Source organism: Humulus lupulus, chromosome 5 (assembly GCF_963169125.1).
Source record: "Humulus lupulus chromosome 5, drHumLupu1.1, whole genome shotgun sequence".
In the NCBI taxonomy this organism is placed as follows: Eukaryota; Viridiplantae; Streptophyta; class Magnoliopsida; order Rosales; family Cannabaceae; genus Humulus; species Humulus lupulus.
The window spans coordinates 120351196-120423284 of record NC_084797.1 but is presented as its reverse complement, the minus strand read 5'-3'; the positions used below and the strand labels follow the sequence as shown (position 1 = coordinate 120423284).

The 72089-nt window shown below is 40.9% G+C and overlaps 5 protein-coding genes across 5 annotated transcripts; 3 read left to right on the top strand and 2 right to left on the bottom strand.

The window, feature by feature from the left end:
* The first annotated feature begins 35058 nt into the window (after positions 1 to 35058).
* On the top strand, positions 35059 to 36640 carry LOC133777616 (protein transport protein Sec61 subunit beta-like). The gene is made up of 2 exons (XM_062217306.1): positions 35059 to 35214; positions 36186 to 36640. Exon 2 carries the CDS (start codon positions 36195 to 36197, stop codon positions 36444 to 36446), a length of 252 nt encoding a protein of 83 aa, XP_062073290.1. The 5' UTR covers positions 35059 to 35214; positions 36186 to 36194; the 3' UTR covers positions 36447 to 36640.
* Positions 36641 to 36783: 143 nt separating this feature from the next.
* On the top strand, positions 36784 to 39373 carry LOC133777615 (remorin 4.2-like). Its single transcript, XM_062217305.1, has 4 exons — positions 36784 to 37946; positions 38075 to 38291; positions 38393 to 38474; positions 38892 to 39373. Exons 2-4 carry the CDS (start codon positions 38182 to 38184, stop codon positions 39084 to 39086), a joined length of 387 nt encoding a protein of 128 aa, XP_062073289.1. The 5' UTR covers positions 36784 to 37946; positions 38075 to 38181; the 3' UTR covers positions 39087 to 39373.
* A 3708-nt stretch (positions 39374 to 43081) lies between these two features.
* On the top strand, positions 43082 to 45411 carry LOC133779423 (uncharacterized). Its single transcript, XM_062219386.1, has 4 exons — positions 43082 to 43162; positions 43502 to 44380; positions 44664 to 45178; positions 45276 to 45411. Exons 1-4 carry the CDS (start codon positions 43082 to 43084, stop codon positions 45409 to 45411), a joined length of 1611 nt encoding a protein of 536 aa, XP_062075370.1.
* Positions 45412 to 45921: 510 nt separating this feature from the next.
* Positions 45922 to 47715, bottom strand: LOC133779422 (uncharacterized). The gene has a single exon (XM_062219385.1). It carries the CDS (start codon positions 47713 to 47715, stop codon positions 45922 to 45924), a length of 1794 nt encoding a protein of 597 aa, XP_062075369.1.
* Positions 47716 to 47745: 30 nt separating this feature from the next.
* On the bottom strand, positions 47746 to 48887 carry LOC133780580 (uncharacterized). The gene is made up of 2 exons (XM_062220235.1): positions 48796 to 48887; positions 47746 to 48452 (listed from the first exon to the last, which is right to left on the bottom strand). The coding sequence occupies exons 1-2, from the start codon at positions 48797 to 48799 to the stop codon at positions 48049 to 48051; spliced, it is 408 nt and encodes a 135-aa protein (XP_062076219.1). The 5' UTR covers positions 48800 to 48887; the 3' UTR covers positions 47746 to 48048.
* Positions 48888 to 72089: the final 23202 nt, after the last annotated feature.

Sequence of the window (72089 nt, the reverse complement as noted above, 5' to 3'; positions counted from 1 at the left end):
CTCGAGGTAACCTAAGGGTTCGCCAAGATTGCTTAAGGACTGGGTCTGGACTCTGAAGGCTGCAGGTCAAGGGAAGCATCCAGCTCGTGATGCGAGCTAGAGTTGGAGGCTGTGACCTATTATAAAGTCAGCCACGCAAGGTAAACGTGCATATATCAGACATCACGTGTCTGATATACCCCTGACTTCTCGGACACGCAGCAGGAACGTGCGTATTCAGACACCCACGATTGGGTTGGGCCGTGCGGCCCATTATCCCCTTACCTATTGATTTGACCACACTTATGTGTCAGGTTTAGGAATTAATCATGAATGTCACAGAGTTGACATGATAGGTAAGAAGGTCACGGGATGACCTTCTTACCAACTCCCAGGTGCCCTCTCCTATAAATATGGAGACCTTGGGAGTTCATAGAGGTTTGATTCTCGATTGTAAGAAATACCCTGTAATCAAATACCGAGTATATAGCAATAATACTGACTAGTGGAGTAGAAGGATTTTAACCTTTGAACCACTTAAAAAACGTATTTTGAGTCACCATTTCATTTCTAAGATCATTTATCTATTTCGGTTCAACCTAAGCACTAATCCATTTCTCTTCTTTTCTTAATTACCTGTTGGCGAAGAACCGCGTCAACAGAAACAGATTAAAAAGCGAAAGTAAAAAGTTTTTTGACTCCAAGAGGGCGGGAAAAACCCAGTTTTTCAACTAGCTTAAAAATCATATTTTTACTTCCATTTTATGCCTTAAAACTACAGTCTCGACTACCAAACTGACTCCTAACTCCTATACAACATTATTTCACTTCCCTATCAAGCATCGATTAATATGCAGATTTACCCCAAAACAATTGCAGCCAAGAACATTCAAAAGTTCAGAGATAAAAATGGGTATAAGACAGTTTTGCATGGCATCTCAAACAACAGAGAGATTCTGGAAACTTACTTGGATGAAAGTTAGAGTATGAGCATGAATGTTTCGAGCGTCTGGGCAAAAATTCCATAAATCAGCAGTGAACACTTCAAGGTTATCTGAGCTCTGAAGGTTGAGGTTCTTTAAGGTTCTTGAAGAAGAGAAGGCGAGTGAAAGTTAAAAGGTAAAAATGTGATCTGGGGGTATTATTTATAGTGATCGAAGTGCCGTAAAAGAGGTAATCATGGAATTACTTTTTTCAAAGCATGGGGAAGTGCAATAGCCATCAGAAAATTTTTTGGGAAACCAAAAAGACTTGATTAGACATGATTGATCACTTTTTTCGAGAAAGCATGGGCGACTCTGACATATTTGGTGGGGTAAGCGAAGAGTCAGTTTCCTTAGTTTACTTTATGCTGGTTGCAGTAAAGTAAACTTGGGGGGCAAATTGTAATGCCTTGGATAGCCAAGACCGCTACACTGTGTACTTATAAAGGTGCAAGACTTGCTAATCAAGTCATTAATTAAAAAATGTGTCACTAAACATGTATGAGCTAGGGTTAAAAAGGTTTTGGTCTCAAAAGTTTCATTTCATATAATTAAGTGGTTATAGACACGGGATCCCAAAAGAAATAGAGTTTAAAAGTAGGATTACAGACTCCCAAAAATACAGACAACTGTCAGCCATACTAAGGCAAAATGAACAATTTCTGAGTCTCGCGTCCCTGCCTAAACCTCAACCGTGGCGGCTGAGCAGCTGGCCATGTACATTCCGCTCGCAGAGCTCTCTAAATCAAGGCTGATCAAGCTTGCCCTTGCCTTTACCTGCACCACGTAGCACCCGTGAGCCAAGGCCCATCAAGAAAACATGATTTGCAACACAAACAATAATAACAAATAGTAAATTCACTAAGCATGAACTTTCACCAAATAATCCACATTAATCATTTAGTATATATTCAGAATCATGGATGCAATCAATCACTTATAACATTCATATCACATAATAATCAGGGCCGACAACTTAGGCCGCACCCTCTGTTTAACCCACTGACTCCGGCCCGCTTAAACCGAGCTCAGTGCATATTAAGCTGTCCTCGACTACCAGTGGCCAAGTCGCGCCCTGTACGCTAGATTAACCCTGGGCACCCTTAGGCCATTGGTTCACTAATTAGCTTGCATGGCATAATACCATCCTTTCAAGCATACACAATAGGGAACCCTCAGACCCATTACAGAAATTCAACCAGGTGCAGTTTTCTTACCTTTAATCTTTGCGGTTACTGATTATGAGCAACGCTCCTCAAGCACGATCCGTTCCTGAGCCTTAGCTTTTATCACCTAGTCACAACCAAGGTGAAGGATACCATCAACAAACTTAAATGAGCTTCTAGACAAAGTTCTAATCTCCGGAGCATTGATCTTCACCAAACATGGTAAAAGATTCAATCCCGAGCACCCTAGGTTAAATTCCCAAGTCTAGAATCTCAAAATCCCAAAATACCTTAAGGGTCGTGGCATTAGCCATCCATGCCATGGCATAGCCCCAACCAGAGGCCTCCCAAAGCACAAAAACAGGTAAGGGCCGCGGCCCTACTTAGACCATGTCGCGGCCCGCCCTCCTTTCTCAGCATCCATCAGCTCCGAAGGGTCGCGGCTCACCAAGAACTGTGCCGCGGCCAGACCCCTTCGAACCCAAAAAAACCTCCATTTTTAACTCTTAAACCTCATGCAAAATCACTCAAAACCACCCCAAATCCACAACTCAATTATCCAAAAACTTCCCATAAGATTCCAACAACACAACCCAGCTGAAACCTAGGCTAGAAACCCATCAAAAGCCCATTTCAATTACTGAAACTTTCTAACTTAAAAACACAAAACCCAGTCATGAAAACACTATAACTCAGCCATTAAACCTTAGATTAGAGCTTACCTCAGCTGCAGAACCACTCCTCCAAGAGTTCTCTGACCTAACCTCCAAGCTTCCAGCCTCAAATTTAACCTTTAATGCCAAAACCCATAAATACTTAGAACTTAGCTATATACACAGAATTTAACCACCAAAAATAAAAATCAGAACTTACCTTAACTCTTGATTAGATCCTTTAGCTAACCCTGAGCTAATCCCCAAAGCCTCAGCTCAATTTCTCTGAATTTCCCAGCCAATTTCCTCTTGCTTCTGTGGTTCCTTTGAGAAAGAAAGAGAGAGAGAAGGAAGAAGGTCGGTTCTAACTTTTGTTCCACCGAGTTCTATATTTTACTTAGTCTATCACTAATTAGTTAAGTCAATCCCAAGGCTCGGGGTACCGAAACGTCCCCGAGGGCAAAATGGTAAAATTCCCCAATATTCCCGCCTAGACTTCCTAACCTCAAATATATCTCCATATATTTATTTTCATAACCCGATAGTCTAAATAACTACCTGATACCTGAAATACCCCTGACTTATCCAGAGTCAACTATTAAGCCCCGATGTGACTTTTTCCCGCTATCTAGCCCTAGGATCGCCTCGAGTCGTGCTCTGCAGATTTACCCACATAATAATGTGGTTCTCACAAGTATAACATTTAATCACATTTATATTCATATAATCATAAAAGCATGCTTATCATGTAATCATGCATTAAATCAATAAATTCACACATAAACCAATTATGCCCTCCTGGCACACTAATCAAGGCCCTTAAGCCATATTAGTGATTTTGGGTCGTTACACAAATCTTTACCCAAAAATGGCTGCTTATGATGTGGCAGGTATTTCTCACATGTGGATGACATGTGGCAGAATTGAAATAAGGCGGTGCTGTTCGGTTATCGACCAGCTACACATTGCTTCATCAAGCCTGACTATTAGGTACGACCAGGCTGGTCGTATGATTCAGTTTATTCCCTTATAAGATTGTGATCTTGTAATAATTACATTGATTATTTCATCTTTATTACCTTGATACACGGATATTAAGGAGAGTCAATGGCCCATGTAACCCCCCTTGAGCTTATAAATATGCATGAAATAGCTCAAGGATGGGACTTTTGATCTTTGAATCTTTTTCCTGAATATTGAGAAAGAGAGCCTATAGTGCGATTATCCATCGTCTTGTTGTAATTCTCCCAAGGTTTGTGAAACTCAAAGAACCCTAGTTCTTTGATCACAACATTGGAACTCAATATTAATAATAGCACTAAGTGGATGTAGGTCATTACCATTCATTGGGGCCGAACCACTATAAATTGTTGGTGTTTCTTCTTTACCATTAGATTAAACTCTTAACTGTCATTTCTTTTCCTATCGTATTTTTGACTCCGTTTCGTTGGCCAAATAGAGGGTCAACACCACTCTTCATGTCCAATCGATGCAAGTCGATTTAAATGAAGAAAGTACCACTATTCTTGAGCAAACAGTCACGGAGCCTCGTCGTAGTGGGAGGGTTTCTAGGAACCCAATTTGCTATGGTTTGGATGGTGAAACCAATATGGTTATTGGTGACACTGGTGACGATGATCCATTGTCTTGCAAACAAGCAATGGCTAGCGCTGAAAAGGAACTATGGCTCGAAGCCATGAAACAGAAAATGGAGTCCATGTACTCAAATTCTGTCTGGGATCTTGTGGAAGCACCTAGTGACTTTAAGGCCATTGGGTGCAAGTGGATCTACAAGAAGAAACGAGGTGTTGATGGAAATATCAAGACTTATAAAGCTCGATTAGTGGCAAAGGGTTATACTCAAAGAGAAGGTGTGGACTATGAGGAAACTTTTAGTTCGATAGCCATGCATAAATCCATTCGCATCCTCCTATCCATAGCAGCCGCTCTCGACTATGAGATCTGGAAAATGGACGTCAAGAAAACTTTTCTTAATGGAAAGCTTGACGAAGTCATTTATATGGATCAACCAGAAGGATTTAAAGTAGCTGGACAAGAAAGAAAAGTTTGCAAGTTGAATAGGTCTATTTATGGACTTAAGCAAGCTTCTCGTTCCTGGAACCTTAGGTTTGATGAAATAATAAAAACCTATGGCTTTGAACAAAATATTGATGAGCCTTATGTTTACCAACTGAAGGCAAATCAAATAGTGGTATTCCTGGTTCTTTACGTAGATGATATCTTACTCATTGGAAAAAATGTTAAGAAATTGTCAAATGTGAAGAATTGGCTAAGCACTCAATTCCAGATGAAATATTTGGGTGAAGCAGGTTTTGTTCTAGGTATCCAATCATTAGGGATAGAAAGAATAGACTCTTAGCTCTATCTCAAGTAGCTTACATAGATAAAGTGCTTGAACAATTCTCAATGACAAATTCCAAGAAAGGACGTTTACCGTCCCGCCATGGAATTCATCTTTCAAAGAAGCAGTTTCCCCAGACTTCTGAAGAGGAAGATGCAATGAGGAAAGTTCCTTACGCATCTGCAGTTGGAAGTCTGATGTATGCTATGTTGTGTACTAGACCAGATATCTGCTATGCAGTGGGAGTAGTGAGCATGTATCAGTCAAACCCAGGACCGAAACATTGGATATCAGTTAAGCATATCCTGAAGTATTTAAGGTGAACTAGGGATTATATGTTACTCTACAATGGTGGTGTTCTGAACCCTGTAGGCTACACCGATTCATATTTTCAGACTGATGTCGATGATAGGAAGTCTACTTCAGGAATGGTGTTTACTCTTGGGGGAGGAGCTGTGATATGGAGAAGCATAAATCAGTTTGCAATCTCAGATTCCACCATGGAGGCTGAGTACATAGCCGCGTCAGAAGCAGCTAAGGAAATAGTCTGGCTAAAGAAATTCTATTCGGATCTTGGTGTTATTCCAGAAATGGATAAACCGCTTTTGTTGTTTTGTGACAATACAGGAGCGATAGCCAACTCGAAAGAACCTTGTAGTCATAAGAGGAGTAAGCATATAGAAAGGAAGTATCACATTATTCGAGAATATGTGGCCAGAGGATATGTGAAGGTTATGAAGATTGCATTTGAAGACAATCTTGCAGATCTGTTTACAAAGACACTACCAGAAGCTACATTTGATAAGCATATCAAGGAAATAGGATTAGTAGAATTAAGGCATTAATTTCAATTAGTGCAAGTCGAAGTTTGTTAGGGTTTTGTGCCCTAATTAAAACCCAATTTATTTGTAATCTCATTTATTATCAATAAAAGAATATAAACCATTTTTTGACTTGGTCAATCACTTTTCTCACATGTTTTATTTTCATGATTATTTGTTTAATATAAACTTCTATTAAATCCTGAGCATATAGCTAATCATATTTATAGTGATGTAATCACAGTGGAATATAAATATGATTATATGTTCAAATATAAGTTAGTCCTAAGATTAGTCAGTGCACATGATTTACACTGACTTGCCAATCTATGATATGTTCTACTTACACATTGTAGTATTATGTTTTTTCCAGAACTTTAGCAAAGTAGATAAGATCAAATGTATTTGTTATATCGAATAGGACTGATATTGACAATTGATAGGATAAGTAAACATACTATTATTATCTATTCTAGTCATATCATATAGTTGACCATAGGTCAATTCAATCTCAATTATGAGTGGTTAGTATTCTAACTGATTGTATTATTTGAGTTCTTTGACTTGTTCGTTACCAGCTTACCCTACGGACTAGCCCATACTTACATCTTGGGAACTCGGTAGTATGATTGAGTGGGAGTGTTAATCATAGATATGAACATCTATAGCTTCTGATTAAGAAGTGAAATGATGGTTTCCTTTTAGTTTGGTTCAAGGTGTTAAATGATTGAGATCTCATTTTAGTAATTAATATTAGTTTACTAAAATATCATTTACAAGGAACTAAGTGTTTTAAGGATAAAATACAATGATGGGTAAAATGATATTTTAGTCTCATCTCATTGTAGACCGTCTATAGAGGATTGAGTGACAATTATGGTTGTAACAATGGATCATTAATAAAATATCTATATTGCTTATAGAGCGCTTGATGAATTCAAGAGTGCAATTCCGAGTCTTTAGTGGAGTCACGAGGAATTAATAAGCTAGTAAATTTATTTGTTAAATTTATGATAACTTATTGGAACTTGATTTCATAGGCCCATGGTCCCCACTGTACCTTGGATAAAATCATCTAGATAGTCTTGTTGACCCTCAAATTAATCAACGACACAGAGTCAGATAAATGATAGAAAATGAGATGAAAACAATAAGAAAAAATCAAATGGAAAGCAAACGACACAAACGATTTATAGTGGTTCGGCCCCAATTGGATGGTAATGACCTACGTCCACTTAGTATTCTTATTGATATTGATTCCCAACACTGTGATCAATGAACTAGGGTTCACGAGTTTCACAAGCCTTGGGAAGATTACAATTTCGGCGAATAATCACACTATATTCTTCTCTCTGAGTACAAAGATCAAAGTTCCAAAATCAAAAGTCCCTTCCTTGAGCCCTTTGATTCTTATTTATAGGCTCAAGAAGGTTACATGGGCTCATGGGCCTTACTTACAATTAAGACTTGCGTATCAAGGTAATAAAGGAAAATACAATTAATGCAAATATTACAAGATTGCTTATCCAAAAGAAAGTAAATGAAAGTATGTGACCAGACTGATCGCACCTAAGCATGAGGCTTGATAAATCAATAACTCTTTGGTCGATGGTCGAACAAGATTCATTCACTTGAAACCGCCATGTGCCAGCCACGTGTAAGTCAATCCTGCCACATCATCAGGAGCTGTTTTTTGGGTAAATATTTGCCCCCCAAGTTTATTTTATTGCGACCAGCATAAAGTAAACTTAGGCGATTGTCCTTTCGTATGCCCTATCAAATCTGTCAGAGCCGCCCATGCCTCCTCAAAAAAGGCAACCAATCATATCTTTACGGTTTCCCAAAAGTGGTCTGACGGCTATTACTCTTACCCATGCCTTGGAAAGTTACCCCTTATGATTACCTTGGTAACTGCTCCTCGATCAATATAAATAACCCCTTGGAATCATCTTTCACTTTTTACTTTTCACTGTCTCCTCAAGAACACTGAAGAACAAGGCGTAGAAAACCTAGAAACTCAGACGATCCTGACGATCCACTAAGTTCCTGCCTAGCCACCTGACTTAGCGTCTCAGAGATTTACTCCAATCTTCATTCAAGTAAGTTTCTCGAATTTTTCAGCCGTTGAGATGCCATGCTATATCGATTATATATCTGTTTTGGACCTTGATTTCTTGAATGTTCTTGAATGAAATTGTTTTGGGGTAAATGGGCACGTAGATCCGAGCCTAATATGATAGGAAGTAATACTTTGCAGGGGTTAGGAATCAGTTTGGTAGTTCGGATCATTAAATTAGGGCGTACAATCGAAGTAAAAATTTGATTTTTAAGCTTGTAGAGTTTTTCCCGCCCTTTCAGAGTCGAAAAGTTTTTCCTGAAAAAATTTTCACTTCTGCTTTTTATTCCATTTTCTAAACTATTCGCATATAATTTAGTGTTTTTGTTAGAATGTTGCTGGTCGTATAAAAGCTTAACTTTTATACACGAGCAACGTCATTCCAACTCTTTACACTTTATTGGTCTTTTGGCTGCAAACTCTCATCTCCCCTTCTCTGTTCGCAGATTTTCATGCACGACTCGTGGGAGGTGAGAGGCCAATTGACGACGATTTGCTCGCCCAGTTGCTCGAAGATCAGGAACAGCCGTCGTTACTAATTCCAGAAATTCCTTTGGCCCATAACCCTTCTAATAGACCTTCAACAAGTCCCACAAAACATGGGTCGAGTAAAATCAACCACCCAGAAAAAGAAACACAGCCAACCCACCTGCAAATCAGCCTGCTCCTCGGGCTGAAATTCCTTCGACCAGTAGACGAACCGAAAAAACTCCTAAACCAGAAATCAAAACAATGGCCCAACCTCGGGATGTCCTTTGACCAGACGTCGAATGGTACGTTGCTCCTCCTAGAAACATTACTGCTAGGATGGTAACCAACTACCTTAAGAAGTATGGACTTCCTGGGGTAACTTTAAACAAACCCACCATCGACCAGCGAGCAAACCTACCTGGCGGCGCCTTCAGCGCCTAGTCGAGATACCACATTGAGGTAGGACAATCTTGCCTCTCCATCCTTTTTTCTGGGAGTGGCCAATTACTTTGGGGTCGCTCCCTTCAAAATAACTCCAAACAGGTATAGAGTGCTTTCTGCTCTCTATATCCTTTATAACCATAAAAGTGGCCCGTTCCCATGCCACACGAGATCAACTACCCGTTCGATCTCAAGTCCAACCCCAACCAAAACAACACGTGGTTTTTTCACTTCTGTCATCAAGAATCTGCTTGCACTTTCCTGAGTGAAATTACCCACAAATCCAATGTGGGAAAGTACTTCCAGGAGTACTTTTTAACCACAGACCTGGTCGCCAACAACTTGGCCTTCACTGAAGGAGGTAAATTCTTTATTCACTGGTCACTTAAATTCCTTTAGCTTTCCCACACGTTTCTTATAACTTTTATGCCATTCAGGTCCATGGCATCGCCCAGCTTCTACTCCAGATATGGAAATACGAGTAGCATCTTTGGGCAGCATGACTAACATAGAAAAAAGCATCAAAGAGCTGGTCATAGAGGCCAATCTAAGGCTGGTCGGCCTTCTGGCACCTCACCAGGATGTGAGGGAATCAACAACGGGGAGTGCCACCGGTGGAGAAGTCCCCAGTCAACACCAAGATGTGTCACAACCCCCGAGGAGGAGGACAACAAGAGTGACCATCAATGAACCTTCTGGCGCCCCACGAACTGTCGCTGCTCCGGTCCCTTCAGGGAAGGGCAAAAAGAAGGTTTCTGAACATCTCGAGCCTATTCTTGAGTCTTCAGATGAGAATGGTACTGACTTCTCACTTTTAGACAAATTGCCCATTCCCTGTCATTTATTTGACGAGGACGAAAACTTTAAATACACGCCTAATTTAAATTTAGACTTCTTCAAGCCAGAGAGTGAGTGTAGTTGTAGTACAGTAAATATTGTAGCGACCAGTAGGTGTAGCTCGGGTATTTTACTTATAATTTCGTTGCTCTTATTTCCTTGATTTAGAAAACATTTATAATTATATTGCCTGATTGTTCGTATGTTTCCTTCCTTGCATACATGCCTGCTGAGAGAGCTTTCGACCTGTACACCAATCCTACCACCGCCACTCCTGCAAGCAGGAAAAAATTGAACAGGCGCCAGGCTGGAGAAGGTTGCAGCGACCCATCTACAAAGAGGGCTTGAACAAAAGGCCCTCCTGCACCTACTCCTATAAAAGAGGCAACTCTCCCTCCAGGGCCTACCGACCAGACTCCTCTTGCAACCACCGACCAGAATCCTCCAGCTGCCACCAACCCAAGTCCTGCTGCCCAACCAGATAAAACTCTGGTCGAAGCGATCCTGAATTTCGCCTGTACTTCGGCCAGTGACAGGCTGAAGAAACTGTCCAGACACCGACGTAGTTTGGAATCGTTCAGAAACGTTCCTACTATGCCGGTCGACCAGCTCCTTAGCCGCGGGCTGAACGAACTACTCACTGTAAGCTGCTGCTTTCATTATGGTTTTATTGTTCACCTCTCCAATAGATACTAACAGCCTTTTTACTTTTCTGCTCTAATCGCAGGGGATTTTGACCATGAGTACCAGTTGGCGCCGCTCAGAGGAGGTGGTCGCCAAGCAGGCTGAAGAGATCGAGGCAGTTGAGGAGAGGCTGGTCGAGCAGCACAAGGTGGTTGAGGCCAAGCATGCTGAAGAGTTGCGAGCAGCTGAGGCTAAGATCGCCAAGCTTGAAGAGGAATTGAAGAAGATGGAGGACTCCATTGCCAAAATTACTGCCTTCAAGGATAAGTATAAGGAAGCCTCACTGATAAACTACCGAGAAGCCCACAAACTTTAATCGGAGTTGGAGACCAGCTGCAAGGAGCTCGCTGACCTTGAGGAGGCCAACGCGCGCAACCTGGAGAAGTACGAAGAAGCAGCGTTCCAGTGCTTCTACATGTTCTGGAAAAGTAATCCCAAGGATGCCTTTACTTATCTACCTGACTCAATAGGGGAGGTAGAGTTGGCGAGGTGTGCTGCTCACCTGGAAGAGAAAGAGAAGGCTCAAGGATCCCCCAAGATATCCCTGGAAACATGTATTGAGTGTGCTAACGAAGATACCGAGGCCACAGTCGACCAACAACCTCAAGAGCCTCAGCAGAATCCTTCGATTGCTTCATAATTTTTTTTTGTTTTTACTTAATTTTAACTTGTAGTTTAAGACACACGAACTACGGTTTGTGATGTCAAAATAATTTATATTTTTTATTGCTGCACATGCAGCTTTCCTTTTAACAAACAATTACACCTGAGCAGTAACTGCTCACGGTGTAAAGGGTTTTTCTTTTGACATTATAATATTCTTATTATAACATCTGTTCGCATGATCGAACTTAGCATAGCACTTTGGTTTGATTTAACAAAATTTAAACAAAATTTTGAAAAATACTCTAAGTACCGTAGCATGCTTTCACTTATTTTTCTCATGTGTTTACATACATGTTGATATGCTTTGCTTACTAGATACCTTATATGCCCCCCAAGTAATTGAGGAGCTTTAGGTCCTCGGTCACTTGCCTTGACCAAGACCTGTTCGAACATTTCTGCTCGTAATAGAGATATATACAAAATAATTATTATAGCAAAACAACACACGTAATGAGCAAATACTTGTAATAAATACAATAGTTGGCAAGATTGAATGGCTGCGCACAGTCCCTTTTATTTCTCATAATAAATGGACAATCGTGTCTGTACGAGTGATCAAAAATATGATCTTACACTTATAAGCGATTAGTCATAAGATTGACTAACCCTTGTTCATAAATTTGTAAAATGTAAAATTAATACAAGCCAATTCTTTAAGAAGAATTGTTTATTGGTAGTACTTGCGCAAGTGTTCTCCATTTCAATAACGAGGAATGAGATCTCCATTTAAGCGAGAAGTTTATAAGTGCCTGGTTGGAGGACTTCTTCGATTTGGTATGGTCCTTCCCAGTTAGGTCCGAGTACTCCAGCAGCTTGATCGTGGGTGTTAAGGAAAACTCTTCTAAGTACCAGATCTCCCACATTAAATTTTCTTTCACGTACTTTAGAGTTGAAATACCGGCCGACTTTTTGCTAGTAGGATGCTACTTGGAGTTGGGCTTGGTCGCGCCTTTCATCGACCAAATCCAAAGATTCCATCAATAATTGGCTATTGGTGTCTTGATCGTATGCCATCTGTCGATGTGATGGCGGATCTAATTCAAAAGGCAACATAGCTTCATATCCATAAGCCAAGGAAAATGGAGTATGACCTGTTGTTGTTCGATGCGACGTAAGATACAACCAGAAGACTTTAGGCAACTGTTCTGGCCATGCCCCTTTTGTTTCTTCAAGCCTTTTCTTCAGAGTATCTTTTAGTATTTTATTAACAGCCTTGACTTGTCTGTTTTCCTGCAGATGAACTACTGAAGAAAAGCTCTTGATAATTCCATGTCGTTCGCAAAAATCCATGAACAGATCACTATCAAACTGCGTGTCATTGTTTGAGACAATTTTTCTTGGCAATCCATAGCGACATACTATGTTCTTGACTAGAAAATCCAGCACTTTTTTGGTGGTTATGGTTGCCAGTGGCTCAGCTTTGGCCCACTTCGTGAAGTAATCAACAACTACCACAACATATTTGACGTCGCCCTTTCCTGTGGGCAAAGACCCGATCAAGTCTATTCCCCATACTGCGAATGGCCACATACTTTGCATCTGTTTTAGTTCGTTGGGGGCTGCTCATGGTATCTTGGAGAATCTCTGACATTTATCGCATTTTTGAAAAAAATCCGCAGAGTCTTCATTCATTGTTGGCTAGAAGTATCCTTGCCTTAGGATCTTTTCGATAAACTCTGCCCCCCAGCGTGATCTCCACGAAAACCTTCATGGACCTCTCGCATTAATTCTTTGGCCTTTTCTTTTGAAATGCATCTTAGGAGTGGCATTGAGTACCCCCTTCGGTATAGAATTCCATTGACCAAGATAAACCAAGCAGCCTGCCTCTGGAAAGTCCTTGCTTTGTTTCTGTCCGTCAGCAACACTCCATGCACCAAGTACTCAGTGAAAGGTGCCATCCATGTATCTCCCGCCTGAATTACCAGAGAAGTTTCTTCTGTGCTAATGCTTGGTGTGGACAGCCGTTCAACAGGCACTATATTCAGCGTGTTTGCATCCTTTGCACTTGATAACTTGGCCAAGGCATCAGCGTTTGAGTTCTAGTCGCGAGGCACTTGCTGTAGAGTATATACTTCAAACTGTGCCAACAAATCCTTTGCTTTGTTCAAGTAAGCAACAATCTTCAGACCCCGGGCTTGATACTCTCTAGTAATCTGATTAAGCACCAACTGGGAGTCACTATAGATTTCAAGTGACTTTATATTCATGTCCCTGGCTAATCGTAAACCTGCGAGCAAGGCTTCATACTTGGCTTCGTTATTAGACGCTGTAAAGTCGAATCTGATTGCGCAATGGAATCGATGTCCTTCAGGTGTTACCAAAATCACTCCGGCTCCAATGTGAAGTTCATTAGAAGAACCGTCTGTAAACAACTTCCAAGAGGGAGCTTGGCTTTGAGGCTCATGCTCTTCTGTCTATTCATTGTCTGGAAGCCCAGTGAGTTCTATGACGAAGTCGGCCAGAGCTTGCCCTTTTACTACTACTCATGGTAAGTAAGATATTTCAAACTGCCCAAGTTCAACTACCCATTTCAATAATCGCCCAGCGGCTTCTGGCTTCTGTAGAACTTGCTGTAGGGGCTGGTTGGTTAATACTGTGATGGGGTGAGCTTGGAGGTACGGTCGCAGCTTTCTGGAGGCTAAAATCAAGCAGTAGGCTAATTTTTCAATGGGCGGGTACCGCAGCTCTGCTCCTATTAGCCTTTTGCTTACATAATATACAACTTTTTGCACATTTTCCTCCTCTCTTACCAAGACAGCACTAGCAACATATTCCATGACCGCCAAATAGATGAACAAAGTTTCTTTTTCAACCGGTTTAGATAAAATCGATGGCTGCGACATATGAGACTTCAGTGTCTGGAAAGCCTACTCGCATTCTTCCGTCCACTCGAATTTCTTATTGCCTATAAGTAGATTAAAAAATGGGACACATTTGTCTGTTGATTTAGAGATAAATCTACTTAGAGCTATGATTCTCTCGGTCAAACTTTGGACATCTTTTATCTTTGTTGGTGATTTCATGTCGACCAGGGCCTTGATTTTTTCGGGATTAGCTTTAATTCCTCGCGAGTTCACTATAAATCCCAAAAATTTCCCTGATCCAACTCCAAAGGAACACTTGAGGGGATTTAGCTTCATCTGATATTTGTTCAAGACATTGAAGCACTCTTGCATGTCCCCTACGTGTTCTTCTGCCTTTTTTTTACTTAACCAGCATGTCATCAACATACACTTCCATGTTTTTTCCGATCAGCTCTTTAAACATGTGATTGACTAGTTGTTGGTAAGTCGCACCAGAGTTTTTCAAACCGAAGGGCATTACTTTGTAACAGTAAAGTCCTGTATCGGTCCAAAAGCTAGTGTGACCCTCGTCAGGTGGGTGCATACTGATCTGATTGTACCCAGAGTATGCATCCATAAATGATAGGATCTCATGCCCCGAAGTGGCATCGATTAGCGGGTCGATCCTTGGGAGAGGGAAACAATCTTTCGGGCAGGCTTTATTAAGATCTGTGAAATCCACGCATGTTCACCACTTGCCATTCAGCTTGGGTACTAGTACGAGATTAGAGACCCACGATGGATAAAACACTACCATGATGAATCCGTTCTCCTTTAGCTTCTCGACTTCTTCCTTCAGAGCCTTCGATCTGTCTTTGTCGAGCAACCTTCTTTTTTGTTGCACCAGTGGAAAGCTTTTATCTACATTCAGGACATGGCTGATAACTGTTGGGTCAATCCCAACCATGTCTTTATGCGACCAAGCAAAGACTTCCTAGTTTTCTTCAAAAATTCCACCAGCTTTTGCTTTATTGTAGTCTCTAAGTTTTTACCGACTTTCACAACCCTGGTCGGATCTGCCTCACCAAGTTGGACCTCTTCGAGGTCCTCGATCGGTCCTACTTCTTCCTCAAAATCCCCAAAGCGAGGATCCAAATCCCTATCCTCCCTTTGGGCAACACCCTATTTGGTGATGTGCTCACCTGATTGGGCTTGTGTTTCATTGGCCAACTACAACTCTTTCCTGGCGTCTTCCCTCGATCCACCTCTCTTTGCCTTAGATATTGAGGAATTATAGCATTCACTCACTTCTCGCCAGTTTCCCAACACGTATCCTACCCCTGCGTCAGTTGGGAATTTCATGGCAAGGTGCCAAACCGAGGTTACAGCTCACAGGTCGACTAGAATAGGCCTTCCAATTACAACATTGTACGCGGAAGGACAATCAACTACTATAAAAGTGGTGAGTAATGTCCTATTCGCGAGCGCAATTCCTGCTATAACCGGAAGCCTAATCGATCCCGTTGGCGCGAGCCCTTCGCCAGAAAAACCATAAATGGTTTGGTTGCACGGCTCCAGGTCCTTCATGGACAACTTCATCCTCTCCAGTGAAGATTTGTACAAGATGTTGACTAAGCTCCTTGTGTCAACTAACACCCTTTTGTACCATCACGTTGGCTATCTGTATGTCCAGGACTAGGGGGTCTGAGTGAGGAAATCGGACATGCTGAGCATCAATCTCGGAGAAAGTTATTAGTTCTTCCTCTGTTCGAGCCTTCTAGGGAGTTCGCTCCTCCACACATAGCATCTCGATGTCCTGGTCGTGGTGTAAGGTCCAAGCGTATCGTTCCCTCGCCTTCCCACTATCTCCTGCAAGGTGTGGGCCGCCACAGATGGTTAGCAACGTACCTGCCACAGGAACTGGCTGTAAAGGCAACGAGCGTTGGCATACAGGGCCTGCTCGTTGCCTCCTTGAGCTTCTCGCTGAGAACCTCCAGTGGCTCGTACATATCTCCTCAGGTGTCCCTGTTTGATAAGGAACTCAATCTCATCTTTCAGCTGGTTACACTCATTAGTGTCATGACCATAGTCGTTGTGGAAATGACAAAACTTTGTTGTATCTCTCTTGGAGATATCTTTCCTTATTGGCACTGTTCGCTTGTAAGGGACATTGGTGCTGGTCACTTGGTAAACCTCTGCTATGCTCTTGACAAGGGCCATGTAGTTGGTAAACCTTGGCTCGTATTTGTTGCCTTTAGGGCGCTTATTTTCGGGCATTGATGGTTTTGTGTTTGCCCTTTTTCCACCGTTTTTACCATTCTCGTTGCCTTTGTAGTTGCCATTGGGTTCATCTGACCCATTGGCAGCTTTAGCGGGATCTTCTTTTGGTCCCTTGTCTTTCGCAGGCAATTTCCCCTCATTGGAAATCACGTCCTCGAGCTTAATGTATCGATCTGCTCGATCAAGAAACTCCTGGGTACTCTTCACCCCATTCTTTCTTAAGCTGTTCCAGAGGGGAGAATGGCGCCTTACTCCAGCAGTAAGGGTCATCATTTTCCCTTCATCACCCACTATTTTAGCCCCCGCTGCTGCTCGCATAAATCGCTGGACGTACTCCTTTAAGAATTCTCCCTCTTTGTGACGTATCTCGACTAGCTGGTTGGCTTCAGTTGGGTGCACACGACCAGTGTAGAATTTCTCGTAGAATTCCCTCACGAACATTTACCATGATATGATGCTAACCAGAGGGAATTTAAAAAACCACTCCTGAGCAGTATCAGATAGGGTGGCCGGAAAGATCTTGCAGCAGACATCATCTAACACCTTCTGGATGTCCATTTGTATCTCGAACTTATTCAAGTGAGAAACTGGGTCCCCGTACCCATTGAAGTTTGGTAATACTGGCATCTTGAATTTGCTGGGGGTTTCAGCCTATTCTTTGTATGAACGGAGTACCTCTTCTCCGATCATACTCGATGTGGGATGTCCGACTCCTTACCAGCTGCTGGACAGCCTAGTTTAATGCATCGATCTGGGCCTGTACGACATTCTGGGATTGCTGGGGCGAGTGGTGCTGGAGGGGCATACTCATCGTGCCTTTCACACCTGTCGTTGAGCACGTCCCTTAAGTCATCATCTCTGTGCCTTTGCTTGCTGGCGCCCAACCAATCAAAGACGTTAGGTTGCCCCTAGCGTTCTGGCTCACAGGCCTATTTTCTCTTGGTGGGGGATTCCTTTCTCACCCTCGACCAGTGTTCCTTCTGTCGGAGTCAGCTTCATTATAGTCATGGTCATCCCTGAACTGCGACCAACTATGGCGCGATCAGCTGGTCACGCTGTTCCCCCCTCGAGCTGGCACCTCTCGAGCGTTAAGGGGAGGCCTACGTTGGTTGGTAGGTCCCCAAGCATTATCATGCCTTGAGGGTCCCCTGACCGCAGTGCCAGATTCGGTGTACCTTCTGTTGGCAGAAGGATGTTGCCCTCTACTTGGTGGATTTGGCTCATCAGCAATTAGGCGTCTAGGGCTTCGGGGAGGTTGCCCGGCCCTATTCTACCTTTGATGCTGGGGATTATCTCGACCGGCGCGAGAAGGCGGCTGCTGCTCAAGATCCTGAATTGGGATATCCTATTGAGCAACAGGTCGTTGCTTCGGCCTCTGAGGGCTCACTGGCTGAAGCGGAGGACTCAGGTTTGGGGCCGTTGTGGTGGTGCGTTTGGTGGCTGATCTGGTTGAGAAGTCGGTGCAGCTTGCCCCCGGGCCAACTGAATGGCTGCTTCTAGGGCGGCAGTGGCATTTCTCTGCTGGCGGTCCATGTCCACCTACTGCTCATTCAGTTCTTGGTGCTGACGTTCGATTTCTCTCTGTTGTAATGCCAATGTCTCAGCCACATTTTTTTTATTGGCCCTCAGATTGGCCAACTCCTCTTGCAACACACTCAGTGTTGTTATGACGCCCCACGTCACTATGGCTACTTTCTGGAATGATGACCAGCACGAGTCTTTTCAGCGTGCTTTATCCTCACTCACATGCTTCCTAGGAAAACTTCCCAGGAGGTCACCCATCCTTAGATTACCCCAGGTCAAGCACGCTTAACTTTGGAGTTCTTAAGTGATGGGCTACCAAAAATAAGATGCATCTTGTTGATATAGGTAGTAACCATCAATCCATTTAAGCCTTCTTCAACTGTGTAGTCCCATACCTACACAGTCTTAGAATCATCACACTTGACCTTCCCCAGGCGGTGTGGGATTGCACAGCTTACCCAGTCTTTCCCCTTATGGATCACGGGATTATGACTGTCACAGTTGTCCTCAGGGTTTCAGAATCCATTTCTTCCTCTTCAAAATCTAATTGTGGCTCATCTTCGGCTACATTTGGTGGAGGAGGCTGGATGGATGCAGCGCCAGCAGTCTGCCCCGTCTTCTTGGACGTCTTTTCCATTTGATCTTCTTGAAGTGATTTATTAATCTCTCAATGAAAGCACCAAAATTTTGACCCTCAAATTGATCAACGACATGGAGTCAGATAAATGATAGAAAATGAGATGAAAACAATAAGAAAAAATCAAATGGAAAGCAAACGACACAAATGATTTATAGTGGTTCGGCCCCAATTGGATGGTAATGACCTACGTCCACTTAGTGTTCTTATTGATATTGAATCTCAACACTGTGATCAATGAACTAGGGTTCACGAGCTTCACAAGCCTTGTGAAGATTACAACTTCGACGAATAATCACACTATATTCTTCTCTCTGAGTACAAAGATCAAAGTTCCAAAATCAAAAGTCCCTTCCTTGAGCCCTTTGATTCTTATTTATAGGCTCAAGAAGGTTACATGGGCTCATGGGCCTTAATTACAATTAAGGCTTGCGTATAAAGGTAATAAAGGAAAATACAATTAATGCAAATATTACAAGATTGCTTATCCAAAAGAAAGTAAATGAAAGTATGCGACCAGACTGATCGCACCTAAGCATGAGGCTTGATAAATCAATAACTCTTTGGTCGATGGTCGAACAGGATTCATTCACTTGAAACCTCCATGTGCCAGCCACGTCATCAGGAGCCGTTTTTTGGGTAAACAAGTCTCAATTAATTAATTTAATTATCAATTAGAATTATCAAATGTGACCATGTTAATTTTGGATAGTTTTACAGAGTTATGTAATTTAGAGAAGAAAAGAGAAATTATGGCATATTTATTAATTAAGATAAATTGATATCTAAATTAATAAATAAATTTAAATTAAGGTTCAAATTATTATTAATTAGTTTGATAAAGGATTTAAATAATTATTTAATTAATTAAATTAATAAAAAATAATACATGCCTTGATTTTAAGTCCAACAAACTTATAATCAAATAGAAAATTTCTCAAGCCTAAAGCCCATGAGAATTTCGACCTAGGACTGATAATTGGCTATTATTTTATTGATTTTTTAATTAAAATAAATGACCTAATTGAGCCTGTAAAAGGAATGCTAAGTGAGAGTTGAAATTAGATTTTTGAGAGACTAGTTTTGAGAAGATCAAAAGATCTAGTATTGATGCTCTAGGTTTTAGATTCTCTCTAGAGCATAAGTCCTTTTCTAAGCCTCAATTTTTCTCTTCTATTCTTCTTCTCTTTTATCTATCTCATGTGTTGAGAATTGCCAACTCTAGTCTAGGTGATCCTAAGGATACTTTGGAAGGTTGTGAAGAAAATTAAAGATCGGTTCATTTTCTTGGTAATACTCTGCAACAGAAAGGATACAAGGGTTATAGAAACTGAATGAAAGACTCATTCATTCCGTTGCGTATAATGTAAGTATTATTATCATTATTTCTCTTTGAATTCAATTTTAGAAACATGTTTTAAGTTATCTCATATTAATTTGTTTAATATTATATCTACATGAAAATAAATAAAGATCATGTATAAATTTTTATAACACTTTGTACAGAGTAAAGAATTTGAAGATTCTTGCAAGCACAAGTGAATGTAGACCACTTTCAAATGACCATAACATTATTTTTTTTACAACTTCGCTTAAGAGGCTAGAAGAAGGAATGGTTAACATCCTGATCAATGGATTCCAATTCATATCTCCAAATTTGATTGATTTACGTGTTAATAAAAACACAATCATCTCATAGATTTCTTCAATTATTAATATTTGTTAATCTTCAAAGTTTTTTATTTTAAATTATTGATCTTCATATTCTAACATCATTATCTTATTTTTCTATCATATTTTAGATGTTGTTGGATGTTTATGTGATGTGGGTGATATTGAGAGTGTTGGAGGTGGTTGGAAAAAAAGAGACATCAAAGTTCTATCAAATTAGTAAGTATAAGTTAATCCATATGTTTACCCAAAAAACGGTTGCTGATGACGTGGCGAGAATTTCTCACACATGGTTGACACGTGGCAAAAGTATTGCTCGACTATCGACCAGAAGTACACCGCATCGTCAGGGTTAATTTTTTATACGACTAGGCTGGTCGTATAACCTAATTTATTTCCTTCTTAAGCTGTAATCTTATAATAACTACATTGAATATTTCTTCATTATTATCTTGATATGCGATTATTAAGGAAATATATAGCACGTTGCCATGTGTAACCCTCCTTGAGCCTATAAATATGCATGAAATAGCTCAAGGAAGGGAATTTTTTATTTTTGATTCCTGAATCTTTTTGCTAAATATTGAGAGAAAAAAGAGCAATAGTGAATTGTACATCGTCTTATTGTAATACATTCAAGGTTTGTGAAACTCAAGAACCCTAGTTCTTTGATCACAACTTTGAGATTCAATAATAACAATATCACTAAGTGGACGTAGGTCATTACCATTCCTTGGGGTCGAACCACTATAATTCCTTGGTGTTTTCCTCCTTTCCGTCAGATCACTTTTCTCATTCTTGCTTTATAATTTGTCGCACATTTGACTCTGTGTCGTTGACCAAATCGAGGGTCAACATTCTGGTGCTTTCATTGAGAGTTTGGGAAAGAACTGTGAAAGAATCTAATGGCAAAAACATCCAAGAAACCTGGACAGGCTGCTGGCGCTGCACCATCCCAACCTCTTCCCCCAAATATGGCCAAGAATGAACCACATTTGGAGTTTGATGAGGAGGAACTAGACTTCGAAACGCTGAGGGAAACGCTAGGAGTGTTGCAAGATGAGTTGGCCAATTTGAGGGCCAATCAAGAGAATGATGCTGAGACGATCGCGCTGCAGCAAAGAGAAATAGAACGCCAGCATCAGGAGTTAAGTGAGCGAAAGGCTGAGATGGATTGTCAGCAGAGGGATGCCATGGTTGCCCTTGAAGCAGCCATCTAGCTGGTAAGGAATCAGGCTGCACTAGCCTCCCAGCCAGATCAGCCACCAAACATGCCACCTCAAAGAGGTCCCAATCCCATCTCTCCGCTCCAGTCGGCAAGCCCTCAAAGGCCGGAGCAGCCGCCTATGGCTCAGGATGATGTCCCACCTAGGGATCCTGAGCAATAGCCTCCATCCTAGGCTGGTCGAGGCAATCCTCAGCGCCCAAGGCAGAATAGGGCTGGGCAACCGCCCCGCAACCCTAGACGCCCAGGGGATGAAGAGCCTAATCTACTGAGTAAGGGGCAGCGTCTTTCTGCCAACAGAAGGAACACAGAGTCAGGCTCTGCAGTCAGGGGCCCCCACGACATAATAATGCACAGGGACCCAACGACCAGCGCAGGCCTCCTCCTAACGCTCGAGAGATGCCACCCCGAGGAGGAAATATCGTGAATAGCCGGTCGCGCCATAGTCAGTCACAATTCAGAGATGGGCATGGCTATAATGAAGCTGATTCCGGCAGAGGGAACGCTGGCCAGAGAAATGAAGAAAGAGGTGGAGGCAGAAGCCCCCCACCTAGAGAAAATAGGCCAACTAGCCACAATGCTGGGGGGCAGCCTAGGCAGCCGAACGTCTTTAGCCAGCTAGGAGCTAGCGAGCAGAGAAGAAGAGACGATGATCTTAGGGATGTACTTAACGACCGCTGTGAGAGGCACGATGAGTACGGCCCCCGCAGTCCCAAAAGTTGTTCAGGCTCAGATTGATGCCCTGAACCAGGCAGTACAACAACTGATCGGGGGATGAACGTCCCATATCGAGTACGATAAGAGGAGGGGCACCCCCTTCGTACATAGGATTGCTGCGGCTGAAACCCCCAGTAAGTTCAAGATGCCTACATTTCCAAACTTCGACGGGTATGGAGACCCGGTATCTCACGTTAATAAGTTTGAGATAAAAATGGACATACAAAAAGTTTCGGAAGATGCCCGCTGCCGGATCTTCCCTGCGACACTATCTAATACCGCTCAGGAGTGGTTCTTCAAGTTCCCTCCTGCTAGTATAGTATCTTAGGAAATGTTCGTGAAGGAATTCTACGGACAGTTCTACGCGGGTCGTGTACACCCCATCGAGGCCAACCAGCTGGTCGAGATACGAAAGAAAGAGGAAGAGTCCTTGAAAGAGTATGTCCAACGCTTCATGCGAGCTGCAGCTGGAGCCAAGACAGTGGGCGATGAAGGTAAGATAATGGCTCTAATTGCTGGAGTTAGGCGCCATTCACCCCTCTGGAGTAGCCTCAGGAAGCATGGGGTTAGAAGTACCCAAGAGTTCTTGGATCGGGCTGATCGATATATCAAGCTCGAAGATGCGATTGCCACCGAAGGGAAATCGCCAAATAAAGACAAGGGGCCCAAAGAACCTGCCAAAGCCGCAAGCGGGTCGGAAAAGCCCAATGGCAATGGCAAAGGCAACGGGAATGTCAATGGTAGAAATGGTGGAAAGTGGGCGAGCAATGAACCCTCGGCTTTCAAGAGTAAGCGCCCCAAAGGCAATCGATATGAGCCGAGATTCACCAACTACACGGCCCTTGTCGAAAGCCGAACTGAAGTCTACCAGGCGACCAGCTAAAGCATGCCTTACAAACGACCTGCACCTATAAGGAAAGATATCTCCAAGAGAGATACAACGAAGTTCTGTCATTTTCACAATGACTACGGGCACGACACCAATGAATGTAACCAGTTGAAGGACGAGATTGAGTTCCTGATAAGGCAGGGACATTTGAGAAGACATGTGCGAGCCGCATGAGGTTCTCAGCGAGAGGCTCAAGGTGGCAACGAGCAGGCGCCTGCATGCCAACGCTCACCACCTCTACAGCCAGCTCCTGTGGTAGTCACTTTACTCACAATCTGCGGAGGCCCACATCTTGCAGGAGATAGTGGGAAGGCAAGGGAACGATATGCTCGAACCCTATGCCACGACCAGGACATCGATATGATGAGTGTGGAAGATCGAGCACCAAAAAAGGCTCGTACAGAGGAGGAATTAATAACCTTCTCTGATGACGATGCCCAGCACGTACGGTTCCCACACTCCGATCCGCTGGTCGTGGATGTACAAATTGCCAATATGATGGTGAAAAGGGCGTTGGTCGACACAAGAAGTTCGGTTAACTTCCTATACAAGTCCTCGCTGGAAAGAAAGAAGTTGTCCGTCAAAGACCTGGAGCCATGCAACCAAACCATTTATGGTTTTTCCGATGAAGGGCTTGCCCCAACAAGGTCGATTAGGCTTCCAGTTATGCCAGGTACTACGCCTACTAATAGGGCATTACTCACTACTTTCATAGTAGCTGATTGTCCTTCAGCATACAATGCTGTAATTGGGAGACCAATTCTGGTCGACCTACGAGCTGTCACCTCGATATGGCACCTCGCCATGAAATTCCCAACAGACGCAGGGACAGGTTGCGCATTGGGAAATCAGCGGGAAGCGAGGGAGTGCTACAACGCCTCAATCACCAAGGCGAAGAAGGGTGTATCGAGAAATGTTCATGGGAAAGAGGTGCAAATGGCGACTGATGCTCAGGTCCACTCGAGTGATAATGTCACCAAATAGGGAGTTGCCCAAAGTGAGGATAGGGATTTAGATCCTCGCTTTGGGGATTTTGAGGAAGAAGTTGGGCCCATCGAGGACCTTGAAGAGGTCCAACTCGATGACTAAAATCCGACCAGGGTTGTGAAAGTCGGTAAAAACTTAGAGACAACAACAAAACAAGCACTGGTGGAGTTTTTAAGGAGGAACCAGGAGGTCTTTGCCTGGTCGCACAAAGACGTGGTCGGGATAGATCCTGCAGTCATCAGCCATGTCCTAAACATCGACAAGAGTTTTCCACCAGTGCAACAAAAGAGAAGGTTGCTTGACAAAGATAGATCAAGAGCCTTAAAAGAAGAAGTTGAGAAGCTGAAGGAGAATGGGTTCATCATGGTGGCGTTTTATCCATCCTGGGTCTCTAATCCCGTGCTAGTTCCCAAGCCGAATGGCAAGTGGCGTACATGCATGGATTTTACATACTTAAATAAAGCCTGCCCCAAAGATTGTTTCCCACTCCCAAGGATCGACCAGCTGGTCGATGCCACTGCAGGACATGAGATCCTCTCTTTCATGGATGCATACTCCGGTTATAATCAGATTAGTATGCATCCCCCTGATGAGGATCACACTAGCTTTTGGACTGATACAAGGCTATACTGTTACAAAGTGATGCCCTTTGGTTTGAAAAACACTGGTGCGACTTACCAGCAACTCGTCAATCACATGTTTAAGGACCTGATCGGCACAAACATGGAGGTCTACGTCGACGACATGCTGGTCAAGTCGAAGAAAGCAGAAGGGTATGTAAGGGATTTGCAGGAGTGCTTCAACGCCTTGAACAAATATCAAATGAAGCTAAATCCCCTTAAATGCTCTTTCAGAGTAGGATCAGGGAAGTTCTTGGGATTTATAGTTAACTCGAGAGGAATTGAAGCCAATCCCAAGAAAATTAAAGCCCTAATCGACATGAAATCGCCAACAAAGATTAAGGATGTCCAAAGCTTAACCGGAAGAATTGCTGCTCTTAGTAGATTCATTTCAAAGTCAACAGATAAGTGCGTCCCATTCTTTAATTTACTTAGAGGCAATAAAAAGTTTGAATGGACGGAGGAGTGCGAACAGGCCTTTCAAGCACTAAAAACACATATGGCACAACCACCCATCCTGTCAAAGCTGGTCGATAAAGAAACTTTGTTCATCTACTTGGCGATCACGGAATACGCTGCTAGTGCTGTTTTAGTAAGGGAGGAAAAAGGCGTGCAGAAGGCTGTTTACTATGTAAGCAAAAGGCTAATTGGAGCAGAACAGCGATACCCGCCCATCGAGAAGCTAGCCTATTGCCTAGTTTTCGCCTCCAGGAAGCTGCGGCCTTACTTTCAAGCTCATCCAATTACGGTTTTGACCGACCAGCCTCTACGACAAGTCCTGCAAAAACCAGAGGCTGCAGGTAGATTGTTAAAATGGGCAGTCGAATTTGGGCAGTTCGATATATCTTACTTGCCGCGAGCAGCAATAAAAAGACAAGCCATGGCTAACTTCATTGTAGAATTCACTGAACTTACGGATGGCGAGTAGATTGAAGAGCCTAATGAGCCTGAATGTCAAAACCAAGCTCCCATGTGGAAATTATTTATAGATGGTTCTTCTAACGAGTGCCACGCTGGGGCAGGAGTGATATTGATAACGCCGGAGGGGCATCGATTTCACTGCGCAATCAGGTTTGACTTCACTGCTTCTAACAATGAGGCCGAGTATGAAGCACTACTCGCTGGATTGCGGTTAGCCAGGGACATGAATATAAAAGTGTTGGACATCTATAGTGATTCTCAGCTGGTGGTGAATCAAGTCATGGGAGAATACCAGGCGCGAGGTTTAAAGATGGTTGCCTATCTGAACAAAACAAAAGATCTATTGGCTCAGTTCGAAAAATACAGTCTCCAGCAAGTACCTCGCGACCAGAATTCCAATGCTGATGCTTTGGCCAAATTAGCAAGTGCGAAGGATGCTGATACTCTAAATATAGTGTCGATTGAGCGGCTAACAATGCCAAGCATCCAAGCAGAGGAGACCGCTATGGTGATCCAGATGACGGATGCATGGATGACACCATATATAGAGTATCTAACGCAAGGCATATTACCAACGGACAGAAACAAATCGAGGACCCTTCAGTGACAGGATGCTAGGTATATCCTGGTCGATGAAATCTTGTACCGAAAGGGATATTCAATGCCACTCCTTAGGTGTATTTCGAAAGAAAAGGCCAAAGAGTTGATGAAAGAGGTACACGAAGGCTTTTGTGGAGACCACGCTGGGGGCAAAGCTTGTCAAAAAAGATACTGAGGCAAGGATACTTTTGGCCTACGATGAATGAAGATTCGATGGAGTTTGTACGAAGGTACAAAAAATGCCAGAGGTTCTCCAAGATCCTGCGGGCAGCCCCTAATGAACTTAAATAGATGCAGAGTCCGTGGCCGTTTGCAGTTTGGGGCATAGAGTTGATCAGATCTTTGCCCACAGGGAAGGGCGGCGTCAAGTATGCCGTGGTTGTCGTCGACTATTTCCCTAAATGGGCCAAAGTCGAGCCACTGGCAACCATAACGACCAAGAAGGTCGTGGATTTTGTGATCAAAAACATCATTTGTCACTATGGATTGCTAAGGAAGATCGCCTCGGATAACGGTACCTAGTTCAATAGTGATTTATTCACGAATTTTTGCGAACAGCATGTCATTATCAAGAGATTTTCTTCAATCGCTCATCCCCAAGCAAATGGACAAGTTGAAGCAGTCAACAAAACGCTGAAGGATACACTGAAGAAAAGACTAGAAGAAGCTAAGGGGGCATGGCCAGAACAATTGCCTGAAGTACTTTGGTCGTACAAAACTTCCCACCGAACAACAACAAGTCATACTCCATTCTCTTTGGCTTATGGATATGAGGCTATGTTTCCTGTTGAGTTAGATCCGCCTTCGCATCGCAGAATAATGTACAACCAGGGCTCAAACAGCCAACTATTGATGGAATCCCTCGACTTAATCGATGAGAAACGTGAGCAAGCCCAACTCCGAGTAGCTGCGTACCAGCAAAAAGTCGCCCGGTATTTGAACTCTAAAGTGCGAGAAAGAAAGTTCAGCATTGAAGATCTTGTACTCCGAAGAGATTTTCTAAACACTCGTGACCAAGCTGTTGGAGTACTCGGACCTAATTGGGAAGGGCCATACCAAATTGAAGAAGTCCTTCACCCAGGCACCTATAAACTTGCTCGCTTAAACGGAGATCTTGTTCCTCACTATTGGAATGGAGAACACCTGCGCAAGTACTATCAATAAACAATTCTTCTTAAAGAATTGACTTGTATTAATTTTACTTTTTACAAGTTTTGAAAAAGGGTTGGTCATTTTATGTGACTGATCGCTTATAAGTGTAAGATCTTATTGATCACTCGTACATACATGTTTCGTCCATCTATTACGAGAAATATAAGGGACTGTGCGCAGCCAATCATTTCTTGCCAATTATTGTATTTATTACAAGTATTTGCTCATTATGTGTGTTGTGTTTGCTGTATTTCAATTTCAATTATTTTGCTCCAAGCAGTATTGTTCAAACAGGTTTTGGTCAAGGCAAGTGACCAAGGACCTAAAGCTCCTCGATTACTTGGGGGGCATATAAGGTACAAGTAAGCAAAGCATATCATCAAAAGGTATGTAAACACATGAGCAAAATAAGTGAAAGCATGCTAGGGTACTTAGAGTATTTTTCAAAATTTTCGTATTTTGTTAAATCAAACCAAAGTGTTATGCTAAGTTCGGTCATGCGAACATATGTTATAATAAAATGGAAATGTATTATAATATCAAAAACGAATTACTTTACACCGCGAGCAGTATTTCTCGGATGTAATTGTTTGATTAAAAGGAAAAATAGCTGCCCACGCAGCAATAAAAAATTAATGTCTTTACATCACGACCCGTAGGTCGTGTAATCAAAAGATTAAAAGATAAAAAAAAAATAAGGGAAAAAACTAAGAGGCTAGAGGGTCCTGAGGAGCGTCCTGGTCGACAGCTGCGCTAGCTTCATTATCTACACCATCTATCCCTGTTGCCAGAGAGATCTCTGGGGAAGAAGGATCATTAGCCCTCTCTTCTTCCTCCAGGCGAATGGCACACTGAGACATTAGAGTCCGCCTCAGGCGTTCTGACAAGTAGCTGAAGTTAGCTTTCTCGTTGTGCTTCCAGAACTCATAGAAGCAAAGATGAGTGGCTTCCTTGTACTTCTCAAAGTTCTTGGCTTCAAGTTCCTCAAGCTCCTTCATGCGCTTTTCCAGCTCCTCCGTCTTCTACTTGCTCGCAATCAAATCAAGCTCGAGCTGTACGGATTGTTTGTAGTTGAGTTTGGCGCTTTCCCTGAAATTTTCTTTGTCTTCATTGGATTTCTTCAGGGCATCCCGAACCTCCAGCAGCTCCTCGGTCAGAGTGGCTTTTTTCTCGAGCAGTTCCTCTTTCTGCTTAGACAGCTTCGCACTCTTCTCAAGCAGCTCACCATTCTGCTTAGTTAGCTCATTATTCTTCTCAAGCAGGTCAGCATTTTCCCCTCAAGCGCTTTCTTAGCATCAGCAAGCCTGGTGTAAAAAAAATTAGTCTTGGACACCATTGCACCCGCACGACGCCAGCCAGCAGTCATGGTCAGTAATCCCTGCAGACAAATGAAATGGGTAAGGCGATGGCAGAAAATCAAAAGCAAATTATTTAGCATCAGGAAGTAACTTACGCTAACCATCTCATTCAGCCCTCGGTTGAGTATTTGGTCAGTCTCCATGGAAATGGTTTCGTTAATGGCCTCTTGATTGTGTTTGTGCTTGGAGAGCTTGTATATCCTCTCCCTGGCTGAGCTGACCACGATGCTGGATAGGGAGCCTTCAGGCTGTGTGCGCTGTGTTTGGCTGGTAGGGACCTAAGGAGTAGGGTGCTGGTCAGCGGGTGATGGAAGAGTGGAATGCTGGTCGACCAGAGGAGTTGAGGCTAGCTGCTCGAGTGGCGATGGAGGTGGCGTGTTCTCCTTCGAAGGGACAGTGGCTGGAGGATCCTCAGTTCGAGCCTTCTTTGAGGCGGTTTTACTGCTCTCCCCCCGAGTCCTCTTGCTGTCCTTTTTCTTGCCTGAAGATGCGATGACAGCCTTGTAATGCTCGAACACGTCTTTAGATGACATATCTGCACAAAAAGAAACAACACAAACAGTGAGACAAGATACATAGACGAAGCTAAAAATGAAAGTAAAGAGATTATAAGTAAAGTACCCGCACTACAACTACTGGTCGCTACATTACTTACTGAACTACTTATTGCCTGGAAAAAATATGAACTTAAGATTGGAGTATACTTAAAGTTCCTGTCCCCGCCAAATAAGTGACAGGGAATTGGCAAACTATCTAAGAACAAAATATCAGTACCATTCTCATCTGAAGATTATCGATGGGAGCGGGGGGTTCAGTGGCCTTCTTTTTTCCTTTTCCCTTTCGGGCGGAGGGAGTAGCAGCCCGCGGAGTGCTGGAAGGTTCCCTGATTGTTACTCCAGTGGCCCTCCTCGAAGGGGGTTGTTCCACGTCTGGGTGCTGCTCGGGAACCTCTCCGCCAGTAGCACTCCTCGATGTTGACTCTCTCACATCCTGATGAGGGGCCAAAAGGCCGACCAACCTAAGGTTAGCCTCTGTGACCAGATGCTTGACGCTTTTCTCCAAATTAGACATACTGGCCAAGAGGGCTGATCTTAACTCCATGTCTGGAGTTGGGTCTGGTCGCAACCATGGGCCTGAAAGGCACTAAAAGACTAAGAAAGTGTAGAGAAAAAATTAAAGAAAGATTAACGACCAGTGGTACAAACACGTTACCTCCTTGAGTGAAGGCCAGGTTGTTCGCGACCATGTCAGTCGTAAGGAAATACTCCTGATAGTACTTCCCCACGTTCGATATGTGAGTGGTGTTAGACAAGAAAGTGCGCCCTGTTTCCTGATGACAAAAGTTAAAAAACCCCGTGCTTTCTTGGTTGGGGTTAGACTTGAGGTCGAACAGATAATTAACCTCATGTGGTGATGGCACATGCCATTTTTTGTGGCTATAAAGGATATAGAGTGCTGCAAGCATTCTATATCCATTGGGAGTTATTTGGAAAGGGGCGACCTCGAAGTAGTTGGTCACCCCTTGGAGAAAAGGATGAAGAGGCAGGTAGCCCCTGCCTCAATGTGGTACCTTGACTAGGCGCTGAAAGTGCCTCCAGGCAAGTTCGTCCGTTGGTCTTGAGTGGGTCAGACCAGTGTCACCCCCAGGAGTCCATACTTTCTGATATAGTTGGCGATCATCCTGATCGTTACCCAACTTTTAGGTACAACATACCATTCAACATCTGGTTGAATATCATTTCAGGGTTGAGCATGAGTTTGGATGTTTGGGTCAGGAATATTTTCTTCTCGACCACTGGTCGAGGGAATTTCAGCCTGAGGAGCAGGCTGATTTGAAGGATTGGGAGTTTTCTTTTTCTGGGCTGTAGTTTTTGCTCGACCCATATTTTGGACGAGGGTCGATGGAGTGTTTGAAGTGGCACGAGAAAAGGGAATTTCAGGTATTAGCAACGACGGTTGCTCCTCGTCCTCAAGCAGTTGAGCTAGTAAGTCGTCGTCGATGGGTCTTTCACCTCCCCATGGATCTTGCATGAAAAACTGCGAGCAGAGAAAGGGGGATGTAAGACATAAAGCTTAAAAGCTTGTGTTGAGAGTTGGAATAACGTTGCTCACGTATAAAAATTAAGTTTTTATACGGCCAGCAGCATTCTAATAAAAACACTAAGTTCCATACCGAGCAGTTTGAAAAATAGATGGAAAAGCGGAAGTAAAAAGTTTTTTAGGAAAAAGCTTTTTTGACTCCGAAGGGGCGAGAAAAATCCAGTTTTTAAACTAGCTTAAAAATCGAATTTTTGCTTCGATTTTACGCCCTAAATCTACAATCTCGACTACCAAACTAGCTCCTAACTCCTACGAAATGTAATTTTGTTGTCCTATCAAGCATCGATCAATATGCCTACTACCCCAAAACAGTTTCGGCCCAGAACATTCAGGAACACAGATTTGAATACACAAAAAGCAGTTTTGCATGGCATCTCAAACATCCAAGGGGTTCGTAAAACTTACTTGGATGAAAAGAGGGGTCTGAAACGAAACAACTTTGAGCGTTCGAGCGGAGAATCCTTAGAACAGCGATGGAAGCTCTTCAAGTTTTCTGGGCTCTGAAAGTCGAGGTTCTTAGGAGTTATTGACGAGAAAATGGCGAATGAATAGTAAAAAAATGGATTTGGGGCATTATATATAGTGACTGCGACATGTTAAAAGAGGTAATCATGAGTTACTTTTTCTAAGCATGGGGAAGTGAAATGGCTGTCGGACACATTCTTGGGAAACCGAAAAGACTTGATTAGATATGATTGGTCACATTTTTCGAGAAAGCATGGGCGGTTCTGACTGATTTCGTGGGGTATTCGAAGAGTCGGTTTCCTAAGTTTACTTATTGCTGGTCGCAATAAATAAACTTGGGGGGCAAATGTTTACCCAAAAAACGGTTGCTGATGACGTGACGAGAATTTCTCACACGTGGTGAAAGTACTGCTCGACTATCGACTAGAAGCACACCGCATCGTCAAGGTTAATTTTTGATACGACCAGTCTGGTCGTATAACCTAATTTATTTCCTTCTTAAGCTATAATCTTATAATAACTGCATTGAATATTTCTTCATTATTATCTTGATACGCGATTATTAAGGAAAGATAGGGCACGTTGCCATGTGTAACCCTCTTTAAGCCTATAAATATGCATGAAATAGCTCAAGGAAGGGATTTTTTGATTTTTGATTCCTGAATCTTTTTGCTAAATATTGAGAGAAAAAAGAGCTATAGTGAATTGTACATCGTCTTATTGTAATACATTCAAGGTTTGTGAAACTCAAGAACCCTAGTTCTTTGATCACAACTTTGAGATTCAATAATAACAATATCACTAAGTGGACGTAGGTCATTACCATTCTTTGTGGCCGAACCACTATAATTCCTTGGTGTTTTCCTCCTTTCCGTTAGATCACTTTTCTCATTCTTGCTTTATACTTTGTCGTACATTTGAGTCCGTGTCGTTGGCCAAATCGAGGATCAACACCATAAAAGTAATAGTACAAATATATATATATATATATATATGTGTGTGTGTGTTTGTTATTGTACTATAGTTTGGTCACGTCAAAAATTACTTTGTATGGAAAGTTGAGGGAGATATGTGATCAAAATTTATACAAGAAAAAAATTTGAAGTAATTATTTATTTGGATCCCACCATTTAATATTTAAAAATGTAATATTTATATACATATATTTATATATTTAGAGCATCTCTAATGGAGTGTCAAAAAAGTGGTGCATTGTTATATATTTTAACAAAAATATCACTTCAATGGTGTTCTAAAAAGTGTGCCAAATTTGGCACATGCTAAAAGTTGCGTCGAATTTGGCACCAAATATAACATGAGTTATATTTGGCCCAAAAATAAATGTCACTTTTTTATTTACTATATTGCCACTAATTTATTAGTTAACAATTAATGATTAACCATATTACTTTTTTATTCACTTTTTTTATAATAAAAAATGATTTTTTTTTTGTATATTATCAATAAATATTAAATGAATTATTGATTTTTTTTTTGTTAATTTGCATTTTGTGCATTGGAGCACAATTGCAAATATTAAGCCAAATATAGCATTGACTCATTTTTTGTGCCAAATTTGAGATAAAATTTATATCTTGCATTGAAGATGGTCTTATATATTTATTTGTAGTGAAAGTACCAATTTGGTCCCTGTGTTCTTCCTAAATACATAATCGACCAATGTGTTTTGTTAAATGATAATTTGGACCATCTGTTTTACAAAATTGATCAAAATAGTATTCTAGACCTGATTTTGGTCAAAATATTTTTAAATATAATCTTTCCTCCTTAGTTCTCGACCACCTTCTCTGCTTTTCAGAACTCATCGCATTGTCAATGATCTATGAATTGTTCTTTTAATTGAAAATATTTTAACAAAAATCTAGTCTAGGGTGCTATTTTGTAAAATACAAAGTCTTAATTGTCATTTAACAAAATATATAAGTCGATTGCATATTCTGGAAAAAAACAAGGGTCACAATAACATTTTTCCAACAAATAAAATAGTCTTGAAAATATATTTTTTTTGTTAGTTATTACAAATTTTTTTTACCTATCTATATAAAGAGCTCATAAAAAAAATAAAGAGCTGATCTATCTCTACACGCAAAGAGCACTAAAAAATTTACCCAAAAAAATATAAATTTGAATGAATGAAATAAAAAAGACAATTGTATTATTGAAAAAAAAATACACCATTTCAAAAAGAAAAAAAAACACAAATAAAAATAATAAAATAATAATAAGAATAAATAACATTTTTGTCCCCCGAACTATGACCACTGTATGATCGGGTCCCCTGAATAATTCGCGATGTTAAAAACTCCCCCCGAACTATGCACATTACTGAAATATGAGACTTCTGTTAAATTTTGTCCTAGGTGGCTAACAGATTGATGATGTAGCATTTTATCTCTTGATGTGGTAGTGTCATGTGTAGAATAATTAGAAATTTTGCCTCCCGAACTTTGACCACTATCAAATTGTCATTTTTATTAAGACTAATTTAATTTATTTTTAAAAAAATGATAATTAAATCCTTAAAAATAAAAAAAAATCATTTTAAAAGATTAAGAAAATAAACAATACTAAAAGTTTCAAATTAATTAAATAAAATTCAAATAATCAAAAATTAAAAATCTAATTAATAGCTAATAACTTTTTTTTTTACTTTTTCTTTTCTTTTACAATATAAAATAAATATATTTTAATATAAAAATTAAAAAATAAATCCTAAAACAAAGTTTTTTCCACTTTATTCTCTTCCTCTTAAATTAAAATTTTTATTTATTTATTTAAGTCTTTCCTCCACCTCTTTAATTAAAAGTTTTTTCTTTGTCTTGGTATTTATTTTAAATGTTCATTCTAAAATAGTTTTAATTAATATTGTAAAAGAAAAAGTAAAAAATAGTTATTTGTTGATAATTAAAATTTTTATTTATTGAGGATTTAATTATTATTTTTAAGAAAAAAATATATTATTTTTATAATAGGGGTATAATTTGATAGTGGTCAAAGTTCGAGAGGCAAAATTGATAATTGTTTTACACATGACATGCCACGTCAATAGAAAAAATGTTACGTCATCAATCCGTTAGCCACATAGTATGAAATCTAACATAAATCTCATATTTTAGTAGCCTGCATAATTTAAGGGAATTTTTAACCTCAGGAATCATTAAGAGCCTGATTGGTTTCTTATCTGAATCCCATTTTATAAATTCAAAAACTAAAAAAATAATGGGCCCACAAAAATAAGTGTTTGGTTTGTTCTTTTTTAAAACAAAATCCTAGTCAGGATCCTAATTATTTGCCTAAAATGGGGAAAACGATAATTTCACGTTTTTTTGTCAATCTGAATCCTAATTATTTGTTTATGGTTATTATAGGTTTATGTGCAGTGGATATATATAAGTCTGGATGATGCTTTGTATGTTCTGGTATTATTTTTGTAATTTTCTAATACTTGTCTATTTTGTTTTGGTTATCAATTATGTTTAATAGTATTTTTCATATAATATTATGTCAAAATTTTAAAAAAATTAATATTTTTAAATAAGTTAAAATATTAAACCAAAACAATTTTTAGATTTAATTAAACCAATCACATATTTTTATACTGTTATATTTTTAAATTTTCTATCAATCACATATTCAGTTTTTTAAAAATTTAAAAACAGTTACAGATATGAACCAATCACATTTTTAGAAACATATTTTCAGTCATTAAATTTAGATTTTCATTTCAGAATCATAGTTTTTGAAATTACAATTTTACAATCACGAAACCAATCAGGCCCTAAGACGCACAATCATTCGGTGGTCACTGGTCACTATTTGTTCTAATAATAATAATAATAATAATAATAATGATATAAACAAGTGTCTTTGATGACAAAGCAGTAATTCTGACGTGGTATGAGGTTATTGGTGGAAAAGGCGTGGAATTGTTGGGAGGGAGATCGCACGGGAATAAGAAAGAAAAGAAACTCCCATCTGTAATTCTGTATATATAAGAATACCGTGTTAGAGCGGACACAATTCTCATAATTCACTATTTCACATTCCGATCTCCCATCTTTCTTCTTAATACCGAGTCTACTCAGGTGAGTTCCCTACTCCCATTTTTCTTACTTCAATTTTGATTGTCTATCTGGTTCCTGTAGATCTATGCCATGCAATCTTGAATTTAAGGATTTGTTTTAATAATAATTTTTTATGGATCTGTTTCAATAATAATTTTGGACCTGACTATCGGATCTGCTTTATTCTTGTGCAATTTTTTTTATGTCTTCTGGTTCAATTGATTACTGGGTCCCTTAATTTTTATTTTTAAATTTGAATGTTTTATGATTAACCAATTAACTTTTGAAGGGGCTAATATGGAGTTTGACCTATTTTATTAGATAGGTTTGGGGATTTTTGCTTAGGGACATTGTTTTAAGGTTTTCTCTGCTGCTGTTATAAAATTCCTGATTTTTATGCATTTTTTTTTAATTTGGGAATTTTTTTCATTAAATCGAAAACCTTTCGTCGTCTGAAGGACCTAGATGTTGATGATTGATGCAAGTCAGTATTTGCATATGCTAGATCTATACCTCTGTATTCATCATTATTTGCAGATAATTGTTTTTTTAGTTATGCCCTTTGAATTAGATTTGAATTTATTTGTTTAAAATGAAAACGAATATTTGGCTTTAAATTTCACGTGTATTTGGGAAGTAATGGGATTTGTATTAGAATCATTACTAAGATCTAAATGTTTGTTACCAAAGGGTCTCTTAGCTGGTTTTGCGAATTGTGTATTTAAATGACTTTTAAACGAATAATTGGGATGATTTTGATTATTTGCTGAAGAAGTGACATTGCAGTCGCTTTATATGTATTAACTAGAACCAGGTTGCACTTTCTTATTGAAAAATGTGTGATCATCTTACCAATGAGTGGTCCATGGTTAGGTCTCATGGGGCTTCAGGTTCGATTCTTCATGGGGACTGGAGGCCTACCTATCTATTTGCATGAGTTTGCTAAATAGTGTGATCATTGGAAGTTCTAACTGTTTGTTTGGTTGTTTCAGAAAAACAAAATGGTTTTGGGTGGAGGAGGAGCTCCTCAAAGAGGAAGTGCTGCAGCCACTGCAAGCATGCGGCGAAGGAGGACAACAAGTAGCGGGGCTTCTGGCGGTGCTGCTGGGACCATGCTCCAGTTTTACACAGATGATGCTCCTGGACTCAAGATCTCACCCAATGTCGTTCTCATCATGAGCATTGGTTTCATAGCCTTTGTTGCAATTCTTCATGTTATGGGCAAGCTCTACTTTGTACGCAGAGAAACCTAGAAGAAGAATGTTGTACTAACAACATAGATCTAAGGTTTCATGTTCCGGGTTTCATTTGAGTTAAAGATAGACAAGCAACGAATTACTGCATTTTAATTTTTCTTTTTTGATAATTTGTTTATTTAGAATGTGAAAGGTTGAAACAGTAGTGGGATTTTGTTTTTCAATTAATGAAAGGTAGATTTTGATCTAAATATGGCTTAGTTTTTATGCAAATTTAGTTTGTTCCAACGTCTGAGAAGCACAAAAGATGAGAGTTCGCCTCACCTTTTTTACAAGACAATATAATCACCGACTAATATTGGTTAAATTGCTATGGAAATTAAGGTTGTGTTAAAACATTTGGTGAAGCACAATAGAGCGTGTCAATCTAGTAATTTCATTGAAGTTTTATTAAATTTACTGGTTGCATCACCGCTCATGAGTGTTTTTTTTTCCGTTGACTTCTTTCCCAAGATCCAAATTTAGTTGCATGTTGAATTGGGATAATATTTCATAAATGAAAAGAGATTCCCGATCCTGATGCTAAAACAATTTGAGTGAGATTGACGTGGGAGGAAAGGAAAACAGTTTTATATAAACTTTCCAGTTTCCACGTGCGCTGTTGAACGTTGGCTACGGTTGCAACTTGAGCGTAATAGAACATGACCAAACCATATGGAATCCATCAGTGTCCATATTCTAAAGAATTACTCGATTGTTTCTCTCTGCGGACTCAATCATATATCTGCCAAGAAAGATTTGACGTGAACAGTTTACCAAACACATTCCAGAACACCAAGAAAAATGATAAACAGAAAACTAAGCACTCGAACGAGCTCCCCACCAACGCAAAGGAACGAACTCCGCATTGATTTACCCATTATCTCCAACTTCTGTGACAATGGCACTCCTTCCTTGCCAAGAAAATTCACAAATTCGAGGAGAACTATAAGTAAAAGCACAGATTGGTCGTTGGATTCTCCGAGGGAAGATCAACCAGAATCTCCATCACCCATTTGCAGAAGTAGCACTAGCCCACTAAGCTCTAAAACATCTTCTTCTAGGTTCAATACATTCTTCTCTCAACTCTCCACTGAGTCATCAACACCAAGAAACCAGGTTTTCTTTCAAGAAACTCCTTTGATCTTTTGGAGTTTGATTTTGTGTTACTGGATAAGCTTGTTATTACTCGTCAACCAATATAGGATAACACTTTCTCTGGTTACTAGATCAAGAACATTCAAGATTGAACAACCCTTTTTGCTTAGATACTGTTTTCTTTCTTAAATTTTTCACGTTTGTTACCATGATTGGGAAGTTCATTTATATCCAACTAATTCTTTTTGCTTGAAGGGTCTTGTATATGTTATCAACTTCTTTGTTTTTTGTTTTGTTTTTATGTATATGGCAATGGAAAATGCTGTAAATTTGACAACCCTCAGAGCTATTATGTTACTTCGGATAGTGGGAAGATTGGGCGTTTGTACGACCCAAATCCTCAGAACAAGTATCCACAAGGTCTTTTTCTCTTTTTTCACTTTAAATCATTACTGAAGAAACAAAAATAAATAAAGCTTAAATCGATAGCAACAAAATCGAAGTAATAGCATCTGACTCTTATTCCTCTACAATCCAACGCGTTTCAGTAATAGAAGAGAGTTCAGTTAATGAGGAGATTAGTAGTCAAGCTAGCACTATAAGGAACTTTGGAGTGCCCAGTGGCGAAAGCCCGGATGATTTAGAGCATAACTTGATGACTCGGCCGAAGCCTTACAGTACGTTCTTAGATGAAGTCAAGAAGCAGGAGCTTGAGGCTGAGGTAGAAGCATGGAAAAAAACCAAAGAAACCGAGCTTATTGACAAGTGAGAAAAGCATTGTGCTTCATGTATAGTGCATGCTTCTTTGTTTTCCTCCTCTGTAATGAAAAGGGGTTTCTACTTTCTTATCGAGCAATGCCTGGCAGGTTAACCAGAAAAGAAGCAGCGATAAACGAATGGGAACGCAAGCAGACTAGCAAGATTGTGGAAGAAATGAAGAAATTTGAGGTATGAAGCTGTTTTGGAGGTTCTGATTAAAGATTTATGATGTTAATTTTTTATTCATGTGAAGATATTTTGTTCATGAGATCATTATAGAAAATAAGGAAGAAGAAAAATAATTTGCTTGGCTTATCTGAAAATAAGGAGGAATAGCGACTTCATTTATAAAGCTTAAACACATGTTGGATATCAAGATATAAAACACTTTAACATTACACAAGCCTTCATGGAACATTTAACACTTCAGTTGCTTAAAACTCAATCTGTAGCCTGTGAATGTCTTGTGATCAGTAATTACTATTTTATTTTTCAGCCTTTACTGCTAAGACTAAGATAATGAAATATTTATATAAAGATACAAAAGAGTCTGAGCTATCAATAATTATACTCTTTCCTTATCTTGATTATCTTCTTATTTGGCAGAGCAAACTTGAGAAGAAGCATGCTAAAGCATTACAGAAATTCCAAAAGAAAATGAACATAACCAAGGCAGAGGCAAATAAAATGACAACAAAAGCAAGGAAAGAAACCATTGAGAAAATATCAGACATTTCAAGGATCTCTGACAGAGCATTAGCTACGAAGAATTTAAAATGTGTCAAGCTACGGTTCTCTTAGTCCAAAAAAGTGGCACATAATAGATTATACATTGCACAAAAAGGTTGGGATTGAACTTTTATCTGATTTTGGTGTTAGTTATATTTCAAGGGATCTTCACACTACTATACCTAAGAAAGGTTTTATTTACAAAGATAACCCTACTTTTTTATTTGCAAAAATACTACCAAATTTTAAAATAATTCAAACCCGATTTAAAAATAATTACCTTTGTATACCTTTAATTTTAAAATAATTCATTCCACAAAATGTGGGCTGAAACCTACATAAAGTGAGGATTTTGCGAGCTCAGTGTGGAAAAAGAAGGAGCAAGCTCGCTATTCGAATTTTTTCTTCAATTTTATGGGTTTTCCAAAAACAACTATTTGGTTGCTTAGGATACCAATTAGTTACTTTTTAAAAAATGACTTCATTTTTAAGTTATATTATGATATCTTATTAGTTAGGATATATTTTGCTTACCCTAAGACATCAATTAACTACCTTTCAAAACACTACTTTGTTTTTAGATGGTATTATAGCATCTTATTATTTAAAATACATTGTATTTACCTTCAAATTTATTTTAGAAACTAATGAATTATCGTATAATATAACAACTTACCATATAACTTATTAATAAATATAACTACTTGGTATACTACATAATAACTTTTAAATATAAAATTAAAATACATTTTTTTGTCACTCATGTAATTTATATATGAATTATAGTATTTTTTTAATTAAGCAGAAAAGTTACTTTTGAGTCATAGCAAAAATACACATTTTGGTGACTCGTTTAAATTCATTTTTGTTTAACCAAATTAAAAAGTTATTTTTAGAACACAACACAAAACTGACCAATTCAAGTCATCTTCTCTAGGGACGGCAAGAAATATTTGCTTATTATATACCAAAATGACCCTCTCAAAGAGTAGGCCGCGATAATATCATTCTTGAGCCCAAACAACTGATGATGTCGTCAGAAAAAGCTTCAACGTTAAAAAAAAATAATTAACCAAGCAAAATAGTAACTTAAAAAATACATTTTGGTGACTTATTGAAGTTAATTTTTGGGATTTTTTCTTAACAAAATTAAAATGTAACTAAAATGGCAATTTTCAACCATAGAACATAACCATTCCTCATTTATAGAGGTGGCGTGGTCTCTATAGTACAATACTATTTGTATTTGCTAAAGAGGCGTTCGGAAAATAAGTTGTAAAAAAAAAAAAATTAATAACCAAAACATTATTTAGAGAAGCATTTATATAAATATATATCTATATATGAAAATTCTAATGTAATCTCTTAAAAAGGATGCATAGTGCATCATTTTTTTTATTTTGGCATAGAGAAGTTATAATCACAATTTTTCTTATAAGTGTTTATTGGAGTTATTTAGGACATCCTGCAAGTTTTTAGGAAATTTTGAATTATTTAGGGTACCGAAATTAGAGTTTAAATAATTATTGTACACGCGTATAAATAAAAACAGACACGTGTGCAGCAAACTGTTTGAACTTTGATTTTGCGCTCTAAATAATTAAAAATAAATAAAAATTTACAAAATATCTTAAATAACTACAATAAACATTGTTATATAAATAAAATTATAAATAAAATTAAGATTATAACTCCCAAAATAAAAATGAATTTACCAGTACATCCTTTTTAGGAGTTGCTCCATACCCTATAATTTTAAGTTGATTTTAACTTAACAAATAGGTAGTTCTTACGTTATAGCAAAAAAATAAAATAAATAAGAAGTAATTCTTTTACGACCTAGAGTGGCCAGCTATTTTGTTATATGGTGTTTAATAAAATAAAATTATATATATCTTAAAAAAAAAAAAAAAAGACAAAACAAGACAAGACAAGAAGCAACTATTGCGTTTAATATAATAAAAATTATATAAAGATAAGAAAGATGACCGGAAGCATTGGCTTTTCTCAATTCATAGTGGAAAAGGGTGAAGAAAGAGACAAAGAAAAGGGTGTTACAGAGTGTGGTATGTGTTATTTTTAAAGGGAAATTTGATATAATATGCTAAAAAATTAAACCCAAAAAATAAAGATAGGAAAGATATCCCACTCTTTCAATTTCTTCCCCAAAATACCCCTGACTTTTCAACTTCCCCTCATTTTCACTAACTCCCTTCTCTCTCCTGAATTCTCGGCATCTTTCTACTGACCAGGGAACTCTTCGTGCATGGAACCCAGCCACCCTGCAACGCACACGAACCCACACAAACTAGCGACCCACACCGAACCAGCAACCCACACGAATACACCGAACCCAGCGACGAACCCACACGAGCCCAACCACCCCGCAACGCCACACCGAACCCAGCGACCCACACGAACACACCAAACCCAGCGACAAACCCACACGGACCCAGTGACCCACGCGGACCAAGGAACCCAGTGACCCACACCGAACCCACACGAACCCAGTGACCCACGCGGACCAAGGAACCCAGTGACCCACATCGAACCCACACGAACCCAGTGACCCACGCGGACCAAGGAACGAAAGGCCGGACCTCCGAGAATCGCACCAATCTCCGATCACCGTCACCACCGCCATTTGAACCCACGGGAACCAAGGTTTGTTTTTTATATTTTTCTTTTAATTTCTCTTTTTAATTCGAACCAAATTGGTGTATTTGAGGTTAGTTTGTTATTTTAGAACTGAATTCTGTGATTAATGTTCATATTTATACTATTTTGTGTTTGGGGAAGAATCTGGGTATCGGGACTGCTTTTTCTTTGGTTTCTTATAAATTTGCGATATTAAGCGATGTTTGTGCGACTTATCAAGGCAAGTATGGTTGCTTGGCGTTGTTTGTGTCTGATTTGTGATTTTTGAATGACATTTGGGCGATATTGTCCGATTATGTAGGGAAAATAATGATAGTTTATGGCATTTGTGTTGTTTTGCGATATTGAGCTATTTGAGCGAAAGTCAAGGTACTCATAGTTTTAGCGATGTTTGTGCGATGTTTGTGCGATTATATTGGATAGGTTTGCGATTTTAATTTAAAAACCTTATACATTTTTTATGCGATTCATTGCGATGTTTGTGCGATTCATAATTGTAGTTTTGCGAGGTTTTGCGAGGTTTTGCGAGTTCTTTTGCGACATTTGTGCGATTATAAATCCTGTTTTTAAAAATGCAGATGGCTCCAGAGCTCGTTCTCCCATTGTCCGAGCATTTTCCAGGGCGTATCAGCTACAGAGGGAGCGGGTACTTCACTGCTATAAAGGATAAGTTCGAAGCCTTTAAGTTGACTGATAAGGTGAAGGAAAGTCCCTTCGGATCTTTTTGGAATGCCAGTGTTCTTCAATTCTCCGGGGTGATTGTGCATCAACTGTTATTGAGGAAAAAGAAAAGTCAGTGAAGTTAAAAACGATGAAGTGTGGTTTTACGTGGGTAAAACGGAAACCAGATTTGGGAGGTCTGAGTTCGGTTTGATCACAGGCCTAAAGATGAGCGGTGACCCCTCGACAGCAGAATTGAATACACAATGTGATTTTGATCGGATACTGTGGGACTATTTCAACAATGCGAAAAGGGTGGCCTTCAAAACCCTTTGGCTAGCTTTTGAGGCGTGTGATGTTGAAGATGATGTTTACAAGCTGGGTTTATGTGCTTTTGTTGAAGGCGTTCTGTTGTCACGGTCCGAGGGTGTGTATATTTGGACTGATATGCTGAAGTTAGTTGAAAATGTAGATAACTTCTTTGAGTATCCTTGGGGCTCCTTTCTTATCAGAAGCTGTTGTCTTCCACAGCTAAAAATATGCAGCAGCTACGGCAAAACTACCTGGATAAGTTGTCGAGCAAGAAAGATAAGAAGAAGAAGAAATCCAAGAAGGAGAAAAAAGTTACTCAACTAGAAGCGAAGTACAATATGTACGGATATGCACCGGCCCTGCAATATTGGGCGTTTGAGGTCATGCAAGATGTGGGGAAGAAGTATGGGTAGTGCAAAGGGAGCAGATTCCCTAGAATGTTGAACTGGAGCACCCCCGTTACTGTTACGAAACACGATGTGAAGCAAACTGATGTGGCACTGCTGTTTGAGAAAAGGGTATGTGAATCTTTCTCTATTTCTCATTGTTGTTCTGATATATTTTGCCTTCAGTATTATTTGCGATATATGTTCGAGTTTTACGCGACATTTGTGCGACAACATTTTTCTTTATGCGATTTACATTATCTGTTTTGCGACATATTTGCGACATTATGCGATTTTTTATTTTGTAATTTATATTTGATTTCTTTTAAAAATATTAGCGACATAATTACGACTTCTTGCGACATAAATGCGATTTTTATTACTTTGTTGATATTATAATTTTGCGACATTATGCGATGTTTCTTCGAGTTTCTGCGATATTGATTGTTTTCTAATTTTTTGGTTATGCAGATGGTTGTTCTTCAAATCTTGCACCCTCGGAATTGGGAGGTTGAATACTGGAAGTCCAATTGTGAGGGTGAAGTTCCCACGGTGGATATGGGCTCAGATGAGATGGAAGAAACAGAAGCTGGAACACAAGATTCCACTCAATTCGAGACCCAAGCAAACCCGGTGGCGGAATATGTTCAAACTGCAAAAATCATTCCACCATCACCACCAAAAGAACAAACAGAGCCGTCCACATCAGGCACTGTGCCTCCAACCTCAACTCCTGCAGCCAATGACGCCGACTACCTTGGGTTGGCGAAGAGATTGGAGAAGGTCGAAGCTCAACAAATAGCAATTATGGCTGCACAGAATGAGATGAAGACTACGTTTGAGAGTAGTCAGACTGAGATGAAGAAGCTTATCATGGATCAACTTGCGACCGTGATAAGTTTGTTACAGAAGCAACCATCACAGCCAGCAGAGGATGAACGTCGTCAGTATAATTCTGGTTCTGAAGACGATGTGTACCCTGAAGATTGGGAACCCAACGTAGATGAGGTTCCTTCTACTCCAACGGATGCCATTATTATGGCCATCGGAGATACGCAGTCTCAGGATGTGCAACAGTTGTATGGGCCACCGGCTGGAGTGGAATTTGTGAGGAGGGCAAAATGGAAGCCAGTGTATTTGAAGGACTACACAGCGGGGAAGAAGAAACAACGAACTGGTCCTGTTGAGGTTGATACTTTGAGGCCAACAGACCCACGACTCTACAAATTTTTCAAAAGGTGGATTACTTACTCGAGGGACAACCGCCGTCCTAGAGAAGTGCACATTGGCATTGCCGATCGGAGTTGGTTCGTGAAATTGATGGTGGAGCACGAATGGATCGACGATTCTGTAAGTACTTGTTTCTTAACTGTTTTCTCATTTTGAACAATACATCATTTTATTTGCGATATTTAGCGATGTATAAGTTGATTGTTTGTTTAAATCGTAATTAAATCGCTTTAAGTCGCTCAGAAAATCGCGAAAATGGTACATTGGGATATGTGTGACGTTTGGCGATGTCTGTGCGACATAAAGCGATTTAATTACAGAAATTGTGTTTTATGCGACTTGTTTGCGACATTTGTGCGAATTTTTTGCGATTCGATTCTAACCATTTTTATTTCAAATGCAGCAAATTGATGCCATATTCCACTTGTTGAGAAGAAGGAGGAAGCTCTTCCCTGAGGTGTACACTACGAATTGTGTGGTTCTGGACACATCTGCTCCACAAATATTTTCAATGTACTGGAATTGTCATGATGGCGACAGAAGCACATTTATCTGGGATGAGTCAGTTATTGATTATGTGAGGGGGATGGAGCATCGACACTTGCCTTGTTGGGAGAACCAGGAGTACATCTACTTCACATTGAACCTTCCTGCTGAGAAGCATTGGGTGGCTGTTGAGGTAGATATTGAGAATTGGCAAATTGTTGTATATGACTGTGATATCGGCGCCACGACTGAGGAAAATATAAAGTCATATTTGAAGCCTTATACCGAGATATTTGCATCCTTATTGCGGGCTTCTGGTTATTTTAAGACCAACAGTTATGTATTTCCGGTTGAAACAGGTGATCTCAGCCAGCTCCCACCAATGCATTATAAACGAGCTACTCCGGAAGTTGTACCGCAACCGGAAAGCAGGTAAATGTCTCTTTTCGTATTTATTTTATTTTGTACTCCATTATGAATTACTTTACTAAATTGTTACTAATAATTACCAATATCTTTTTATTTGCAGTGGCGATTGTGGAATATATGCCATTGAATACGTGGAGCACCGAATGTTGGATCGGTCGTTTGAGAAAGTTAACAATGATAACATGCTCACCTTTAGACATAGGTGGTGTGTTGACTTATTTTACCAGAATGTATAATATTTACGACACTATTATATTTACGACACTATTATATTTTGTCAGATTAGTAAAATATGTTAGAAATCGTCTTTAATCGCTAATTTCGCTTTGAAAATGGCACATTGTCGCACATTTACATCGTCTGAAATCGCATTTATCGCACAAAAATTGCATAATTAATCTCAATAGTTTCTGGTGTAAATTTAAAAAAAATCGCAAATATATCGCAAAAGAATCGCATAAAAATCGCATAATTAATCTTCATAGATTCCTGGTGTGCATTAACTGAGCATCGCAAAATATATCGCACAAAATCGCAATACTAATTGCAAAAACATCGCCAGCTATCGCAAAATTGGAAAAAAAATCTACTTTGACCCTGTTAAAAATTCTACATGGTTCACACATTCCTGTATAAAAAAAAAGGTTAAAAAACTGTAACAGCAACCAGGAATACAACACAAAAATCCAGTCCAAAAATAAGTGCATTACAACTAATATAGATAAGTACACTAATAGAGAAAAGCTTCAAATTCGAGCTTTGCATGTATCTCTGTTGTGCCCCGAACCACCGCAGTTAGTACAATGGCGAGGTTCCACAACCACTTGACCATTAGACGGGCGACGCTTCGTCGGTCTTCTACCCGCATTGCTCTTCCTAGGGCGACCCACCGGTTTTTTATCCACTGGTACCCCGACTCTCATGTTCTTGATGTGTTCCGGTAGTACCCAATCATCCTCCTCGCCGACAACATTAATTGTTGCATCGTAGGTCTTCTTCCACGTGTCTTTTGTGTAGTACGGGGAGCTAAATGCGTACAGGCTAGCATTTTGACTAATTACTGCGGCACATGCATGAGGACAAGGGATTTTTAGCAATTGGAACATTCTGCATGTGCATGTTCTCTCGACTAAGTCCACATCACCACCTCTCTGACCTTCAGGACCCGTACCAACGTTAAATAATTGCCCACCATTACGATAGACAGTCCTGAACCTACCATCTTCATGTTGTGCTTTTAAATCCTTCTCAAAAGTAGTTGCCAAAGGGGTAGTGCACTTACTTGCATTTTCGAGACGATCAGCAAACCAATTTTGCAGTGTGAACCTGGTGAATTCAACCAAAGTAGTTATTGGATATTTCCTGAATTCTTCTGTCACGTTGTTGAAGCTTTCAGCGGCGTTGCTTGTCATTATGTTGTATCGATCGCCTGGACAATAAGGACGAGCCCACTTTTCAAGCCCTATTTGCTCGACGTATGTAGCAATGGGAGGATCCATCCGTTTGAGCACCTCAAAATGTCTATCACATTCATTTTTCGACCATGTGTAGGCTGCCAGCCATATTTGCGTGTTACATACATCAGTCTTGAAATTGTGCGTGACATTCATAGTAATATGTTTAAAGCAAAAACAATGGCATGCTTCGGGGAAAACGACCTCGACAGCATGTTCAATGCTCTGATGCCTATCCGATACGAACACAAGGTTTTCAACCTCCCCAATGGCTTCCCTTAACTTCTGCAAGAAATACTTCCAAGAGTCGTGGTTCTCACTGTCGACAATTGCAAAGGCCATCGGAAACAATTGGTTTTTTGCATCGTACGCAACAGCAAGTAACATTGTGCCCCCATACTTTGTCCTCAAGAATGTTCCGTCAATACTAATCACAGGACGACAAAACTTAAATCCCCTCCTACAAGCATCCAGTGACCAAAAATAGTACTTGAACCGGTCGTCCTCTCTCACAATGTCAGTAATAGTACCTGGATTCTTCTGTTCCAGCATGTACAAGTAACCATATAACTTTGCATAAGATTCTGCTGGCATACCCCTCACATACGTAAGTGCCTTCTCTCTACACCTCCAAGCCTTCTCATAACTAATCTTGATGCCATAATCCTTAAACATATCCCTCTGTATGTCTTTTGCCATGTACTTAGTTCCATCTGATGTGTACTTTTCCTTAATAATGTGGCCAATAACCCACGGTGCTGCTTGACGGTGATCAGAATTTCTAGAATCCAAGTTACATGTGTGTTCGTTGTGGAACACAGTAACCTCGAACATGTCATAACGTGCCTTCTTCCTCCCCCTTAATCTCCATTTACAATTTTGATCCTTGCAAGTAACGTACAACACATCAGTGCCAGACTTCTTCACCATCCACTCAAAATTCTTTTTCAGTGCATACCTTCCCACTACATTCTTAAATTCTTCCTTGTTTGTGTACAACTTGCCAAGATGTATCTCCCCTGAAGGCGTACCACTAAGAGATGTCGTATAGACATGATTTTCCTCTATGTCTTCCCTAGTCCACATAAGAGGTTTAAATTTGGTACAAACTTCAAATTCAGAAGCAGGAGTACTAATGGAAGGACCTGGCCGACTGCTACTAGTTCCTGGTGTTTGGTGATTCTCACTACGGGGGGGTCTTCTTTGTCGCTCTGCTTGGTTGCTTGGAGTTAGTTCCAACCTCAAGGGAGGTACCTGTACAGCTCCATCAACTTCCAGCTCCACATCATCATCCTCATCCAAATCTACCACAGGATCATCGTTGTAATAGGGACCATCGAACTCATCTAAATGATCAAATGCGATATCGGCTCTATGGTCATCTATATTATTAGGTAGTTGCTCATTCAAACCAACCCCCTAATCATTTTCTGGGACAAAGGTCCCTACCACACTTCGAGGGGTTACAGATGGGGGAGTAGGCTCCAAATTCACATTCTTCTTCACCTTAGTCACAAATAGTGGCAGCAAGTTGTCCACACTCATCTTTGCCTTCATGCTCAAAAACACTCGTAGTTGACTATCTTTCACTAAAACCTCCGGCGGAAACTTGGTGCCTTTCATGTACATGTAACAGACTTCTAATTTCAGTTCATACACCAAAGGATCCACATCCAACTCTTCATACAAAACTTCACGCAACTTTTCCAAAGTAGTGTCAATGTCAAACATCAACGTCTTACTTGTTAGGGAATTGAATACCAAGTTGAAACCCTCGATAGCCCAAACACCATCATACAATACAGCCACAAATACAGTTGAATCTGTCACAAACACAAAAATTTAAAGTCGCCCACAAATCGCCCAAAAATCGCACTAAAATCGCCCAAAATACTTAGTTTTTGCCACACATATAACATCGCACAAAATCGCAATGGCATCGTTCAAATGTCGCATAGTTTCATCCCTAACCTCTGACTTTGGTATAAATCGCACAAAATCGCAAAAAAAAAACGAAAAACCCAGAAACAAACGCAGAAAACGGAACATAGTCTACTTTCATTTCAGAACACAAAATGGACAAAATACAACCAACAATGTGCAGATCCATACAACTTACACTAAATATAACAAAAGCCAACAATATTTTGCATAAAAAACACTTACCCATTGCTTTTGGGGTGAGAAAAATGAATGTGGAGGTCGGTTGAGTGTGTGGAAGGTCCGGCTGAGGTCTGGCTGAGGTCGTGGTGGGTGGAGGTCCGGCTGACTGCAAGCCGTGGTGGTTTTTTTTGGTCTGAGAGAGAGAGAGTGAGAGAGAGAGAGAGAAATGAAGGTGACTTTTTTTGGTTTAGAAGAAGGGTATTTTTGGGATGAAAAAGAATTAAAAGAATAGTTAAAAAATATATAATTAGATAGTATAATTAAACACCATGGGTTTAATTTTAGCCTAAAATGTAAAATTTCCCTTTTTAAATCCGGTATGACCTTAGGTATTTTTATAAATGAAAAATGTCACGTTATTTATGTAATTCAAATTTAATTTACCATACCATTTGTAAACTTTCCATTTTTCAATCCTTGCATATTAAACTTATTTTATTTGTTTCTTTAGGGTGTATTAAGAAAGTCACTATATAATTGGAATTTTGTGTAATTTAAAGTAATTACTTAAATTGACGTGTTTGTCAAATCATGTAATTACACAGTAATCATATAATTAGAGGTAATTGAGATGTCTCAATTACAATCACTAATTCTCATAGTCCCCCATGGAAATTGAATGTAATTACTAAATACTATCAATTTTAAATAGTATTTATTACATAATATCATTTTTCTGTGTAATTACTAACTGTTTTGTCAAACATGACAATAGAAATTCATAAGTAATTACCGCTTAACATCCAAACACACCTTATATTTTAAAATATAGTGTAATGACTAACCTAATAATTACACAGTTACTTCTAAACATACTCTTAGTAGAGCAACTATCTAGTAGATGTTTAGGGAATGACTTCTAAGACATTCAATTCTAATGTGCATCAACAATTCTATTTAGCGCTTATTAATCATAAGAGGAAATCTCCCTCGAGACTCCTTGGCTCTCTATCTTCCCTTCTAAGAAAACCCTAGCACCTCCTTCCTTCAACTTTGATGGTATAGTAATTTTTCTCCCTGACTCTACTTTACCCTCAAGTTCATAGTTTGTATCTTTTTCTTCCCTCAATGACTAGACGAATTCCAAGAGTAGGACACTTAGCTATGAGTAGGGGTAACAATTCATGTCATATTCATGTTTATGTCATGGTGGGTTAGCGTGTCTAACTGGTCAACCCTAACCCAACCCGTTTATATTTCGTGTTAAAAAATCTCAATCCTAACCTAACCTGTCGTGTTCACGTGTTGGCTAGACTTATCTTACACTACTTGTTGATCAACATGATTAGTATCACATATTTGATTTATTTTACATTTTTTATTGTGTCAATCTATTTGACTCATTTGAATATTACACTATATTAAAATATATAAAGTTTCAAATAAACAAAATTGATGAATTAAATAATTTATCACAAAATATTAAAATAATAAACAACATTATTAATATCAATTAATTATCAAGTTTGAATAAGTTATGTTATATTCCTTTAAGAAATTTTTTATGGAACATATATAATATTTCAACTATAAATTAAAAAATTTATTGATAAACTAAATATGAACGGGTCAATTCGTGTCAATTTCATGTCACATGGGTGTTAGGAATAGTTGTTGTGATTGGTTAAATTGGTTATGCACGAAGAGGTGCAAGAACCATAACAATTTCACAAAAGTCAACATGTGAGAGTTGACTTTCAGTATAGGCATTTATAAATCATCTTTGGGCCCAAATTGTTTCTTTGGAGTATATGAGAGTACCCAAAAAGTTTGAGAGCATTTAGGGATGTTTTGAGACAAATTTTGGAGCGTCAACACAGAGGCGTCGGCGATAAGTTGCCTCTGGGAGGTGACATGTCGCATGGCCAAACAATGGTACTGGTGCTAGGCGACGCATCGCCTGGAAAGTGATGCATAGCCTGGGCCATCCATACGAGTCAGTACAGTGACGTGTTTTTTTCTCCAAAATTCAAATTAAAATCTTTAATCTCATTGGTTGAGTCTAATGAGGTTCCTATACTATTTAAATGGTTCATTTGAGTTAATTGGTGACTTGATTACTCACCTCTCTCTCTCTAAAAGAACTATCTCTCTTTCTCTCTAGCTTTCAAGATTACTAGTGTACGCCCTGAAGATTCAGCACGTACCTTGTTGAGACAGCTCAGGTACAGCGGGCTAATAAAAAGTTGTAATCTATGCACTACGTGTTCACCTCTCATCCGAGAACATTCAGTGTCATCCCCTATACAAATAGCTCGAGCTATTGAGGCATTTAGTAACCTATCACCAGGAACCATTTTGTGTAAAATGGCATCAAAAGGCATGAGCTAACATTACGTTAAGCTCGTGATACGACAAAGGTCTGACGTACCTCAGGGTCTTTATAAAGTTGACCACGCAATATAAACGTGCATAAAATAGACATCACGTGTCTGTTTTATTCCCAAATTCTCGGATACGCAATATAAACGTGCGTGATCAGACACAACACGCTTGATTTACCTTTTTTATCTATTGATTAGACCACACTTCAATGTAAAATTTAGATATTAATCATCAATGTTGCAGAGATGATGTGAAGGATCAAGAGATCACGGGATGACCCCAATACCTACCCAGAGATCATTCTCCTATAAATATCAGGATCCTGGGTAGTGCAAGGGGTTGGATTCTTTCTGTAATGCAAATACTCTGTAAAAATAGAGAGAAGTTTATAGAAATAATATCGACTCGTGGACTAGGGGGATTTTAACCTCCGAACCACGTAAAAAGGAGTGATCATTTTCTTGGCAGCTAATTGCCAACATCCTTGAGCATTATCATTATCATTTTCTTAGTACGGTTTATCATTAAGCACTGATCCATCCTAGTTATTCATATAATTCGCTGTTGGCGAAAAACTGCGTCAACAGTTTGGTGCTTTCATTGAAAGGTTTTAGATTAGTGCTATCACGAAAAGTTCATCATGGTGGTCACTCGCTCAAGGCATGGTAACAAAACGGATCAGCATGGTGGGCAGGAGGCTCACCATACCGCTGTATCCAATGAACAAAACCTGAAGATTCAGCAACGATCTGGGAAGCAGCCGATCGGCCATGATGACACTGGAAGTTCAGCGCCTCTACCGCCAAATCCGAACCCGGGTTACCTGACGGCGGTGCAGATGGAAAACATGCAGTTGAGGAGCCATCTAGCCAAAGCAAATAAGAAAATCGAGGAAGTCTTGGCCCGGCTACCCCCTCTTGCGACTGACATTAACGTCGAAAAGAGGCAAAGCAGGACTCACAAGTCCCGCTGGGATAGTCGGCCCAGGCCCAGTCGATCGGTTAGAACCTCAACCCCGAGTTCTGCGCCCCTGCGCGCCATCACCAGGAAACTATGTTTGATGATTTTCCTAAGGACCATCAACGAGCTAGCCGGTCAGTCAGAACTTCAACCCCAAGTTCGGCTCCACCTTCGAATGCATCCAGGAGAGCTTGCGACGGTTCAAGAAGGAGGTCTGGGGGGAGCTCTCATGGTCAACCTGCTCTGGCTAGCCCCCTCGCGCAGCTATCATATCACCAGACAGAAAGGGCTGGAGGCGTTGGAGCAGAGAGACCGCGGGCTAGATTGGTCCGACCTGACGGAACTAGAATTGCATCACCGATCAAACATCCTCCTTCACCGATAAGATATCCATCTCCTCCTCATCTTGCTCGAGACATTCCTGCATACGGAAACAACAGGAGGAATCTTCTTCTCGCTTTTCCTGCTCATCCCCCACGAGTGCACGGAAATTTCCCAGGTCCTCACCTTCGGCAGCAGGGTCCGAGCTTCTCTAATGGAAGTTATTGGACCAAAATCCACCAAAGTGGCAGATCTGGTGGGGATCTAAGAAATCATCGAAATTCGGCACAAAGCCCTCGAGCCACCCCGTGGATCGACCTTCGAGATCGCCTCAACTCGCAAAGAGGAGATCCGACCAAAAATGAAAGTCATGCTCACCGAGAGGATGGTCCTTCCAAAATACGTGACAACGAGAATGTCCCACCAAACCAAACTCAAGCTTGGAGGGACAATAACTCGCCTAATGCATACAATGGGACGGGAGCTATTGAACATCCCAAAAATAACCAAGGGATCAAAGACCAAACCCTCGAAAGGTTAGCACAGATGGAGGAGCTAATGAAGAGGCTCCTATCAGAAAAGGGAAAAGACGAATACAACTCGGGGGACGAGCTCGAGCTCTTTGCCCCCAACATCGCAGCAACGGCGTACCCACCGGGATTCAGGATGCCCCATCTATCTAAATTCGATGGGGACGGAGATCCGTCGGATCACTTGGGGATGTTCAACACCTTGATGATGGCCCATAATATCGGGCCCGAGCTGAGATGCTTGATATTACCTTCGACTCTGATCGGGCCAGCTAGGCAATGGTTTAAACAATATAAGAAGCATTCTATTAGCTCGGGGAAAAGTTTCTCTGACGATTTCAAGAGGGCATTCTGAGCTTCTCAAGCAGTTCGTGTCAAGGCGGACTCCCTGTCAAACGTAAAGCAACAGCCAGGAGAACCCTTAAAAGCTTATTTGAGCAGGTTTGCCAACGTGGCAGCCCGAGCTAGAGACGCGGACGAAAGTTCCAGACTCATGGCTATGAGAACTGGAATCCTTGTTGGGGGCGATTTGTGGAAAGAAATCCAGAGGAAGGGTGTCAGCACCGTGGATGAATTCATGAACAAGGCCCAGAGATGGATAAACTTGGAAGAAGCACGAGCGTCGGTCGCAGGAACTGGCCAAGTCCCTAACCAGCCCGCTTGAGTAGAAACGGACGTCGTAACTATGACTCAAGCCGTTACCTAGAATAACCAGGGGGGAGGAAGTAAGAGAAAGGGAAATGGAGAGGGCGGCCATAATGGTCCTAAGAAAAACAAGCCCGTGGAGAAGTTCAAACCAGTCTACTCTACTTATGCCGACCTCACGGATACTAGAGAGCATATTTTTCTGGAAAATTCTGCTCGCCTTCCATGGAAAAAGCCGGAGCCCTTGAAAAATCAAAGGGCAAAAAGGGACCCTTCCAAATTTTTTCGATTCCACAATGAAATTGGTCACAACACAGACGATTACAGGCATTTGAAGGATGAGATCGAGACACTCATTAGGGTCGGGCCCTTGGCCCAGTATGCACGGAATCGAGTCCCTTCCAGTCAGCCCGCTGGGCAAAGCTCTCAACAAGCTTCAGAGGCTCCTATGAACCACCCCGGGGCTCGGTTAAATCAAGATACCCCTCCTCCCATAATGGGGGAAGAAATAACCACCATCTCCAGAGGCCCTCATCTGGCAGGCACGAGCAGAGGTGCCCAGAAGAGATACATCAATGAACTAAGGTCTCATAACGGAGTTGAGTTTATCCCGGAGCAACATCTTCCTAAACAACAGCGATTGGAGAGACAACCAATCAGTTTTACCGAAGAAGATGCTAGTCATGTCCAATTCCCGCACAACGATCCTCTAGTCATAACCGCCCAGCTCGCCAATCGGAGAGTTAGAAGGAGACTAGTTGATAATGGAAGTTCGGTGAACCTGTTGTTTCGGTCCACGCTAGAAAAAATGGGGTTGTCTATAACTGAGCTGAAGGCCACCTCCATGATGTTGTACGGGTTTTCTGGCGAAGGGTCGACAGCGATAGGAACAATCGAGTTAGTAATAACCTTGTGTGAGGGAACCCAAACTGTTTCCAAGCTCCTCTATTTTGTGGTCATTGATTGTCCCACCGCGTACAATGTAATTTTGGGTCGGCCTACGTTGATGGCATTCGAAGCCATAACTTATATCCGCCACCTCGTAGTCAAATTCCTGTCTTCTATGGGGATATGTACGATTCGAGGCGATCAGATCGCTGCCAGGGAATGCTATAGCATTTCCATGAAGGGAAAGTCACAACCCGGGCAGCAGATGATGGCCATCCAAGACGGGAATGAGGAATCCCAAGAAGTGAGGGATAGCCTTGCGATAGAAGAACCTCAGCAAGCCAACGGCGCAGGTACGATCCTGAGTGATGATATCGACCCAAGAATAGGCAAAGAAAGATCCGAGCTCCAGGCTATCGAAGAGCTCGAAGAGGTAAACATCGATCCTAAAGACCCTTCGAGGGTGGTTAGGCTTGGGAAAAACCTTGGCGGCGAGAGAAAGGCGGAGCTTCTGAAATTTATGCAAGGAAATCTAGACGTTTTCGCCTGGGCTCATGAAGACATGGTAGGGATCAGCCCGAGCGTCATCATGCATACCCTTAACTTGGACAAAAGCATGCCTGCGAAGTCTCAGAAACAGAGGCGTCTGGGCACGATCCGAGCTGCGGCCCTAGAAGAGGAAGTAGCTCGGCTTTTAAAATACGGCTTTATTCGCGAAGCAAAATACCTGATATGGGTCACCAATCCCGTTCTGGTTCCAAAACCTAACGGAAAGTGGCAGACCTGCATCGACTTCTCTGACCTAAATAAAGCATGTCCCAAGGATTGCTTCCCCTTGCCGAGAATTAACCAATTGGTGGATGCCACAGCGGGACACGAGCTCATGTCCTTCATGGATGCATACTCTGGTTACAACCAGATCGCTATGAATCCCATGGACCAGGATCATACAAGCTTCATGACTCCAACCAACGTCTATTGTTATAAAGTCATGCCCTTCGGGCTAAAGAACGCAGGGGCTACATATAAGAGATTGGTCAACAGAATGTTCGCAAATCAAAGCAGGAAAAACATGGAAGTGTATGTTGATGACATGTTGGTCAAGTCAAAAACTGCTGATAACCATGTTCCCAATATGAATGAGTGTTTTGAGATCCTAAGGAAGTATGGTATGAGGCTGAATCCCCAAAAATGTACCTTCGGGGTGGCATCGGGAAAATTGTTGGGGTTCATGTCAACACTAGAGGGATAGAGGCAAACCCTGACAAAATCAGATCGCTGCTCGAAATGCCATCGCCCAGGTCGCGAAAAGATGTCCAGAGTCTGACAGGAAGAGTGGCAGCCCTTAATCGGTTTATTTCCAAGTCTACTGACAAGTGTTTGCCATTCTATAACTTGCTCCAGGGGAACATAAAGCTTGAATGGACCGAAGAGTGCGAGCAGGCCTTCCTCAATCTAAAAATGCATTTAGCAAAGCCACCGATGTTATCTAAACCAACGGCAAGAGAGCCTTTTTTTTTTCTTTACTTAGCTGTTACGGAAGATGCGGCTAGTGCCGTGCTGGTCCGGGAAGAGGACCGAGTTCAAAAGCCAGTCTATTACATTAGCAAAAGACTTCTCAGAGCTGAATCGCCGTATCCTTTAATGGAAAAGATGGCTTTCTGCTTATCACAGCCTCTAGAAAGCTTAGGCCGTACTTCCAGTCCCATTCAATCCACGTTATGACCGATCAACCTTTAAGGCAGGTACTCTAGAAACCTGAGGCATCGAGATGTCTTTTGAAATGGGCTATCAAGCTCAGCCAGTTCGAAATATTGTACGTGCCATAGACAGCAATCAAAAGCCAAGCTCTGGCTAATTTCATGGTTGAATGCACTGGATTCCAAGAGGAATCTGTGGGAGAACCGGTGCAAGCCTTGTGGAAAGTCTTTGTGGATGGTTCATCAAAAGAAAACGGGTCCGGAGCTGGAATCATTTTGATATCCCTAGAGGGGCATCGTTTCCACTCTGCGTTACGATTCAGATTCGAGGCGTCCAACAACGAGGCTGAATACGAACCTCTATTAGCTGGCCTTAGAGTGGCAAAGGAGTTGAAGGCCAGGGTCGTCCAGTGCTACAATGATTCCCACCTCGTGGTAAACCAAGTATAAGGGGAATACCAAGCTCGGGGAACCAAGATGGTGGCCTATCTGGCCAAGGTGAAGACAGAGCTATCTGAATTTGAATACAGCTTAGTCAAGCAAATCCCTCAAGAGTAGAACACCAATGATGATGCTCTAGCAAGACTCACGACCTCAAAGGAGGCGAAATCCTTGAGCCTGATACCGATGGACTTCTTGGAAAAACCAAGTGTGGTGGAAAGCACAAGGGAGGTCGAGATGATCGATACCAGGCCAACATGGATGACTCCCACAGTCGAATACCTTACAACAGGGAAGTTACCCGACGAGCGAAATGACGCGAGGAAGATACTCTATCAAGCTCCAAGGTATACAATCATAGACGGGCGTGGCCTTTTCTTGCCTCTTCTGCGATGCGTTCTGCCGAAGGAGGCTAAAACCATTTTGCAGGAGGGGTATGAAGGCTTTTGTGGAGATCACGTCGGGGGGGAAAACCTGGCCTTAAAAATATTGAGGCAAGGATATTATTGGCCCACTCTATCAAAGGACTCAATTTCCTACGTCCGAAAGTGTGACAAATGCCAACTATTTGCTGTGATCGCCCGAGCTCCACCAGTCGAGCTGAAGATGATCTCGTCCCCATGGCCATTCGCGATCTGGGGAATTGATTTAATTGGAGCCCTGCCCACAGGAAAAGGAGGAGTTCGTTATGCAATCGTGACCATTGACTATTTCACGAAATGGGCAGAAGCAGAGCCCATGGCAACAATAACGTCAAAGAGAGTCCTCGATTTTGTGGTTAAGAATATTGTCTGCCAGTTCGGACTGCCAAAGAAGATCGTATCAGACAATGGAACCCAGTTCGATAGCGACCTCTTCACCGAATTTTGTGGAAGGCATGACATAATTAAGAGTTTCTCCTTAGTGACCTACCACTAGGCTAATGGGCAAGTCAAAGCTGTGAACAAAACACTCAAGGCGAGCCTTAAAAAGAGGCTAGACGAGGCCAAGGGAGTTTGGCCCGAGCAGCTCCTGCAGGTACTGTGGGCATACCGGACCTCACATCGAACTTTGATGAGGCACACCCCCTTTTCCCTGACTTTTGGAAGTGAGGCCGTCCTTCCAGTCGAAACAAAGATAGCTACGCACAGGATCCAAACCTTCAACCAGGAGTAGAATGATAAATTGCTCAGCGCGTCCCTCGACCTGATTGACGAAAAATGAGAAGATTCATAGCTACGGCTTGCGCATTATCAACAAAAAATCACTCGTTACTTTAATACAAAGGTCAAGAAGTGTGTCTTTGGATTGGGAGACCTGGTACTCCGAAGGGTGTTTTTAGCAGGCAAGGACGCCAAGGATGGTGCCTTAGGCCCAAGCTGGGAAGGACCCTATCAAATAATCGAAATCATACAGGAAGGTACTTTCAAATTGGCCCAACTTGATGGGGAAGTGGTGCCACGGACCTAGAACGCTATACATTTGAAAAAGTACTATCAGTAATCAAACTACCTATCTATGTAAGGCTTGGATATAAAAGCCAGTTAATTTTAAAAGTATATATAAAAAAAAATGCTTATGGGACATTTGTGTCTTTGTACAGTTTCATTTGTATGTTAGTTCAAAGTAACCCAGAAAGTCCACTTCCTGATTACTTAGGGGGGTAGATAACCCGAGGACCAAGTTCTAAAACTTAGAAGTTGGTTAAATTGATTAACAATATTTTTTCTAAGGAAAAAGCGGAGTATTCAATAAAACTAACACGAACTAAGTTTTTAAATTAAAAATCCTGGACACGACCAGGTTCTAAAACTTAGAAGTTGGTTAAATTGATTAACAATGTTTTTCCTAAAGGAAAAAGCGGAGTATTCAATAAAACTAACACGAACTAATTTTTTAAATTAAAAATCCTGGACACGACCAGGTTCTAAAACTTAGAAGTTGGTTAAATTGATTAACAATGTTTTTTCTAAGGAAAAAGCAGAGTATTCAATAAAACTAACACGAACTAAGTTTTTAAATTAAAAATCCTGGACACGACCAGGTTCTAAAACTTAGAAGTTGGTTAAATTGATTAACAATGTTTTTTCTAAGGAAAAAGCGGAGTATTCAATAAAACTAACACAAACTAAGTTTTTAAATTAAAAATCCTGGACACGACCAGGTTCTAAAACTTAGAAGTTGGTTAAATTGATTAACAATGTTTTTTCTAAGGAAAAAGCAGAGTATTCAATAAAACTAACAAGAACTAAGTTTGTAAATTAAAAATCCTGGACACGACCAGGTTTTAAAAACTTAGAAATTGGTTAAATCGATTGACTAGTGTTTTTCTAAAAAATGCGAGGTGTCAATAAAACTAATGCGAACTAAGTCTCTACCAAGCACATCATGAAATATAAGAAAAAGATTGAAGAACAAGTAAAACTTGGATAACTAAAATTAATATATAGAAATTGTCTCGAGGTGAATAACCTCGTGCTTAGCATTTACAAACAAAAAATACAAAATAAACTAGGAATCCCCAGGACGCCCCGAAGAGGTCACCTCCTCGGATTCTTTCTCGCCAGTGGTAGAGGTCTCCCCAGTCTCAGAAGGCGGCTCTTGTTGAAGTCGAGCCTTGAACTTCTCGAGATATGGCTCCCATACCTCGGGGGCCAGGAAAGAGAAGTTTCCATCTTGATTGAAGGCCCAACAATGGTAAAGCATAGCCTCCATGGAGGAGCTTGAGGACACCCTTTTTGCTTTGATGGCAGCCTCGACCTCCAGCTGTTTAACCCAGGCCTCTGCGAGTTAGCCTTCACAGCAGCCAAGGAAGCCTACGCCGCCTGCTCGCCTTCTTGGGCAGCCGTCAAGGAAGCCTTGGCACTTTTCTCTTGTTGTTGGGCGGTTACGAGAGCAGCCTGAGCAGTCTGGAGCTCGGCCCTGAACTCTTCAATCTTGGCCCTAGTCCGAGCTAGGCTGTAATGAAGGGCCAAACCCGCCTGCAAAAATGTAAAGAAAGTTAAGTGCGTGCTGGGAAGAAAATCAAAGAGTAAATTTAACTAAGTGTGCTTACCATAAGGTTCATCCCCAGCGCAGACTCTATGACATTTTCGGGACTCCTCGCCTCGATCTCCCTTAAGTCCTTTGGGTTGGCTTTGTAAAAATGCTCCACAGTATAGTTCGCAGTCTCATAGACCATTCCCCGGAAGGTGTTTGGGATTTTCTCCAGATCTTGGGCGTTGACCGGGATGTGCACGATGGGAGTGGGGACTGGCGGAGCTCCGGCTGGTGCCACCTAGTCCCGAGCAGGGGCTAGGGGTCATGGGGGAGGAGGCAGCATCTTCTCCGTAGTTGCAGGAGTCTGACCTCGCCCCTTGGCAGGGGACTTAGAGGTTGTCCCAGCCGCGGGAGAAGTCTTCTTGGAGAACCGGGGCCTCTTCACAAGTGGCCCAGAGGTGGGATTCCCCTCCTAAAATATGGATCACAGGTCTCTATCACTGGGCTGTGCCATCTCCTCGCCTGAAACAAGAAGAACAGGACGTTATTACACATGTAAAGTTATTATATCATTGGAAATCTAATGGTATATTGAAAAAGTCCCACCCTTCGAGCCAGAGGAGGAGTCTATTGCTACGACCTCCGGCCTCAAAACTTCTATATGGGGTGGGGGGAGTCTAAGTCTACTACTTCGTGAATCAAAGGGGGTTCTGGGTCAGGATCTACCTCAGGACTGGACTCCTCTACGTATTGTCTGAGTCCTGGAGCAACTATACCCTCGAGAAAGGAGGGCCACGACCTAAGGTTGGTCCCATACTCCTCAAAAAAGGCCGACCTAAAATACAAAGTGTTGTCTACTGCTACGGTACCCCTAGGACGACCCATGTCATGACACAATACTAATTGATCTACGCATTGGAGCAAGGTTATGTTACGGTCTGGGTCATTTTGGTGGCGGTGTATGAGCTGACTTGGGTTAAACCTAGCTAGCCTAAGGTCTGCGACAGCCCTGTCTAGGTCCCTAAAAGGGTATGGGTTACCTTGGTTGGAGGGACCGGTTGCTGCCCCTGATTGAGATCGGTCCAAATCAGGGTCCCGAGCAACCTCCGGAGCTCGCCTCTTCTGCACGAGCGGCACCTCGGCCTCCTCCTCCTGCTCATCGCCACTATCGACCGCGACATCGCCCTCGGGAATAGGTGCCAGCACGCGGGCTACTGGATGATAGGCCCGCATCCTCCTTAAGGCCAGAGTTTGGCCTGCGGAGATTAACTTACACGCCAACATCGTGTCATCAGACACAAGCTGGTGGTAGTCTTTCTCACTGGGCGGAAGCCCTACCAGGGTATCATATTGACCCCCAAGGGTCACGAATTTGGTTGTCCTCGCGAAAATGGCTACATGATGATGCTCCAGTCAGTATACACACAAAAATACAGAAAAAGATAAAAGTAATAATAATTACAAGAGCTGAAAATGGAAAGGAAGCTTACGAGGATGGTTGAAGTAATGGTACTCGTAGTTGCGAAACCCATTCGACATAAAGAATTGATCTTTGAAGTCGTTGGGATGGCTGGGAAGTTTGATAACCGCAGATGAGTTTGGGAAGTGGGTCAGGTAGTAGAACCCATCACCTCGTCCCCTTTGATCCGGGCTGGCCTTAAGGCAGAAGAAGTAAAGAATGTCTGCCGGAGTGGGGACCTCCCACTCGTGCTTTAGAAAAAGATACCTCAACCCCGCTAACAGACAATAGGAATTCGGAGGAAGTTGAAATGGTGCCAACTTCACGTAATTTAGAAATTCGGCAAAGTACTGATCAAGGGGGAGGAAGGCCCCAGCCCTGAGATGCTCATCGCTCTAAGCCGCAAAGTCTTCATCGAGGGGTGCGCAGCTCCTCTCACCCTCGAAGGGAGGTCGGGCAATAAGAACGTCGGTCCCAATCTCGATGTTATGGGACAACATTATCTTTTTGATCCTCCCTTGGGTCGTGATCTTTGAGACTATCCTCTCCGCCTCAAAGTAAGCCTCAGGTCCCAACTCGATCTCCGTCTCCACCGTGGGACCAAACTAGGGGATGGGGAACTCCACCGCGACCTCCTTCCCTCTACTGGATTGTTGGGACGATGAGCCGGCCACGCTTTTCTTAGGCACGCTCCTTTTAGGCCCCATCTGATCGCCTAGCGAACAAGAACGATGAAATACTTAGTAGGCGACCTAAAAGCTATGAAAGGAAAAACAACGCGAGAAGAACAAGGATTTTTCATGCACGAGATGAGGTAATCTCAGCCCGCGGTGTGAAGCCACGTGCTGCCATGGACACGCGCCTAAGTTCCAACAGATCCCTGATATTTAGGAATCCTTGTGTAACGACCCAAAATCGCTAATAAGGCTTAAGGGGCCTTGATTAGTGTGCCAGGAGGGCATTAATGGAATAATTGTGATTTAAATGAGTAATTATATGTTTAGTAATGTTTATATGATAATTGATGATATTATGTGGTAATGTGATATGTAGATATATGTGATAAGTGTGAGAACCACATTATTATGTGGTAGGTTTGTAGGGCACGACTCAAGACGATCCTAGGGTCAGATAGCGGGGGAAAAGTCACAGCGGGGCTTAAGATGTGACTTTGGACAAGTCAGGGGTATTTTAGGTATCGGGTAGTGAATTGGACTATCGGGTCACGAAAATAAATATATGGAGATATATTTGAGGTTAGGATGTCTAGGCGGGAATATTGGGGGATTTTACTGTTTTGGCCTCGGGGGCGGTTCCGGCACCCCGAGCTTTGGGATTAGCTTAACAAGTAAGACAAAGGTTAGGAAGCCTTTAGGGGAAAATAAACCGACCTAAATTCTACTAAGCTGGTTACTCTCATTCTCACTCTTAAGAAAAAACAAAGGAAACCAACTAGAAGAACTCAAGGGAATTGGGGATTTGAGCTGAAGAATTTCTGGAAGTTTAGAGGGATTCAAGAGTAATCTTGAGGCTTAGCTCAGTGAATTAACCAAGATTGAATCAAAATCAAGGTAAGGGTTTAATCCATTTGTTTTCCTGAAATTCAACCTTAAGCTTCAGCTGGAGATAATATTACTCAATTGATGATTAGGGTGGAAATTGAGCTGGGGAAATCCTTGAAATCAGCTGGGTTTTGGCTAAGGGAAGAGTTCAATCAAGAAGGTAAGCCTTGCTTTATGAATTGATAATCTGAGTTTGAGTTTTGACTGGTTATAACAGGGTGTTTGTGTTCTTAGAGTCTCAAGGATTGGAGGTGAATCTTCTATGGTCTGAATTTCTGTTAAAATTGTGTAGCATGAGTTGAGGATATATTGGGTGTTGAAGTAGGAAGCTTAGGGGTGGTTTTGGTTGAGGTTTTGGGCTTTAAACTGATGGGTTTTCTGGGCATGAAGGGAAGGGCCGCGGCTCTGTTCTAGAGCGGTGCGGCCCTAGGATGAAAAAGGGCTAAGGAGGCTCGGCCATGGGAGGGCGCCGCGGCGCCCAAGGCAAGGGCCGCGACGCATGTCTTGTTCAGGATGGGCTTGGTTCTATTTTGAGGCTAGGGCCACGGCTAAGCTTCAAGGGCCGCAGCCCTTGGTTACACACATGAGTTTTTGAGGGTTTTAGGCACGGGAAAGTGATCTAGTATGCTCGGGATTGGTTTCACCACCGTGCTTGGTGGAATTCGGATTCCCGGGAGTTAGTTTTGTAACCGAAAACCTATATTTGAGTATTTATGAAACCCTATACTTTGGTTGTGACTAGGTGATAAAGGCTTAGGCTCGGGAACGGATCGTGCTTGAGGGGCGTTGCTCGTAATTCAATAACTGCACAGACTAAAGGTAAGAAAGCTGCACCTGGTTGAATATATGTGACGGGACTAAGGGATCCCTACTGTAAAAGCTTGACACGATGGTATTATGCCATGCAAGCCATTTAGTGAACCAACGGCCTAAGGGTGCGAAGGGATTCACTAGCGCACAGGGCGTGGCTCGGCCACTGGTAGCCGAGAACAGCTTATTATGCACTGAGCTCGGTTTAAGCGGGCCGGAGTCAGTGGGTTAAACAAAGGGTGCGGCCTAAGTCGCCGGCCCTGAATATTATGTGATATGAGTGTTATATGTGATAGATTGTAACTTGAATCTGATTGTATGCGCTGAATATCTGTAGTGGATTATCTGATGGGATTTCGTGCATAATGAGTTAAATATCTGTTATCATTGATTGAATTGTATAAGATGTTTTCTTGCTGGGCCTTGGCTCACGGGTGCTACGTTGTAACGACCCAAATTCGCTAATAAGGCTTAAGGGCCTTGATTAGCGTGCCAGGAGGGCATGATGGGATTTATGTGTGATTTTAATTATTTAAATGCATGGTTATGATTTAAAGCATGTTATATGACTATTTGTTTATCTGAGATGCATGACTATGTGAGTTAGTGTGCATGTAGGCCCGGATCGTGTTAGAAGGGCATAATTGTAATTTTGGCCATGATTGGGCGTAACTGTAATTGATATGTGTTGATTGTTGAGGCCACAGTGGTATGTGGATGTATCTGTGCCTTGTGACTCGAGGCGATCCCAATGAGCGGGCTAGCGGAAAGTGTTGACAGGAATTTATACCCAGCTTGGGGCGAGCCTGGGGGTATGAGCAGGAATTCAGAGAATAGATTGAGATTTATTTTGATGATGGGGAATATTTATTTGGTGGTTAATCGAGTGTTGGAAAGCAACGGGAAAATATTAGGGACACTTGAGGATTAGCGGGAATTTGGTAAAATGACTAAAACGGCCCTATTTGGACAAAAGGACTTAGAGTTAATAGGAAGGGCATTTTGGTCATTTGGCTTTTAAAGATAGGTTTTATGAGGCTTTACACTTAGTGGGATTTATAGAGAGTGTTGGCTGTGGAGAGAAAGAAAGAAAAGAAAGAAAAGAGGGAAAAACAGAGGGGTTTTCACAAGGGTCGGTTTGTGCATTTTTGCACCTTTCCGCTCCATTTTTCTTGGAGCAAAGCTTAGTGGAGAGCAAGGATAGGCTGAGCATCAAGGATCTTGGGTTAGACTTGAAGATTTGGCAAGAACACATCAATGTTTGAGGTAAGTTTTAGAGATTTTCGGTTTTAAGGGTTTTGATGGTTTGAGCTGTGTTTTGAGCTGGATTGATGGGAATCTCAGGGGATTTCTGGGCAAGCTTTGAGGGAGAGCAAGCTAAGGAGGCCTAGGGTTGATTCAAGGTCGAAATTTTCAGCAATGGTATGATTTCTAAGACTTTATCTTTGTGGTTTGCATGAATTTCTGGTTTAGGGTTGTTCATGGTAGATTTTGAGATTTGGGATAAATGATCTTGGGATTTGAGGATTTGGGATGCTTGGGATGAATGGAGAGTGTTCATAAGCTTGATTTTGAGTTTGATAAAGATTTGGGGAAGTTTGGTTTGAGATTGGGTGAAAGAAATCGCAGAAATGCGATTTTGGGATTTCTGGGCTGCAACTAGCGCTACAGCGCTAGTCAGTGGGCGCTGTAGCGCTAGTCCCTGTTTCTGGAGGGGTGCTCTGCTTGTAGCGCTACAGCGCCCTCTTTAGAGCGCTGTAGCGCTGCACTGTTCACAGAGGGGAATTTTTGAGTTTTGATGATGGATTTTGACCTAGGGTTCGGGGCTTGTTTCCGCCACTTTGTTTTGGGGATTTGGGACTTCCCGGGGGCTCGGGATTGGTCCCGAGGCTAGGTATTCGGACTTGGGGTTCGGTGTTGACTTTGACCTATGTTTGTGCCTAGGTGTGCGCTAAGGCTCGGGTGGGATCGTGCTCAAGGAGTCAGGTGATCTAAGCTATTGATTGGAAAGGTAAGAAAACTATAACACCCGAGGTTAGGGCATGGCCCCAGATTGTATTATGTGCAAATGTTTAAACCTTAAATGAATCATGATGTGTGTGAATGATTATTTCGAATGTACTATATGTGTGATTATGATGAAATGAGCGGCAAGGGCCGAGTACGGCGTAAGCCGGGGCGGCCGTGGGCCGAGTACGGCGTAAGCCGGGGCGGCCGTGGGCCGAAAGTAACACCTAGCACATGGGATGCTATAATCAGGGCGGGGCCCGGTGGATTCATGTGTTATGCTATAATCAGGGCGGGGCCCGGTGGATACATGTGTTTGCTTAGTCTAAATGGTTGACTTATTTATTTGTGGATTATCTGTTATGATAAAACTGTATACATTGCATATGTTATGTTCTGCATGAGTTTTCTTGCTGGGCTTCGGCTCACGGGTGCTCTGTGTTGCAGGTAAGGGCAATGACTGAGTCAACCAACCATGAGTACGGAGAGCGTGAAGCGACGTGTACATGTTTGGTCTGCCCGACTGCTTTGGTTGGGGGTTTATTCGAAAATGGCTGTAATAATCTATGATTTTATGATTTCTCAACTGTAACCTTATTTCAAGATGTAATTAGTTTTCAAACCTTATTTTGGGATCCCAAATGTTTAATAATAGAAGTTTTAATGAAATGACGCATTTTCAAAGATTACAGCCTTAACTTTTAATTAGTCACACTTTTGTTTCAAAACCTCGGTTAGCGAGTCCATTGCACACTGTTTTGTCTTAAAAATTCACTTAGTAACGGCTCTAAGGAAGTAGGGCGTTACATACGTGGTGCAGGTAAAGGGAAAGGAAAATTAGACCAGCCTTGACTGGAGAGCTCAGCGAGCAGAATGTACATAGACAGGTGCTCGGCCGCCACGGTTGAGGTCTAGGCAAGGACGTAAAACCTGAAGACTATCTGTTTTGCCTTAGTATGGCTAGTGATTACCCATGTACTTTTGGGAGTCAGTAAACTTATTCTAACTTTGTTTTCTTATGGGATCCCATGTTTACTACAGTTTAAATATATGAAATGAGTCTTTTGAGACCAAAACCTTTTTAACCTTAGCTCTTACATGTTTAGTGACACATTTTTGAGATAATGACTTGATTAGTGAGTCTTGCACCTTTATAAGTACATAGTGTAACGGTCTTGGTTATCCAAGGCGTTACACCTTGTGTCAGGAGGGTTAGATTTTTACTTGCCTTGGGGGAGAGGTTTTGAGAGAAAAACCACCTAGGAAGCATGATCCCTAAGCTACCCGGTTTTGCACCCTAAAAACCTCTCATCTTCCATATCCCGAATGGGTATTTCCTAAATTTACCCAGAAATTTACCCCAAAAAATTTACCTAGAATTACCTAGTTATGAACATCACAATCCTAGACATGTTTTTGGGTCTACTCAATATGCCTAAATTCGGAACCTATGCTCCAAAAGCTAGTCAGAAACAACCTACTGTTTATGGCTATGAGATGTAGATTTGTATGGCAAAGAAAAAAGGTAAACCAAAACATACGAAAAGCAGGAAACTTACAATATATTTTTCGAATGAAGGTTGCAGGCAATGTAGAAGCAGGAGTCCTGAAGGAATCCTTAAGACTGGACTTCGGAAAGATTTTTGTGGCTAGAGTGTGGGGATTTCTGGGATTATAATAATAATAAGAAGAAGAGCTTTTGAAATTTAGAAGAAAGAAAATAAGGGAAAATTTTGAAAGAAGGATGATGAGTACTGAAAACTACCAACCTATTTATACATAAGAGGCATGAGGAAATGAGGACCGTCCGATCAAATTAATGCGAGATACGAGGGTCATAACTCGAAAGACAAAATAGCAGCAAAAGGTGGCTAGGCCATTTAATACAATCCTCGAAACCCGAACAGACGCCAATCATGGCGTTCCACTTGTCCGATACTCAAATAATGGACAGGGTCCGAATGATCACAACAGGATTTTAAAAGTCCCTACCGTGTAAGTCTGAAGTGACGTCATGGAGCACGAGCAGGGACTTGGGGGGCAAATGTATGCCCTGAAGATTCATCACGTACCTTGTTGAGACAGCTCGGGTACAACGGGCTAATAAAAAGCCATAATCTATGCACCACGTGTTCACCTCTCATCCGAGAACATTCGGTGTCATCCCCTATACAAATAGCTCGAGCTATTGAGACATTTAGTAACCTATCACCAGGAACTATTTTGTGTAAAATGGCATCAAAAGGCACGAGCTAACATTACGTTAAGCTCGTGATACACCAAAGGTTCGACGTACCTCAGGGTCTTTATAAAGTTGACCACGCAATATAAACGTCCATAAAACAAACATCACGTGTCTGTTTTTTTCCCAAATTCCCGGATACGCAATATAAACGTGCGTGATCAGATACCACACGCTTGATTTAGGCCATGCGGCCCATTTCCTTTTTCATCTGTTGATTAGACCACACTTCAATGTAAAATTTAGATATTAATCATCAATGTTGCAGAGATGATGTGAAGGATCAAGAGATCACGGGATGACCCCAATACCTACCCAGAGATCATTCTCCTATAAATACCAAGATCCTGGGTAGTGCAAGGGGTTGGATTCTTTCTGTAATGCAAATACTTTGTAAAAATAGAGAGAAGTTTATAGCAATAATATCGACTCGTGGACTAGGGGGATTTTAACCTCCAAACCACGTAAAAAGAAGTGATCATTTTCTTGGCAGCTAATTGCCAACATCCTTGAGCATTATCATTATCATTTTCTTAGTACGGTTTATCATTAACCTCTAATCCATCCTAGTTATTCATATAATTCACTGTTGGCGAAAAACCGCGTCAACAACTAGATTTCTCCAAGATCTTCATCAAGAAAGCTTGCTTGTATGAAGAATCAAGGCTTGTGAATCCCAATCTCATTCCCGTGAAGTAGCTTCAAGAAATTACAAGGAGAATGCTAGGAATAGAGATTTTTGGACAACAAATCTACATTTGTGTTGAGCCTTGTTACTTTTGTGTTTCACATAAAATCATAGACTTGTGATTTTGTGTTTGAAATTTGTTCTTTAAGAAATGTCCACTCTACATTTTATCTTTTGTATTTATGTAATTTGTGATTATATTCCATTAGAGTTAGATTACAGGTTGTTTATGCTTTGAGTTGTAATACAAAACCAATGTTTATTAAGCCTAACCCCCAACAATCAAAATTCTCTTTCTCTTAACCTTTGTTTTGTATCAAAGTTTGTCTATCTCTAAGGTTTTTCTACTAACTAAAGCCATGGAAGAAAGCTCCTTAATCTCAGCCATCAAAATTTCTAGATAGGTTTGATGGCCCAAATTTTGTAAGATGGCAAGATAAGATCAAGTTCCTCCTCACAACTTTGAAAGTGCACTACATCCTTAACAAAGATTTGAAGACTTTGGAGCCCCCAAAGGATGATGATTCTCAAGATGTGATAAAAAGAAATGAAGAAAGGGAAGATGATGAACTCATTTGTAGAGACTACATACTCAATGCTTTGTCAGATTGTCTCTAATCTCTAAACAAACACTACATCGGTAAATGATATATGGGAAGCTCTTGAGAAGAAGTACAAAATTGAAGAATAAGGCACCAAGAAATTCCTTATCACTCAATACATGGAATTTAAATTCTTTGTTGCTAAACCCTTACCCCCCCCCCCCCCCCCAAGTACATGAATTTCAAGTTATTGTGAATAAGTTGTCCACTCTTAAGATAACATTGTTAGAACCCTTCATTGTGGGAGGGATTATAGATAAACTACCTCCATCTTAGAGAATCTATAGAAAGAAGATCCTCCATAAGAATGAAGAGATATATTTGGAAGAGATCTTGAATCACATAAGGATTGAGTATGAGTCTCATTCTAGAGACAAGTGCATGGAAGAGTCCAATGTTGGGACATCTAAGGCTAACGCCATAGAGAAACCCTCTCAATCCAAAGGGAAGACTCACAAGAAGCCCCAATCAAAGAAAGATACTCATCTAGCTTTAAGGAATAATGAAGGGCAATTCAAGGGTGTGAAAGACCCTTGTTTTGTTTGTGGCAAGATTGGCCACATGGCTAGAGAATGCAAGTATCGAAAACCCCATAATCATGGATCCAAGGTCAACACAATCGAAGAGTATTTGGTTGCAACCTTGAGTAAGGTAAATGCTATCCAAGGGAAAGTACAAGGGTGGTGGTATGACACTTGTGCCACCATTCATGTTACTTAATATAAAGAGATCTTCAAAACCTTTGAAGAGTCAAAGGATGGGCATGAGTTCCAAATGGGGAATGAGCATATGTCTAAGGTGTTAGGCAAGGGGAATGTTGATCTTTACTTCACATCTAGAAATAAGGTCTTATTGACCAATGTGTTGTATGTTTTGGTTATGAGTAGGAATATTGTGAGTGGGCATTTGTTGAGCAAACTGAGCATCAAAACGGTGTTTGAGTCAAGCAAGCTAATTTTATCCAAGGGTAACTACTTTGTGGGGAAATGGTATGTGTGTAATGATATGATTAAATTGTGTACCAAATACAATGATTTTGATAATAATAATGCATGCTCATCTTCTTCTTATGATTGGTTTTGATTCTATTACTTTGTGGCACAATAGACTTGCTCATATAAGATATAGTACAATTAAAAGAGTTATCAAATGTGGTTTAATTGTATGCAGTGATGTTGAGCATGATAAGTGTGAATTATGTGTTAAATCTAAGATAGTAAAGAAACATTTTTACAAGTGTTGAAAGGAAAACTAATTGGTTAGATTTGATACATAGGGATTTATGTGAATTGAATGAAATATTACTAGAGGAGGACATAGGTATTTTATTACCTTCAATGATGATTTTTCTAGATTCACATATGTGTACAAGATTAAGAATAAGGATGAAGACTTTAGTATGTTTAAAATCTATAAAGACAAAGTTGAAAATCAATTGGAAAAGAAAATAAAAGTGATAGGGGCGGTAAATATTTTTCTAATGAATTCAATGTGTTTTGTGAGATGCATGGTATAATACATGAATGTACAACCTCTTATACACCCCAAAAAATGGTATAGCAGAAAAAAAGAATAGAACATAAGTTGAAATGATACATGCTATGCTATTACATGCAAATTTGAGTTTTGTGTTATGAGGGGAAGCCTTGCTTATCGCTTGTCATATTCTAAAACGGATTCTTCTAAAGAAGAATCAAATTTCACCATATGAGATATAGAAAGGAAAGAGGCTCAACCTAGGGTATCTCATAGTGTTGGGGTGCCTTGCTTATTGCAAGAGCATGGAGCCTAAAAGGACTAACTTGGGTCCAAGGGCAATAAAATGTATTTTTGTAGGCTATGCCTCAAATAGCAAGACCTATAGGCTATTATACTTTGAGTCTAATGTGATAATTGAATCAAGAGAAATTGAGTTTTTTGAGAGTTTTTTTTATAGTGACAATAAGCTTAAAGAACTGATCTTATTAGATGGAACTCTAGAGGAGTTACTTTTAATGGTTGTAGAGCAACCAAATTTTCCTTGAAGAAGCCAAACGCTTAAAGAGGGTGGATCACAAAATAAAACCTCTCAGGTGGAGACTCTTTACCTAGTAGAGGGAAATCACAAGGGAGACACTTGGAAGTATCATATGGTACTTCAAGTGGAGGATGATCCTAGAACTTTCTGAGAAGCTATGTCCTCAAGGGACTCTAACTTTTGGAAATAGGCAATAAATGAGGAGATGGATTCAATTATGTCTAACCACACTTGGGAGATTGTTGATCTACCACTAGGATCAAAGCCAATAGGTTGCAAGTGGGTATTTCGGAAGAAATACAACACTAATGGGACCATCAAGCCTATAAGGAAAAATTGGTGGCCAAAGGGTTTATACATAAAGAGGGCATATATTATTTTGATACCTATGCCCTAGTAGCAAGGACAACATCTATAAGATTATTGTTTGCCTTACCATCAATTCACAACCTATATGTTCATAAAATGGATGTCAAAACGACATTCCTAAATGGTAACTTCGATGAGGAGGTGTACATGGAACAACCAGAAGGGTTTGTTCTAAGGGGAAATGAACATAATGCGTGTAAGCTTGTTAAATCATTATATAGTTTAAAACAAGCACCAAAAAAATGGCATGAAAAGTTTGATGAGGTCATTGTTTCAGATTGGTTTAGACACAATAGTGAGAACAAGTGCTTATACTCTAAGACTTGTGATGACCATGTCATTTTAGTGTGTCTATACATTGATGATATGTTGATATTAAGTAATGAAAAGAAAGACATAATAGAAATGAAGAGGTTTCTACTTTTAACTTCAAAATGAAGGACCTTGGAGAGGTTGATACCATATTAGTTATCAAAGTTAGAAGAAATGTGGATGGTTATGCCTTTGGTAAAGTTCATTATGTTGAGAAAATTCCTGTTTGGTCATCTTAATATCAAAGAGGCAAACACACCCTTCGATTCAAGTCTAAAACATGAAAAAAGTGAAGGGAGAGCAGTGACTTAACTAGAGTATGCACGTGCAATTGGGAGTTTAATGTATGCCGCTCATTGTCCTAGAGAGGACATTGCATTTGAAGTTAGTAAATTAAGTAAGTTTACTAGCGACCCAAGTGTCCTACATTGGAAGGTCGTGGAAAGAGTACTTGGATATCT

Coding starts and splice junctions, on each gene's coding strand:
- LOC133777616 (XM_062217306.1), top strand. CDS start 36,195: ATGGTTTTGGGTGGAGGAGGAGCTCCTCAAAGAGGAAGTGCTGCAGCC.
- LOC133777615 (XM_062217305.1), top strand. CDS start 38,182: ATGACTCGGCCGAAGCCTTACAGTACGTTCTTAGATGAAGTCAAGAAG. Junction 38,292..38,392: donor GAAACCGAGCTTATTGACAA/GTGAGAAAAGCA, acceptor AATGCCTGGCAG/GTTAACCAGAAAAGAAGCAG. Junction 38,475..38,891: donor AAGAAATGAAGAAATTTGAG/GTATGAAGCTGT, acceptor CTTATTTGGCAG/AGCAAACTTGAGAAGAAGCA.
- LOC133779423 (XM_062219386.1), top strand. CDS start 43,082: ATGTTGAACTGGAGCACCCCCGTTACTGTTACGAAACACGATGTGAAG. Junction 44,381..44,663: donor ACGAATGGATCGACGATTCT/GTAAGTACTTGT, acceptor TTTCAAATGCAG/CAAATTGATGCCATATTCCA. Junction 45,179..45,275: donor GTACCGCAACCGGAAAGCAG/GTAAATGTCTCT, acceptor TTTTATTTGCAG/TGGCGATTGTGGAATATATG.
- LOC133779422 (XM_062219385.1), bottom strand. CDS start 47,715: ATGTGGACTAGGGAAGACATAGAGGAAAATCATGTCTATACGACATCT.